The 72,089-nt window shown below is 32.9% G+C and overlaps 1 protein-coding gene and 1 long non-coding RNA gene across 2 annotated transcripts; one reads left to right on the top strand and one right to left on the bottom strand.

Moving 5' to 3' along the window:
* Positions 1 to 8,072: 8,072 nt before the first annotated feature.
* LOC133198266 (fibroleukin-like) lies at positions 8,073 to 12,561 on the bottom strand. The gene is made up of 6 exons (XM_061334384.1): positions 12,411 to 12,561; positions 10,545 to 10,684; positions 10,209 to 10,305; positions 9,682 to 9,849; positions 8,352 to 8,575; positions 8,073 to 8,105 (listed from the first exon to the last, which is right to left on the bottom strand). The coding sequence occupies exons 1-6, from the start codon at positions 12,559 to 12,561 to the stop codon at positions 8,073 to 8,075; spliced, it is 813 nt and encodes a 270-aa protein (XP_061190368.1).
* Positions 12,562 to 33,676: 21,115 nt separating this feature from the next.
* On the top strand, positions 33,677 to 35,915 carry LOC133198756 (uncharacterized). Its single transcript, XR_009722576.1, has 3 exons — positions 33,677 to 33,763; positions 35,177 to 35,350; positions 35,893 to 35,915. It is a non-coding gene; the product is annotated as an uncharacterized LOC133198756 (long non-coding RNA).
* The last annotated feature ends 36,174 nt before the right edge of the window (positions 35,916 to 72,089 follow it).

Genomic DNA, 72,089 nt, shown 5'->3' with positions numbered 1-72,089 from the left:
AGAACTACAATGGAGATTCATAAACCTTCTAAAGTTGTGTTAATTTATTTGTAAAATTTCTGATGGTCGCTTGATGAAAGACAAACATCACTTCTTATCCTTCTTATCTTTTCCCCTATGTGTCTTTCCTTGTTGGTAAAAAAAATTAAACGTTCTAAGAGAATAAAACTTTTGATCTGGGAGCATGAAAGGTTATTTTTGTACACCATTATAATCTAGTCCAACCAATTAAAAATGCATCATACAGCAATCTTTTTTTTTTTTTTTTTTGTATAAACTTGCGTATATCTTTGCTTGGTAAAGAAATCTTTTTAACACAACTGACGGAATTCAAAACTTTTGATATGGGAGTATGAAATGTAATTTTTGTAAGCCATTAGCTCGAGCGAATTAAAAATGCATGTACATAAAGTAAATCTTATTTAGATTTTAATCAACTTGAAAGGAAAAAAAACATTGTTAGCTATTAAGCGAATCCAATTAAAAATTCATGCGCATATATTTAATGAAATTCTTGTTTAAATTTTAAACAGCTTTTTTCTCAGAATAGTAAAAATGATATTTTAGTAGGTAGTTTTAATCATATACCATGCAATGTAAGACGAGGATTTCTATGTTCACTATGTCAGGTAGAAGTAATTTGATGGTTTAGCATAAACACAGTATACAATCATGGCCTTCAACTCTCACCCAAATCATTTAAACTTTCCAAGAAATGAATGAAAAACAGTAGTTAACAAAGAAACCATTGAAGACATACATAATCAAACTCCACTGCCATTGTTTCATGGAATAATTTAAGAGTATGAAGTTTTGAAGTTTAACTTTTCTAGCGTTATTGTTTATTAGAAGATTATACATGATTATACATTGTACATCCGAATTCCTTTTCTTGCCTACATCAAAAACAATCCTTTGAAGAATGATTTGAACAGATGTGGATAGACATTAAATGGGGATGGGTATATTTTTATATCTCCAGTCTCAACCCGGCTCTCTTTAGTACAAGCTTGTAAAAGTGAATTTTTCCCATGTGCAACTATGTCAAACTTCAACCAATATTTTGATCCCACCATTAGTAATGAATCCCTGATCTCAACAGATTTGAAACCAGATCAAAAAAATGATACCTACATATTAATGCAAATAACTGCCGGCCTGTGGACTTTAGGTACAAGATATTCTTTTAAAAATTCTAGACCCTCCTGGACCTTGTTTGATCAGATTTTTAAAAAAATGATTTAGGGCCTTTCTGTTTTTGAGTAGAAATTTTTTTTAAGAAAGAGAGTGGTGTAAATACATAAAAACTCCAAGGAACTTTTAAAAATTTGAAATCACAATTTTTTTTACCAAAATCAATAACAACTTTTCAACACTTCATACAATGAAATATATGGAGATAACGAACAGTATTCAAGCTCAAAGGTCCATTAATCAATACAAAATAGGAGCAGAGCAAACACGGACCTCCAAACATCAGAGGTGGGATCAGGTGCCATGGAGGAGTGAGCATCCCCTGCCGACCGGTCACACCCGCCGTGTGCTCCTTGTAATGATCGGGAAATAACGGAAAAATCCGTCGACAATTCAGTGTGTAAATAATGGCCTAACAATTAGTATGAAAAACGTCAGTCAGCATTTGACTCATTGATAAATTGTATTTGCTGACAAGGTCATTGTATCGACCATAGAACTTACGAAACGATGACTTTAAACGAGACAGCTGATATTGTTGTCTCATCAACTTATTTGTCAATAATTTACCTCGTTTTAGAAATTGTACATACGTAGATAATGCTATTGCGTATCGAATCAAATGAGAGATATATACCCCGTATGCAGGTGATGAAGGTATATTGCTGCATAAGTAAGGGAAGTTGACGATTGAAAAGTTAAAGTCATCACGTTTATCATAAAGCTTGGTTGTTAGATTACCATTAACGTCTTTTTCAAGTAAAATATCCAAATATGAAACAGATGTGTCAGACTCTGTGGTATCTTTTATCTCAAGTTCACCAGGATATATCGTATCGACATAAGAATGAAAATAGTCATTGTTAACTGACAATACGTCGTCGATATATCTAAATGTCGAGTTGAAGGCCACAGCAAGTGTTTTCTTCTTTTCACGTACAAGATTTTGGACAAATTCTGCTTCATATGAATACAAAAAAAGGTCTGCTTATAACGGGGCGCAATTGGTACCCATGGGAATTCCAATAGATTGTTGGAAGACCTGATCTCCAAAAACCACATAGATATTGTCAATCAGAAACTCAAGCATCTTTTTAATGTCACCTTCAGAGTACTTGTGTGAACAATCAGAATGTTTTTTAACAAAATAATTTTGCAAATGACCAATGACAAGGTAAGTATATTTACGAGTTCCATTTTTATTGAAAAAGCAGCTGTCAATGATATCGACCATTTCTCACGATAAATTAAAGTCCAGATTTTTGTCATCATTGACAGTTGCTTTTTCAATAAAAATAGAACTCGTAAATTTACTTACCTTGTCATTGGTCATTTGCAACATTATTTTGTTTAAAAAACATTTTGATTGTATACACAAGTACTCTGAAGTTGACATTAAAAAGATACTTGAGTCTCTGATTAACAAGATCTATGTAGTTTTTGGAGACCAAGTCCTCCAACAATCTGTCGGCATTCCCATTGGTACCAATTGCGCCCCGTTATTAAAAGAACTATTTTGTATACATATGAAGCAGAATTTATTCATTATCTTATACATGAGAAGAAAACACTTGCTGAGCCCTTCAACTCGTGATTTAGATATACGTATTATCAATTAACAATTTGTTACTTCTATTCATATGTCGACTCAATTTATTCCAGTGAGCTTGAAATAAAAGATACCACAGAATCTGACACTTGTGTTTCATATTTGGATATTTTACTAGAAAAAAGACGTTAATTGTAACCTAACAACTAAGCTTTATGAGAAACATGATGACTTCAACTTTCCAATCGTCAACTTCCCTTACTTATGTAGCAATATACCCTCATCACCTGCATATTGTTTTTTTTCTCTCAGTTGATTCGATACGTAATAGCATTATCTACGCACAAACAACAATTTCTTAAACGAGTCAAGCTAATGACAAACAAGTTGATGAAACAAGAATATCAACTGTCTCGTTAAAAGTCATCATTTTGCAAGTTCTATGGTCGATACAATGACTTTGTCAGCAAATACAAGTTATCATTCAGTCAAATGCCGACTGACGTTTTTTATATACTAATTGTTAGGTCATTTTTTACAAACTGAATTGTCTATGGTTTTTCCTTTTCTCCCAATCATAACAAGGAGCATACGTCTGGTGTGACCAGTCGGCAAAGGATGCTCACTCCTCCATGGCACCTGATCCCACCTCTGATGTTTTAGAGGTCCTTGTTTGCTCTGCTCTTGTTTTGTATTGTTTGATTGGAGTTTTGAGCTTTAATACTATTTGTAATCTCCATATTTAATCCATATACATGTATAAATTCCTATTTCACACATTCATTATATATTGTATACGCTTGTGTCTTCAATCAGGAGCAAAATTGCACATTCTTGATTCTTAGCTACATTTTAATGTCGGTTTATCATTATACACTATTTGCCATTTTTATCTTTTTAAAAAGAACATTTTAAAAACGAGGGTTTTTTATTTTTATGTCAAACTTTGACCAGGTGTTTTAGCCCCTACCTGAGGGTTAGGGCTATGTTTTAAATAACTTAAAGCAATTGACAATATGCTAAATAATGACAGTTGAGCCCTTACAGAGATTTGCTCATAGATATCATTTTTGAAATAGCGTTTTTTGTTTTAACTTATGCGTTATCGTTCCAATTTTGTTTCCCATATGTTAGGATATTGTCTTTATAATGGCTGCTTCTACGACGTCGGAGAAGGCTTTCCTGCTTCCGATGGTTGCAATAGATGTTATTGCGCAGAACCTTGGCAAGTTCATTGTACAATAATGCACTGTCGTTAGTATTACATGTATAAATACTTTTGGTTGCCGAAGGTATAACATGTTTAAGTACATTAGTTGCCGAAGGTATTACATGTATAAGTATTTTGTTGTCATTAGTATTATCTGTATAAGTGCATCGGTTGCCATAATTTTTCATGTATAAGGACAATGGTTTCGGTAGGTATTCATGTAAAGGTGTTTCATTGCCTAAGTATAACATAAATAAGTACATTGATTAAAGTGAGTATTACATGTATAAGTACTTTCTTTGCCGTAAGTATTACATGTTTAAGGACAATGGTTGCCGCAAGTACTACATCCCTAACCAAAAATACTTTAGTTAACTATAGTTAACTATAGTTAACTATAATTTCCTATAGTATCAAAGTTTTTACTATAGTAAATCGAAGTATTTTTACTATGGGTTTCAGATTGTTCTATTTGATGTTCTTCAATTTAAACATGCACCCATTTTTTATATTTGTTGCAATTTTACTATTACTTGTACATTCACATATTATTTCCAAATTTTACGTTATTATTATTATTGAATTTAAAGGACTTATCGCATGATCTTTCAAAAATCGTAATTTTATGAAAAATATTATCTATAACCTTATTTATTAAAATACTGAATACAATAAACGTTGTTGAAAGCATATTTTAAGAGATATGGAGAGTTGAAATTCAAATACGGCAATATGCATATTTCAGTCGGATTTCGCCGAAATACTGCTCTGACGTCATAGGCGACAATTCGGTGATAGAGAGATGAGAATATGCAGACTATTTACGGAGTTATCAACGACAAATGCAGCTTAATTACGAAAAATGCTGAAAAAATTAATTCCTTATAAGCTTTTCAATTACTATCGAACATAAATTAGTTCTAAGGTATAAGGCTTTTAAGATATTTTCGTTTTTTATTCAAAACATTTAGAACCTGTAGCTCTAATTACAGCAATGTTTCGTGATCGGGAAATTATTTTTCAAGATCGCCATCCTTTAAAAAACATATGAAGACTTGCATAAATTAATGTTATATACAAATTAAAACGAAGAATAACAAAGTTACATAATGTTTAATTTGTGAATCAAATAAGTAAATACGTGTGATAAGATGACAAATGAAATTGCATTGTTATGGCGATTTTCTTCGTCTTCGCTGCGTCTCCCTCGCTATCGTCGCTGCTATTTTTTACAAAGTTAACAGATTTTTCAGATTTTTTCTTGCTGACAATTCTAACATATAAGATTGAATATTTAATTTATATCGATAAAATAAGTGATTTGGTCGTCCACAACGCAGAAAATTCAGGTTGTATCGCGTATATTTTAGTAAGATTAATGAAGAGCTGATCAGCCATTGTCGCCTTTGACGTCACAGGGTCACGTGATCGCTATCTAATTAACTTAGATTTTTAATTCAGGGGTTTTCATTTGAGTCAATAATTGGTTAATTATCGCGATTTATCCACAGTAAAAACACAGAATTTATAAATTGTGGTCATAAGGAACGTAATACGCTTTTAATTTCAAATAATTTAGAAGCATGCGATAAGTCCTTTAAGAGATTTTAAGTTTTGATATCTCTTTTAAAAATTTCTAGAGTAAAGTTTCATAGTAAATCTAGGTATCAAAAGTAGTTAACTATAGTAAACTATAGTTAACTTAAGTAAATTTTTGTTGGGGATTCAAAAGTACATTAGATGCAGTAGGTATTATATGTAGAAGTACATTGGTTGCCATAGATATTCTATGTATAAATACATTGGTTGCCATAGATATTACATGTATATGTACAATGGTTGCCCTAAGCATAATATGCACAATGAATGGTTGACTCTAGTAAATGTAAGTTTAATTTATTAAAGACTGCTAGTCGTCAGTATAAAATCCTCACCCATTGATTGTCATGTGTCTATATTGCACACTTAGTTGTAGTTGGCACTTTTATATAATTTTCATATTTCTATTCCAAACAACATCCATTTTTAATAGTACATCGTATTCCAATAGAACCAGGTAACAGCATTTTCCTTTCTGAAAGATGGGGATATAACAGTTTCACCAATAAGTGTGGCAGATTTTCCTATAGAGGCTGCGACGGAAACAACAATAGATTTATAACTGAAGGCCAATGTCTCCAGCGTTGTGGAGGAAGGACAGGTAAGTTAGACACAAAACTATATATTTAAATTCGTTCATAAGGAACACGCTAGTAAGAAAACTATGACAAGGAGCACACGATCGGCAGAGATGCGTAATCTTCCATGGCACCTGATCCAACCTCTGATGTTTTAAGAGGTCAACTTTGTTCTGCTCCCGATTTGTATTGTTTTAATGGACTTTGAGCTTGAATACTGTTCGTTATCTTCACACTTTATGGAAAACTTCTAACTTACAACGGCTGTGACAAGCGTGGTGTAAGAGGACCGTTAGATACAGAACTTTGCAGTAAAAGTCGGATATAAAGATGTCACTTGTGGGAAAATCTTTGTATATAGAGCTTTTCTTGAATCTTGTAGAAAGTATTGCACTATATTTTTCATACTTTAAAAAAGAAGGTTTGTGATATTGAAGCAAAATTTGATGGTAACTTGACTTTTTCGTAATACAGTTTTACGAAATACTGGTGCCAATATCTCCATTGCTGTGAGAGAAAATTGCAAGTTAGACAATAAACTAACCATAGTTCTCTCCAGGTGAAAAGAAATTAAAGCTAACATTTGATTCTACACGTTTGTTGCGTGGAAGAGATATGATTATGAATTTTAAATTTTGTTTTGCTAATGACTGGTAAACATCCTTTTTAAAATTAAATTGACTCATTCACCTGTTAATACTATTTGTCCTTTTTTTTCAGCATGGACAAAATTTAGAATTGGCTGATTTGAAGAATCTGATTTTTATTGTTTATTCTTTTTTCGGAGAACAATAAAACAAGATTTTACATTTTATGGTGTGTTGACAAGGACGAACTCTACACATTTAAAGGCGTTTATCATCTTTTCTGCATGTTATATGACTTCATAGGTGAATGTTCTTGACTAGTAGAGCAAAACAATTGCATGTTTATGCTTAACTTATATGAAATAGCTATTTATATTTCTGTTTAGTTTTTTAGGGATGTTCAATAAAGCATGTTATAAATAGTAGGATCCCCATAACCCGTTCATTGTAAATTACAATATGTATATGATTGTGTATTGCATATGTATTTTGTATACAAGGGAAGTTTTGCCCCCGTTTTCGCCCAAAGCGCAAGTGAGCGAATTTAAGATGGGGAATAGTATAATTTCTTAAACAAAACTCTGAATGGGCGAAATTAAAATGGGGCAAAATTGTTTGCAAGTGTGAAAGGGCGAAAATATTAATAACCCTGTATACAGTATATTATCTTGCACAATACATACATATGTGTATCGCCCGACTGATGTATTGATTAGAAAAACAAGATAATATTGTGGATACGATCAACTTTTAAGCCGAGGCCGACTACTGACAAATAATTTGAAGTTACAAGACTTAGTAATTTCATAACTTCAAAGGCAGCAATTCGCAAATACAATGGCCATTAAATTTATCTTGTTAGCAAATACTATCTGTTCTTTGTTCCTAAATTGACTGACATACTTCCTATCAACTGAGTTGTCATTACTTTTTTATTATGTTGACGGATTACTCCGTATATTTGATCAACAGAAGGAGATTTTGAAGTGTTACCATCGACAGGGGATCTTCCCCTCTTCGGCCCCTGATCCCATCTCTAATATTTCAACTTTTCTTCTTTGTTTACAGGATTTTGTTACATCCCCAGTTTTCATTCAATTATCAACCTTTCCATGTGGAAGTGTTTTAAAGTAAGAAAAGATATTTTTAATTTTCAATTTACACCCTTTTGTAATGTAAATTTTATATAGAAATTTAAGAAAAATCTATGTATTCAGTAGAGTGCTCCCTACAAAGAATTACAAATGTTCCAAATATTTGAAATAAAAACATTTATTCAAAATCAGAAAATAGAATATAAAGGTTATCTACATTGCTTATCAGAGACATCTGTTTTCAAACTTTTTTTTATTGAATCAACTGTTTTTCACCCCTTTTTTCATCCTCATCTGTTAAGAAACAAAAACAAGAATTACAGAAATATAAAGAAGGAATTTATGTACCTTGGATTAAAACAAAAAAAAACCCTATCATATAATAACAAATTATCTGCGTAAAACGATGTATATTAGATGTTATGAGAGATTTTATAAATATTTCCCACAGTTTACATAGATAGGACGTAGAGACTACGTAGATATTACCTAGACGTGACGTACCTAGTGACGTTTTATCATCATTATCGTCTCTCTCACAGATGCCCCTGACACAACTTTTGGAAACCAGGGTGCTCTCCATTCCTCTGATAACCAGGGACCATTGAGAAAGGCGAGGTAACATTCGTTAAACCACCATCCCCCTCCTCCATGATCAGCAGAACAGTCTCCCTCAATCCATCCATCGTTATCTCTGTCCAAGGTGGAGAAGTACATCCCAGACAAATCAGAGATGGAATCCGAAGTGTTTAACATCTGGTCTCCTATAGAGTTAAAGGCTTGTTTGACTTATTGTTGTTGTTCTTTGCAAAATTATTTCACTCATATGATACGATAGCAGATGTCGGTGATGGGGTTTAAATTTAGACCCTAAATGGACAATGAAACCTGTCGATATAAAAGGAGGGAGAAACTGTTCCTTCGTTACGCACTCGGTTCTTTGGTGTGAAGTTGAGGGTCGTTCGGATGGGAGCATAACAACTGAGGTCCCCTGTTACCTACAGGCATTAAGCAACCTAAAGAACCCTCACTGTCAGTTGCTCTAAGTCTAAGTTTGAAACCCTTCAGCGACATCTGCTGGACAACTCATATGATTGAAAAATCTTACAAAGAACGCAAAACTACATCTATCTATCTATCTATCTATCTATCTATCTATCTATCTATCTATCTATCTATCTATCTATCTATCTATCTATCTATCTATCTTTCTTTCTTTCTTTCTGTCTTTATGTGTATTTGTGCTAAGCCTTAGGGTGTCCAAAATATAGTAAAAGACAACCTGGCATAGCGACTTCTTGTCATATGCAACCATTATATTTCTACAAATAATATTTTCATCATATCTAAACTGTGTTCAGCGATCCCTGTCGAACGCGTTATGTAACTATCATTTTTGGTCCCAAAATAGTGTTTTATTCTTTTCTTTCATCAATAATCTTGCATACGTAATTTTATCCTTAACACTTGTGAAGAGGTGTGAAAATGATAAAACAAATTTGCTTTTGGATTTTCCTTCAAAAATTAAATCTACAAACAAAACAATAAGGAATAAAAACGTACGAATTTTCATTGAATATATTTTACCGAAAGGATTAAATGACTCAAAACTTATGATGAAGGACAGAGAATAGGAAAGCAAGTTAACTAGTACATGTAGTACTATTTATTGTTCAGTAATATAGTTTGAAATTGCTAAAATATGATTATCTGATTTTAGAGACTACCTGCTCTTATGACCATTTTAGGATTTTCTTTTATAAATATAGGTCCGTTTTTCTGTTACTTATGCAAAAGATATATTTTCCTCTCTCTCTCTCTCTCTCTCTCTCTCTCTCTCTCTCTCTCTCTCTCTCTCTCTCTCTCTCACCTAATGTGCCCGTGGTATTTCCAGCCAGAAAAAGTCTATATTTTTCTGTTTCACTGAGAACAGAGAATCGTTCGTACAACTCATACAGTCTCCTTCCATCCTGGTGTGTGATGGAAACGTAAAGGTACGAGTTGTTTCCCTTGGTTAACTGGTGAATAACCTCATTTCCTGCGATTAGACATAATTCAATATCAATAGTTCATCATTATACTGCAATATAATTGCTTTTTGGTTGGTTTCTTTAAAAATTTCCCTAAGAAAGAATCATTTTTAAAAACTGTTGTATATCTGATAAATATTTAAAATACTTTATGCGTAATCATTTCCGTCATTTGTTGTCATTAAATAAGGAATTTATTTTTTTTTTTTTTTTTTTTTGCTTAAATCTGTATATGTACGAATTTGAAAGATCACAGTAACTGAATATTGCGAACTGATATTCAGTGTTTTTATACTTGTACAAAATTTATTTATAAACTACAGGAAGAAATTAATCAAAATTAGATTTTAATGTAATTTATATTTACCAATCCAAAAATCGTGTTCCGGGGCACCAAAACCATTCTTATATTCTTCCCAGTTCCTGTTAAAGCTTACAGATCCAAGAACTCGTTTTTGGATAGCCTTTAAAAGATAATAATTTATTTAAACATTAATCCGATAAACGTTTGTATGTTAAGTGTGTGTGAAATATTAAGAGTACAAGTTATTAATCATAGAAGAAAGCACAAATTATCTTATCATTATTAATTGTAATCAATTAAATGTTTTCTGTCGTTAACTAGCCCCTTGAAACAGAAATTTACCAGATAACAATGACCATGTCATGTCAATTTTGAAGATTTAAAGATAAATCTTGATACCGTCCATCCTCCATTCATTGTTTCCATGTCGCAGTAAACTCTGACTGGATGTGAGGCAGTACAATATGGATAAATTTCATATACACCAGAATAAGACTGACCATTATCATATAGGTCCTTACAATTAGTAGGAAAGACAACTGAAACAAAAAAAGAATACTGAAACTGAATTTAATAAAGAAATAAAAGAGGGAGTCCTACTCTCGCGTACGTTTACAATGAAAATGATGAAGATAAGGAACAGTGTTTGATCTAAAAAAAAAATCTACAAAGAATACAAATCTGTGAACAGGGCATAACACAAGGACCCCCAAAAATCTCAGATGTGGAATCGGATGCCTAGGAGGAATGAGCATCCCCTGTCGTCCGGTCTCACCTGCTGTGAGTCAGGTAATTCAAATATTCCGTGGTCACATTTCTTATAAAACTAAGGGATAAGGAATTTAAAGGAAGATGCACTTTTATTTCTGGATTAAATGATTTGCTCTTTACCTAAAATATACGTAGTTGAAAACATAAATCCATATAAGTCGTTATGTCGGATGTTCACTTGTATTTCATAACATATTGTTACAATAGGCCTTCTTTTTCAAAATAAATTCCGTCCGTGATCGGGAGGTCGTGAGTTCGAATCTCGGCCGCGACTGACCAAAGTCGATAAAAATGGGTAGCGACTGTTTCTTCGCCATGCGCTCGGCACTTTGAAGTGAAAGTTGCGGGTCCTTCGAATGAGACCTTAAAAACCGAGGCACCGTGTCACGGCAGGCTTTTGCACGATAAAGATCCCTCACTGCTCAATGGCCCTGAGTGCCGAGTAAAGGTCTAAATTTGAAGCCTATCACCGGTATATGGTGATGTCTCTATATGAGTGAAAAATTCTCGAATGGGACGTAAAACAACATACAATCAATCAATCAAAATAAATTGTCTTTGGATTACTCCGTTCACCAAATCAAAACGAGGAGTTCACGACAGGTCTGATCAGATCTGCGACAGCCCTGACCCGATCTACGACAGGTCTGACCCGATCTACGAAAGGCCTGACCAAATCTACAGAGGGATGCATGAGATCTTGATCCAAACGTTGATGTTTTTCAGGAGACCTTGTTTGCTGTGCTCACATATTGTAGCTTTTTTTTTAAATTTTGAGCATGATAGTTATTCGTTTATCTTTACATTGCATTGTATACTCCGAAGATTGATTATGAATTTTCTCCTATTTCTTGCAGTAAGATATTTTGAGATATATCATATAACCTTTTAAGTGAAAAGCAAGGGAAATCCTCTTTGAAACAATACAAATGTGAAAATGTTGACAGATTTTTTTTTATTTTTAATTTTTGTTTTTATTATTTTGTTTCGCAAATTATTTCTAATTCATCGCAATTCTGCTCCGACTTGCACATTTGCTTATAAAGATTAATAAAATGTGGATGGATATTAGATTTCATCAATGTTGGAATCAGAAAATATCACATATAAAGGATATCAGAAAATATCACATATAAAGAATATCACTGGCTAAAAAAATTTTTAAAAAATAAGACTGTGACAATATAGTGATTTTAAAAATTACTTGGGAAATTAATTTTAAAGAATAAATGGCGATATTGATAAAACTCCTTCACCCGCTACCTTTGCAATATTCATTGATGTACTATATTAAGTGATTTGTCACAAAGATTATAGCAGAAAATGAGAAAATAAAATAAACCTCACAATCATGAGAGTAATATCTCCATCCAAGTTCTTTAGATTTCTCAGACCTGAAGACCTTCTTATGTACACGGCACGTCTTCAATATCCGGTTATATCCAAAGAAGCAACAGTACTCCTTTTGACACTTTGCATGCACAGAACACTCACACAACGACTGAGCCGTGTACTCAGCTAACAGTTCGTTATTTGACTTTACATTATCAAATTCTAATTCTGCGTGATAATTCAGCGAAAAATTAAAAGCTTGAGACACCGTGAAGAAAATATCAATCAAATAAATAACCCAAAGATCCTTCATATTGCTTGACGTGTTTAAAACAAACTAATGCATTTTAAAATCAATTTTAAAATTATTTCAGGTGAAAAATTAAATCAATGTTAAAATTATTTCAGCTAAAAAAAACTATATATAAGAGATTTTTTTTTCAAGTGTGAAAATTGATTGGCTAGTTGTTATATATCATACACGATTGCTGAAAAATTATTGGATAGTTGATACGTATTGTACACTACTGTAACATCGATTTCTCGGAGTTAATTAAAATAATTAGCATGCTAGTAAATCAGAAGAAATCTGATAAGAATACTAAAATGGTATTTTGAATAGTCATTGCATTATAAGCAGATACATTCAACGTAAAATGACAAAGCCGCTTTAATGTTGTCTTCAAAATTATACAGGTATACTTAAAAAGAATTCAAAATTAGGACGTTAAAACGTGACTTCATTGTTTTGATTTATAGAATCTATATTTCAGTTGACCTATGTAGTTTTCAAGAATGTTATAAGCATTTCAAATGAATCTTTCAAGTGACTTTTAGGTAATTATTTGCAAAGGTAACATTCCTAAAGTGATCAACATTTTTTAATTGGAAAATTTACCTTATAGTTTATAAACTATGTTGCCTACGTCACAATGATTTGCATTAAAAACAAAGCAATCCGCCTGACATTTAAATTTTGTGCGGTTTGAAGTAATTTTTAAGGGTAATGGTCTTATATTTTTATAACTAAAAGATTGGAAATTAAGTTATAAGGAATGAGTTGAAAAGCTATTCAGTTGATACGGTATGACTTGGGTTAGACCAGATTTATAAGTAAATTTATCCAACCAACCTTATGCCGTAGAAATCGGCAACTATTAAAATCATTCTTTAGAACAATTGTTTCTTTCATTCAAATGTCAACTAAATATATCCCAGTAACTCAAAAGAAAAAGGCAATAGAGTATTCCACATCTCTTTCTAATTTGAATGTTTTACTAAGTATAGACTATAATGATCAACTAGTAACTCAATTGTATTACTTGATGTCTTCAGCCTTTCCATCGTCAACTTGCCTTCTTTAAGTAGCAATGCTCAAACATCACCTTCTTAACCGAGACAAGCTACTGACAAATAAGTTTATGTATGAAAGATTTCAACGACCCCGTTAAAGTCAGTTTTCTGCAAATCTGTCGATCTTGTTGGTAAATACAACTTATCGTTCTGTCGCATTTTGTCTAACATGTTTCATATCTTTTAGGTCATTGTTTTATTCTGAATTAGACTACGGATACTCCGTCTACCTGTTCAATACATAGAGCTTACGGCGGCTATAATCGGTCAACAGGGGAAGCTTACTCCTCCTAGGCACCTGATTCTACCACAGATGTTCCCCAAACGGTCCCTAACTCCCTTTTGTAGGATTATTCTCTGTAAGTTTCATTAAATAAGGCAATCAAATAAATTGGTCGTTTTACGCATTACACATGCGCGCACGTGCATGCCTATGCATGATGACCATGTATTTTGTCTATGCTATACATATATTTTAATATACTAGGTATCAAAGCATTAAATAAAAAAATGCATGTAAATGATGACCATGTCATCTTGTCTACACTTTTAATATATCTTTATATTCTGAGTATCAAAGCATTTCATCCCAAAAAAAGTTACAGCTATATCAAATATATTAGTCATTTCACCTTTTGCATGCGCGCGCACGTGCATGCATGTGAATGATGACCTTATTCTCTTATCTGTACTTTTAATATATTTATATACCATTGGAAGACCAGTCTTAAGAAATTGCATTGTTTGTCCAAATATTGTCGAGTTTAATTTAATTTGTGTTCTAGCTGTACACATAATATTGCATTGATTGACATCTGTTTTGTGACCAAACCATAGGGGTATTATTACAGAACATGGACTTTGTTTGCAACGGAGTTGCAGGGGATATAGTAACGGGCTTGTGTATGTATGTGTTAGTTTGTCCACGTTCGAAACTGAAGTGCCTTGATATAGATACGCTCTTTGCTGGGGATTGCTCCGCTTTTCGGTGCCCTTTTGGATCATCAAATAAGCTAGCGAATATTCAATGAAGCAGAATTCATTCAAAAACTTCTACATGAGAACAAGAAAATACTTGCTGTAAGTTTGAACTATTTGAACATTTAGATATATCAACGGCGTTATTTTCAACTAATAATAGTTACTACCATTCATTTGTCAACTCGATGTACCCCAGTAAGCTTGAAATAAAAGATAACTCAGAGTCTGACACATTTGTTTCATATATGTATATTTTACTTGAAAAAGGCTTTAATTGTAATCTAACAAAGCTTTATTATAAACGTGATAACTTCAATTTTTCAATCGTCAACTTCCCTTACTTACGTAGTATAATCTTACAAAGATTGTTAAACTCTTTCTATTGCCATAGAAACGGTTGGATACATTTTTTTTCAAAACAAATGAGATAACTATCGTAAACAGATATACTAAGATATATTAAGAACTTGTGTATGCCCATTGTGTGAGGCGCCATTTTGGTATTTATTGCCATTTAGTGATATCGCCTATTCGAATAGGTGATATCACCTCTTTGAAAAGGTGATACCACCATTTCATAACCAAATGATTGATATCACATATTTGAATAGTTAATATCACAATTTCAAATCAAATAGGTGATATAACATATTTAAACTGGTGATATCATTTATTCGAAAAGGTGACATAACATATTTAAATAGTGATATCACTTAATGGCGGTAAATAACAAAACGGCCCCTCAAACATTTGCATGCAAAAGCATACATTCTAGTTTTATTCTATCTTTTGTAATCTTTGGTTTCATATCTCGATATTTTACTGATTATAGGTGTTTATGGCTAAATAACAAATGAGATGACTTTAGCAGTCTCATAAACATCAAGAATAAATTCTTATTTAAATTGTAAGGCATTTTTGCTGTATGTCAAAAACAACATGTATATACACTTTTTAAATCATTGGCTGAAAAATAGGCACTCGGACGCAACTTAATTAGCCGGTAGATAGTGTTAACAATTCTCTCTTTCCCTCTCTCTCTCTCTCTCTCGATAATATAGGCCAAAATAAAAAGAAATCATATTAAAACAATGATACATTATTTAAATCAGTTTGGAAACATTTCTGCATAGTGAATATTGATGTCCATTAAAGTTGTCATTTTTTTCATAAAAGACGTTTGAAAGAATTAATGAGAACAATAGATCATCGCTGTATCTTCAATTTACCTCAGCTGAGCATTTTGATCTACATGCCTCTTGATTTCCTAATTCTTAATATTTTTATCCAAAAGAAAATTATATCTCTAATAAAATCTACAAGGGGTCTTTATTCTACGGGGGTCATTTTTCTTAACGTAGGGTATACAGATTTAAAGAGTGATGCCACATTTTTGTACGGTAAAAGAATCGTTTTTCGACGTCGAATAATAATCAGGGGTCATTTTTCGACATCGAAAAATAAAACCCGGTCATTATTCAATGGGGTCATTATTTGTCTTTACACCGGCTAATTTGTGAATATTCATCTGATGCAGGTACATGTATCAAACAATTTCTTTCAACCAATCAGAAACGCCGATTTATCATCAATCTAATAAATATGAAATCATTTTATTATCTGCTTTCATTTTTTCAGATAAAAAGTTTGTTGTTAAAGAGTTGTTTCCCGTTGAATGATGCCTTGAAAGAAAACATGTTCTAGTTTTACTGCGTCATTTAATTTAAATTTCCCTGCATCTGTAATGATTCTTATGAGTTTGAAATGCAATTATTATTATTTTATGTATTTATCCACTCACATTATCAATCAAACACTTTTTGTTTTATTTTAATTTAGTATGTGTAAATTTTCATGAATTTGTAATGATTATTATAAATTTCGGAAGGTGAAAATTATTTTATTTCTTTATTCACTCTTTTCATTTCGATTCCTTTTCTTTCTTTGTTTGCAAGAGTGTGTAGAGAGACAATCCATTGTGTAAATGCTTTTCTCGTTCTTCAGTCAAATGTACGGAATCTTACTACCAGCTTATTTAACAATTACAACTCGTCTAATAAGATATACAGGGAATAAAATAAAACACTTTATTTTATTTATTTTTTTACATTCGTGTCTGTAAAAAGTACTCTGTTTGGGACGCTTTAAATATAAGAATGTAGTGTGTGACATTTGTACAGGTTTGAGCAATCAGATGAGAAGACGTAGAGAATTATTGTAAAACCACGCAGTAATAGTTTTCCATAGGGGAAAAATCAAATTTTATAGTTAAAATGAATTTAAGTTTATTGAGGTGACACAAAAAAATACAATGATCTTTACTTAAAAAGAATGACCATGTAGTTAATAAAAGACAATTGACTTTATCAAACAATGCTGAAGTCATAGGATTTTCTTTTCAGATACTTCAAACAAAGGCATTTATCTTTCTTGCATTGCTAAAAGTATTACCCGAAGGTTCCGATAGAACAATGTAACGTGGCTAAACCTAAATCTGAAATTGATTGAAACAACATAAGTCGTCCTGTTGAGTCAAAAAGAGCAATGTGTCAGCCTAGTTAGAACTACAATGGAGATTCATAAAACTTCTAAAGTTGTGTCAATTTATTTGAGAAATTTCTGACGCCCGCTTGATGAAAGACAAACACCACTTCTTATCCTCCTTATCTTTTCCCCTATGTGTCTTTGCTTGTTGGTCCAAAAAAAAAATTAAAAGTTCTAAGAGAATAAAACTTTTGATCTGGGAACATGAAATGTTATTTTTGTACACCATTATAATTAAGTCCAACCAATAAAAAATGCATCATACAGCAATCCTTTTTTTGTTGTATAAACTTGTGTATGTCTTTGCTTGGGAAAGAAATCTTTTTAAGTTTTAAACACAACTGACGGAATTCAAAACTTTTGATATGGGAGCATGAAATGTAATTTTTGTAAGCCATTAGCTCGAGCAAATTAAAAATGCATGTATATAAAGTAATTCTTGTTTAGATTTTAATCAACTTGAAAGTAAAAAAATGTTAGCTATTAAGCGAATCCAATTAAAAATTCATGCGCATACATTTTCAGAAATTCTTGTTTAAATTTTAAACAGCTCTTTTTTTCAGTAATGTAAAATGATATTTTAGTAGGTAGCAAGAGCCGTTTTAATCATATGTCTTGCATTGTAAGATGAGGATTTCTATATTCACTATGACAGGTAAAAGTAATTTGATTTAGCAGAAACATATCATAAACATATAATTATGGGCTTCAACTCTAACCTAAATCACTTCAACTTTCAAAGAAATGAATAAAAAACAGTAGTTAACAAAGAAACCACGGAAGTCAATAATCAAACTCCATTGTCATTGTTTCACGGAATAATTTAAGAGTTTAAAGTTTTGAAGTTTAACTTTTCTAGCGTTATTGTTTATTAGAAGATTATACATGATTATACCTTATACATCAGAATTCCTTTTCTTGCCTACATGTAAAACAATCCATTGAAGAATGATTTGAACAGATGTGGATAGACATTACATGGGGATGGGGGTATTTTTATATCTCAAGTCTTAACCAGGCTGTCTTTAGTAGTAGCTTGTAAAAGTGAAAATTTCCCATGTGCAACTATGTCAAACTTTAACCAATATTTTGATCCCACCTTTAGTAATGAATCCCTGATATCAACAAATTTGAAACCAGACCCAAAAATGATACCTGCATATTAATGCAAATAACTGTCGCCCTGTGGACATTAGGTACATGATATTCTTTTAAAAATTCTAGACCCTCCTGAACCTTGTTTGATAAAACATTAAAAAAAAACAATTTAGGGCCTTTCTGTTTTTGAGTAGAATTTTTTTAAGAAAGAGAGTGGTGTAAATACATAAAAACTCCAAGGAACTTTTAGAACATTTGAAATCACAAAATTTTACCAGAATCAATAACAACTTTTCAACACTTTATGCAACCATTCCTCACGATAAATTAAAGTCCAGACTTTTTGTCATTATTGACAGCTGCTTTTGCAATAAAAATAGAACTCGTACATTTACTTACCTTGTCATTGGTGATTTGCAACATAATTTTGTTTAAAAAAACATTTGATTTATTCCAGTGAGCTTGAAATAAAAGATACCACAGAATCTGACACATGTGTTTCATATTTAGATATATTACTAGAAAAAGACGTTAATTGTAACCTAACAACTAAGCTTTATGATAAACATGATGACTTTAACTTTTCAATCGTCAACTTTCCTTACTTATGTACATGTAGCAATTTACCCTCATCACCTGCATATGGGGTTTATGTCTCTCAGTTGATTCGATACGCAAGAGCATTATCTAACGCACAAACAACAATTTCTTAAACGAGTCAAGCTAATGACAAACAAGTTGATGAAACAAGAATATCAACTGTCTCGTTAAAAGTCATCATTTTGCAAGTTCTATGGTCGATACAATGACCTTGTCAGCAAATACAATTTATCATTAAGTGAATTGCTGACTGACGTTTTATATACTAATTGTTAAGCCATTCTTTACAAACTGAATTGTCTATGGATTTTCCGTTTTTCCCGATCATAACAAGGAGCATACGTCGGGTGTAACCGGTCGGCAAAGGATGCTCACTCCTCTTTGGCACCTGATCCCACCTCTGATGTTCTAGAGGTCCTTGTTTGCTCTGCTCTTGTTTTGTATTGTTTGATTGGAGTTTTGAGCTTTAATACTATTTGTAATCTCCATATTTAATCCATATACATGTATATATTCCTGTGTCACACATTCATTATATATTGTATACGCTTGTGTCTTCAGCCGGGAGCAAAAATTGCTCATTCTTGATTCTTCGCTACATTTTAATGTCGGTATACCATTATACACTATTTGTCATTTTTATCTTTTCAAAAGAACATTTTAAAAAAGAGGGTTTTTTTTCATTTTTATGTCAAACTTTGACAAGGTGTTTTAGCCCCTACCTCAGGGTTAGGGCTATGTTTTGAATAACTCAAAGCTATTGACAATATGCTAAATAAGGAAGGCTTTACCTAATATTTTTTCTCCCATAGTTCAATCCTCTTTCAAAGAGGAATTTAAAATGGAGAATTTTCCTTAATTTACTTTTAATTATCTTTCTTTGAAAAGGGCACAATCCTTTATTTGAAGATTGTTTTTCAAATCTTCATTTGTCTTTTTTTTCTTTCTTTTCTTTTTTTTTTTTTTTTTTGTTGTTGTCTCAGAGATGGTGAAAGTTGTAAGATTAATCAGATAAAAGAACGCAAGCACTACTGGACGAAAAAAATGCTGAGAATCCCAAATTTTACTGATAATGTTTGATAATTACTGATACGGTGCTGTTCTTGCTGATAAATACTGATATTTATGTTCCCCAAACGAAGTTTGGGAACATATTGCTTTTACTCTGTTTCTTATTATTATTATTATTATTATTATTATTATTCTTTTTTTCTACTTTCTTCTCCGGTACTTTTTTGTCCGCGAGTGTTCTCATAGAACCACTCATCCGATTGACATGAAACCTTTTTAGGGTTAATAGGCATGTTGTGTAGGTGTTCGGAACGAAGGTCATTTTGCGCGCACATGCATGCACGTGCGCGCGTGTGCAATGAGTGAAATGACTGATATACTTGATGAAGCCGTAACTTTGATATTTCTTGATGAATTGCTTTGAAACTCAAAATATAAAGAAACATTAGTAGTCTAGACAAGATAACATGGTCAAATTAGCGTGAACTCACGCGCATGCATGTGCGCTCTTCTCTGATTGGCTGATACAAAAATCTCAATAATTTCCTTGTTTTTTGACAAAATACTTTGAAATTTAGAATATAAGTATATATTATAAGGTGCTACAAAATGTTATATAGGAAATTTCTTGAAAACACGCGCATGTAGGTGTGCTGCAATCTGATTGGTTGAAACTTTAAATGTCTGTAACTCCCTTGGTTTTCAACAAAACAGGATGAAATTTATGACATGGATAGGCACATAGAGCTCCTACATTATAATACTATCAAAATTGAATGCAAGGACCTGCATGTGCGTATGCTGAATTCTGATTGGCTAATACTTAAAGGGTTACATCTCTCTTATTTTTCAATGAAATTCTTTAATATTTAACACAACTGTATGTATTGTGAGACACTATAAGAAAATTAAAGTGAAAAATGTAGAAAACATGTGCAAGCACATGCGCTGGAATTTGATTGGCTAATACCCATATGGCTATATCGGAGTAGTTTTCCAATGAAATACCCTTAAAAATAAAGTGTCCATCTATATTACAAAAGTATTCTCTAATTTATTTAAGCTTGTAGAAAATGGGGCATCATAAGGGATTTGGGGAGCCGTTTGGGGAACATCTGTAACGGTTCCCGTTACAATTAGCACTAGTTACTGTTATTATTACTGTCGTTGCTGATAATTTTAGTTGTTTCTGATAAATACTGATAATTACTGTCGTCTTTACTGTGGAGTCTGATAAATACTGTTGATTTGCTGTCGATGCTGAGATTTACTAATAATTACTGTGGTCATTGTTTTTAATCTGGGAAGGGACTAAAATAGCCTAAGAAATGATTATTTGTTTTAAAGAAAGTATTTTATCAACAAATTCATTACAGTATTCTAACAAAAAAAAAATTATTCTAGAAAAAAGTCACATTTTATTTGTTTTCATATTTCATGTATTAATTTTATTATAATCATTTTTATATCATAATGTTAAAATTAGATCATAAATGTTTGTGTTTTTCTTTACCTTTATATTTCTCTTTCACAAAGTTTTCAATATCTGCGGAAAATAATAATTGTGTTGTTATTCGATGGTTTTTCTCCCCAAGTACTTTTTAAAACAAGTTTTTATTTTTAAACTATTTAGGTTTAAAAAAAGTCCCATCTCATATTTTTTCCACGTGTATTTGTATTGTCATCAAAAGCTTTTAGAGGGCATCTTTAATATAGTGAATGGCTGTTATTGTCAATTTATTTTTTCGTGTGGAGAACTGAACATGTATGAGCTCTATAAGTTGAGACCCCCCCCCCCTATTTACATATAACTATCATTTTAAGAAGACACTTTAGCCAGTATTAAAGATATTTCACAAAAAAATCTATTCTGATTTTATGTTGTGTACACTATGTCCTTTTATTGAAGAATGTGACAGGTTTAAATAATAAAAATAAAACATCTTTAATTTGTAGAATAATCTCTTTTATATACATATAGCCAGTGCGCACTAGTTCTCTGATTATGTCCTCGATGCGAATTTGATATCATTGTGTGGTATCGAGGCTTTCTATCTTTCGTTTTATTTATTTATTTTTTTATTTTAATTGTTAAGCCATCAGTACACTATAAATCTTATGCAGTGTGATTTTCAATCAGTGAAATACATGTCTTTCTTTAATTCTTTGTTAATAGTACATAAATCTGCGTTAAGTCTATGGACATACGCCAGTATCAATGAGATCAATAAATTACTGCTTATACATGTTATACGCGGTCAGTCAGTTAAAAAAAAAAGAAAACAAAATAAAATAAAACAAAACTTGAAGTTACTTTCGTCCATTAATGCCGTCTAGCTAAATTGCTGTTCTGGAACACACGTCAACCACGTGTAAAAGTTCTACTTTCGTTTTGAGAATCGGGTCAATTATTAGTACATTCTGTGTATCGTGCGACATGAATTTTGTAAAATTAGAAAAAGTTTTGTACAGGGATTATAATGTTGTTTTTTTTTAAATTCCATTTTCTCCTTGTCGGAGACCTTTGCATAAACGAACAGTACAGGCTGGGCGCTTACCGACTTGACTATGCTTTATTGTAGCACAAAAAAAAGGGGGGGGGGGGTCGAAATACTGTTAACTTAAAACTGATACGCGCAAGGTTGATTCTTTAGTTTTATGTTTAATAAGTCATACATGTTATAATTACTTATTACATATTTTTTTTATATACATGAATAAAATTATTTTAGAGAATCAATGAACGATACCAATTTCAGAACTATAAGATTTATTCATGAGTGCGATAATTAAACAACGTCATGTTACTGTCATTCAAAATTCATAAAAGATTCTGAGCGATGTAGAGTTTAATTCCCTGTTTCTGAATTGTGAACAGTTAATGCTAATATAATTTCAATAATTGCTTTCACTAAACCATCTATTTTTTTTTTTAATTTATATGTACATTTTGCATAATGTTTTAATTATAAGATGAAATCAAATGTTCCGTATCAATTTCTCGTCTCCGTTTCACGGGCCCCAAACCATCGTTAACCGAGATTCAGAATTGAAAATACATGTAGCCCCCTCCCCGGAATTTTCTTTTAAATTTATCTCAAGCATGTTAAGAAATGTGTTTAAAACTAACAAATAAAATTAAATACTGAGCAAAGATAGATTTATGTGAATTAAAATAATTATTGAATATTAAGTCTGTACAATATATATGTATATAACTTAATTTCTTCTTTTTTTATCTTAGTACTGCAATGTCCTATTTTGCTAAATAGTTTTTTTTTTCAATTTTCAATTTTATTCGTCAACAAATTGAATATTACAGAATAATTTTTTTTTTCCGTGCGACCGTAAAGATTTTCCTGCTCAAAGAAGAAAGTACATGTACAGTGTAGATAGTTTGTTTATTATGTACACCGGTGGCCGCAGACGAGGAACAATAGGTAATTAGTGCCCATTGTTACGCTGACCACTACAATTTACATGGAATATACAAGTTGTACCCCGTTCTACCCCGGGGCGGAAGACTTGTACACAATACAGCCAAATCAGAGACTGATCTTCGATTTTTGATCAATGAAGATCAATTTATTCCATGCAATTTTTGACCACACAAGATTAAAATCGATCAATTTGATCATATACATGTGCTTTACTAAGTAAACATATTATATTAGGTCTCATTTCTTATTTCACATTCCATAAAATTAAATTAATGAGATTTTAAAACTTACTGAATAAAAATGTTTCGTGTCATGAAATTTTAAGAGACCAACATCAAAATAACATAAACACATATGTCGGTTGCACATGTATGTATCGTGTACATGTAGATGTAGAAGAGATATTCTGGAAGAATCTAAAATGCCTATATTACGTTCAAATAAATGAATGAATAAATAAATAAATAAATAAATAAATAAATAATCTGTGCCTCCAGATTGAACATATTCACCTGTTTTCATCTCTATTAAATTTAAAAATGAATAAAATTTCTAATTTTCGAGAAATTTTCAAATATCTTGACAGAGACCAGAAAACCGAACATTTAAAAATGAAAAAAATAAATGTCTTTGAGAAAGAAAAAACAAAAAAAGCTATATGAAAGGTTATCTTTAAAAAGAAAATGTCGTCCTCTCTTGACCAGTTGACGGAGTGAAACCATGCGAATCAAACTTTTCTAACCTGCAGGAAATATGTTTTATCCCGATTTTTTTCCACCCATTAAGAAATATTTCTTATTATTGAAAAAAATCATCACTGACCTCCCTGCCCAAATATCTTGGAGTCGGGAGAGGGCGGCGATGAATCTTTTTAAAAGATAGCCTTATTTTCTTTTTATTTACAGTACATTAATAAAATTCCATTTATCTTGCTTACAGATAAATTATACTATTTTCATAGATTGGTAGAAAACATTTGCTTAAATAATATACGCGGAAGGTTTCATTTATTTATTGTCAACATTTTCACAACCGTATTGTAGTAAATGAGAACAGCGTAATTTTTGTCAGTAGCAGAACATTTAAAGAAATATGAAAATGTCGTAATGATAATTTATAATTAAAAGGAAGAAATAATTGAAGGTTTTTACAGCCCTCAGTTCTTCTTTAGCCCTTCCCAGCTTAAGAACAAAGACCACAGTAATTATCAGTAAATCTCAGCATCGACAGCACTTCAACAGTATTTATCAGTATTTATCAGACTCCACAGTAAAGACGACAGTAATTATCAGTATTTATCAGAAACAACTAAAATTATCAGCAACGACAGCAATAATAACAGTAAATATCAGTATTTATCAGCAAGAACAGCACCGTATCAGTAATTATCAAACATTATCAGTAAAATTTGGGATTCTCAGCACATTTTCCGTCCAGTAGTGAAGGCAAGTGATACATTTTATATTATCTCGTTGGTTAAAATGAATCAAACATCTATTTCTGACAAGAAAAGATAATAAAGATTTGAACTTAAGGTTATAAACTACATTAATAAAATTTCGTTTAGATATACTACAGTCAAACCTCGCTATTTTGAACATTGGACTGAGATTAAACTTAAATTATACGAGGGTACGGGATATCAAGGTAAAAAAAAAAACAAGGAAAAAGGGACCGGCACTGCCTATCTTCTACATTTCCATTGTATTCGAGATATCAGTGTTCGATATAGTAAAGTTCAACAATCGTTAAATTTTTGCTAAAGTTATGTAGTGTGTATTTCTTATGAAAAAGTAAAGATGACGAACAGTGACAGATCTAAAAAAAATTCTACAGGGCTTTAAGATGGACTCCTGGAAATTCAAGAGATGAGATCATTAAGCATCTCTTGTTGACTGATCACACCCGTCGAGAGCCCTGTGTACTGTATTGATCATGTAAACGGAACATTCCATAGTCAGATTAAGTATAAAAGAAAGGCTTAACAATTGGTATGAAACATGTCATTCAAACAAGACGTTATGAAAAGTTGTATTTGTTAACAAGGTCATTATAACAACGATAGAATTTACGAAATGCTTACTTTAGACGAAGTTGTTAAAATTCTTGTAACATCAACTTATCTGCCAGTAGTGTGCCTTGATTAAAATCTGATCGTACGTAGAACATGCTCTTAAGCATTGAATAAGTTGGGAAATATATTCACCATATGCAGGTGATTGCAAAATATAACTACAAAAATAAGGAAAATTAAAGATGGAAAATCTAAAGACATTTCGTATACAATTAAGTTGTTAGTTGACCCTTGTCTTCATGATATTAAGAGTTTTTGTTTGAAAAATTGGTCATTATAATATTTTTGCCATGATTCTACCTATTCATTTCAATAGATTGTAATGAATACACACATGTCATATTTCATATTAAAAGCACAAAACAACCCTCATGAGGAGATTCTTTTTCAAAACGTCAGTTTGGCTGATTTTTGCATTGGAAGTGATTAAATCAATAAAGAACGAAAACACAGTGTAAAAATTAAAATCATAGACCCTAAAATTAATGTAGGTCGCGGGTTTGCTGACGTCGTTAAAACTGGGTACGCAATTTATATGATTTGGGCGACTTTCTTGTGCACATTTGATGACGACGTCACAATAAGAGAAATCTGCGATTATTTTTTTAACTTCCCAATACAAGAAACTAAAGTTATAACGAATAGAAAACGTTTTTTACGATTTAAATGTTCCAAAGCGTTAGAAAGCGTTTATTTATCATCACATTGAGAGACTACAACAGTATTACGAAAAGGTCTGGAACAACTGAACAAGTATCAACTGCATGATTATTTTTTTTTTCTTACGACGTATTTTAATGAAAGTTTGTTACACTGATATAGACGTCATTATATAAATAACCTAACTAAACTATGAAACAAAAACAATTTTTTTAACGACACAGACCTTCTCTAAGTAACTGCTTACAGGATGTTGTTAAAGATTTTATCTAGTTTGCCTTCCCGGTCGAGCAAGTTGCCCTTTAATTTTATTAATTGAAAAGTCGCTAAACAAACAAAAAAATTGGATTGTTAATTGTAGCCTGTTGATAAGGTAAGATATAATTATTTTTAGATTCTCATCTCCATTTACCCCTTTCAAAGTGTTTCTTCCGTTTGGTTTTATGGCTTTTTTATTCATTTCAAAAGTATTTAATCAATTACTTCATAAAATTAAGGTATAAGTTTAAGTTATCCCCCATTTGTATGGAAAACAACCGAGTGAAGAATGGAAAAAAAATCGGTAAGGAATGCAGTGTAAAGGTACCGTATAAATGCAGATAATATGCGTGTATAGAGAATTAAGGCAGTGATGTTTAACTAGATTTAGATACATATGGCACCTGGTCCCGCCTCTGATGTTTGGAGGTCCGTGTTTGCTCTGCTCCTATTTTGTATTGTATAATGGACCTTTGAGCTTGAATACTGTTCGTTATCTCCATATATTTCATACATCTATTATCATAGAGAGATTATATTTTGTATTGTATAATGGACCTTTGAGCTTGAATACTGTTCGTTATCTCCATATATTTCATACATCTATTATCATAGAGAGATTTGAACAAAGTAAAAGTATTGGGACGAAGAAATGAAAGGTCTAAAATTACAACGTCCCGGAGCTAGCGGCACTTGTGTGTTATTTCACCTGATTAGAAAAGATAGCTGGCAGACTTATGAGGAATTCATGCTTCAAAAAGAGAGAATGTAGGTCGGTAGGAACCGAAGGAGGGGCGTGCCCCCATAATTTTTTCAGTGTATATATTTTACTTTAGAAAATCAAGCTATTTACAATTGTTGTTCCCCTCAATAATTTTGCCAGTACATAAAAATATTATACACTAGAAAACAGAGCAAAATTGTGGTTGAGCCCCCTCAAGAATGTCTGCTTGTCTGTGTCTGTTAGGTTGTGCCTCCTCCCCAAATTGCATCCTATGTTCCTGTGTATCTTTAAAAAAAACGCTCATCAGAAGCTAAATTCTATAGAATATTATAAACTCCATGTTTAGCAAATACTTTGACAATATCGAACCGTGTCGGGAATGAAAAATCGGACGCTCAAAAAATGTATTTTAAAAAAGGTAAGTTTTAGTCTACAAAAAAAAAAAAAAAAAAAAAAAAAGGAAACTGAAAGAGATTAATTGATTTATTTTTTTTATTGATTAGTGATTCTTGTTGTTTTACGTCTCTTGTGAAATTTTTTCACTCATATGTTACATACAAAGAGAAGAAAACTCATATGAGACGTACAAAGGGGAAGAAAGAGGAATTTGTCAAATGATCATTTTATTAGTACTAAATTATTATGATTCATTTTATGGGTCATTTAAAAAGACTTGATATATACGTATCATAGGCATTTGAAGGGGTGTCCAACTTCGTTAATCAGTATTTAATTTAGAAACAAAAGTTTATTTGTTGGCGCTTTTGCTGTAGCTCGTGAAGATTTCTTAGTAAGATTTATATCAAGCAAAATGAAACGAAAGTTTGTCTTCGATTCAGGAGAAAATGACACATTTCTTAGTAAGATTTATATCAAGCAAAATAAAACGAAAGTTTGTCTTCGATTTAGGAGAAAATGACACATTTTTCTCAGAGAAAAGATATGTATTTTTTGAAAAAGATAATTTACTATATACTCAACCCCTACCACATTTTCCGTTCTCCTGAATAATAGTTATACTTAATCACTCATCATTTCTCTTCCCTAACGTTTTTCGCGATAACCCATTTTCCTACTTGTCAGAAAAATTTGAACTTTTTTGTATAATTTAATTCTCTAATTAATATTCTCACCCCGATTCTTGTAAGAAAAAAGTCTCTGAATCACGGTACTGCACCTACCCCCCCCTCTCTCTCTCTCTCTCTCTCTCTCTCTCTCTCTCTTAGTTACAGTTTAAACATTAAAACCCCTAAAGGTGTTTCACATAAGATACAGTGTTACATAGCTCATACATTTCTTCTTATATGATATGTAAATTTTACATTAAATATATATAAACATAAATTTCTCTCTTCTTTTTTTGAAATTAATTTTTGTCTTTCTGCACTTTATATCGGTCCAATATTCACGACGTCAAGCCTTATGTCGCGATAGTTTATAGCGTCATTTTTTAAAAAAAGTTACATTTTGCAATGTACAAACAATTATTTGCGTTCTATTACAAGAAAACTAACTCGAAGACATATTAATTTTTTTCATAGATTTATTTTAAATAATCTCTGTGTGAAATGACCAAAGGGGAAACAATTTCGTTTGCACCATTTAAAAGTTATTGAGATTTTTTAAAAAGAAATCTTGCCTGAAAACGAGTCATAAATGACGTTTTCCCTATAGAATTCAATAGAATAACGTCGAAATGTTACGACAACGGTGGTATGTTTGGGATTTAATAACGCAAAAACGATGGTGTCGAATTTTATAAAAAATTCAGAAAATGTACAACAAAAGTAGGGGATCCACCTGTACATGTAACTAATTTTCATGGTATGTTTTAGAGCAACCAACCCCGCAACCTACGTTACATAAATGGCTTTATCTCATAATTTGTTGATAATATCACATTTTTTTTCAGATTATTTGACGGAATATGAGACATTAGTAAATCAAAGGAATGCTATTTCTCACATTATCTATTAATATTTATCTTTAAAATCATACTTTTCACTAACAGTAAAAACTAAATGCATAGATTAAAATATTTTTCAAAGTAAACTTAATTTGCTGCTATACCGAAATTTCCGTCATTTTTTTTTACATTCGTAAACGAAAACCCGTCAAACACTGATATTTATATCATACATCTTCCATAACTCATAATTTCCATGTACATAGCGCCGATTTTTTAAATTCTTGGTTGTAAACATTGCATTTAAGAGTTATTAAGCTGAAAAAAAATAATTCTAAGAAGACGTATCTAAAAATGTAAAACGGCCATTCCAATTACTATCGTCAGACAAAATTAAGATAATCGTAGCTACTTCCTACAAACGGTGAATGTAGAAGGCAAAACCACAGGTACTTGTGGACAGGACCCCCCCCCATTCAGCCCCGATATTTGTTGGGCATTTTTTTTAACAAATTATATTTATTACACTTATTCATCATGTGTACCAAAGGAAAAAAATCGTGAAAATTCCAAAATGATCGTTCCAAACAAAAATACCCCACTATACATGTACATTATAAAAGAAAGGTATGCCACTCCGATTTGTTTACGTTGTACCCCCACTGGTCTTTCTGGAAACATTCAATAACTAATGGAATTTCCAAAAAATTGATGGTTCTATCAATCAATCATCGTGTTTGTTCATTTTGTCCTTGTGCTAGCTTAATAGCATAAAACTGTGAGAAGAAAGAATTCCCCGAAATATATTTAATCTTTAATAGGTCACATCAGTTTTGTTTTTGACAAAAATGTCATGTTTCGTTTATATTTATATATCAAAACAGTGAGTCAATAAAAATAATGTATGCACATTTAATATTGATCGTTTTAAATCTGTTGTTTATCGTTCTTCAAATAAATCCTGGCCTATAAAATTGGGTCTAAATAAAACAAAACGAATGTATATTTCATATTTATTGCTCTAAATCTTGGACATCCTATAAAATAATGTCATCTCTATCTAAGACATCTCATATATTGGTTCTTCTCTCGGGAACAATCTATAAGAAATGATCACCTTTCTTTGATACTTTATATAAAAAGAATTAGCAGCAAGCTCTGTATTACAATAGATCAACGCTTTGGGAAACTCTATAAAAATAAGCCCTCCCTCATAGGACAGTCCATTTAAATAGATGGCCTTTTTGGTGTGCATTGTCAAATATTCAAAGGAAATATGTAAACGAACATTATTTAGTTAAACCAAATACACTTGAATTTTGATGGCAAACAAGATGCTCTGGTTTTGGAAAAAAAACTATGTATGTTTATTTTAAAGATAAGTGATTTAGCCTGTCCTCCATGATTTTTCCTTATCATGTTTACTATTATCATTTTCATTTTATTTTTTCACTTTCAACCTTTGCACAAATAACTCCTGTACCTCTGACCTGAATTTATGTTCTGTAAATAATCTACGTTGTCCTCATGTACCACATATTAAAATTGGTTTTAAGGTAATAAAAGACATTGAACTTGGACACTTCATCTAAACGAGTCATCCCTCTGGAACACTGTCACACCCAATTAAAAAGGGACACCTCATTTAAATGAGTCCTCTCTGGAATCATCGGTATTTCATAAGTACAAAAAGTGCTAATCAAACAAAGAATTTGAGAGACATTACATCAAAGACAATTGCTTTTTAAATTGAAAATCTGGTGTAGAGTTGTTGAGCATTGAATCAAGAACAAAGTTTACAAAATTTAGGATTTAAAGACCACAAGGAATTTGCTTATTCAATTATGCTAATTAAAAAATAATTCAATTAACGAAACAGAAGGACGAAAGAATTAAAAGACAATAAAATAACCGAAAAAATTAATAAAAATAAATTAAAGATTGTAATGTAGAGAGTATCAAAAAAGAAAAAAAAAAAACGAATCATCAATATACCAAATTTCTTTATTATTTTTAAATGGCAAAGGTTAATTCTTTGCGAATCTGATATTTATTGATTTTTTTCAATAAGGCACATATAAGTTGACTATTTTAGCCATAAAATGAGTGCTTGATGCATTTTGCAGCCGCCCATTCTTATTCATCTCTGATGTCTTTTCTTTTTGCAGCTTTTAGGTCGTGTTAAAACTTTAAAAATGACAAATGATCTGATTTTTTTTTTGGTGTTGTTAAAAGACATGCTATTATTAATACTAATAAATATTATTTACGTCATCTTCCGATGGATATTTGATGATGATATATCATGTTAGGAAGTGTATGTTTTATGCAAATTTATCTTTATATCTATAAAAACATCAGATTCGCAGTATTGGTATAGACTCCAAATTATGAGGAAAATACAGGGGTATTTATATTTCTTGGTGAGTAAATATATTTAAGAAATAAGATATCATTTTTAAACATCTATCGGGATATAAATACGGGTTTATCACGAGATCAAATTTCTTAAAGCCCAAAGGGCTTTATGGTAAATTTGATCTATTACCAACCCGTATTTATATCCTGAAAGATGTTTTAAAATGATACCTTTTTACTTATATTTACATATATCTGTCTGATTATAATCTTTAACGCGTGAAATGTTTTTATTTTTCAAATTCAACGGCACGAGTTTGATCTATTGATTGCGCGTCGACCCTTATGAGGTCACTGAGAAATTACGTCGACCATTTAAGACGCGAGGAACCCGTGTTTAAACGGATATAGATACGCGTTGCTTTCAATAGTGTTATATAAAAGAAAACATTTGCAAATGTATATATATATATATATATATATATATATATATATATATATATATATATATATATATATATATATATATATATACATATACATATATATATATATATATATATATATATATATATATATATATATATATATATATATAATTTCCTACTGAAAAAGAAAACAATATATTTTTGCGGCCCCCTGAATTGATTAATAATGTAGCAACTGTCTCAAATAATGTTAAAATAAAACTTGGGTATAAGAAAGTAACAGGGACAAATGTATAGCAACCTGAAATCAAATTAACAAAGCGTTTTGTCTTAAAGAGATTTGTTTAAGTATCTTAATAACCGAGATATTCTAAAAAAAAAAATAACATATATGACCGTGTTCTTTATAATCAAGTTTTACTGTATATAAACAGGTTGTGACTATTGTATCTGCTGGAAGAAATCAAGGACTTAGACGACAGTTAGGTTTGTTTTTATTTCTTATTTATTTATTTATTTATTTATTTTGCGTCTCGTCCCTTCGAGATGTTTTTTTTAGTCAGGTAGGTCAGATATTGTAAGATTAGGGTTAAAAGAGAACCTTTCATCCAAGAGAAATACACATTAACTCAGAAATGATAATTAACTACTTATAGATCATCATTGTTCCTGGGGACCATTTTCCTGGACTTAACAAATCATAATTTTGTTTAATCGTTTAATTGAATTATATCATGTATATATAAATTGTTATATATGGAATTACATTCTTGCGAACGAGTAAAAATTTGATTGCCCACAAACATTAACAAACTACAAATCCAAAAAGATTCCACATAATGTTTCGTGGTTCAGTTACCACAATGTCACAATTATCAATTCAATTTTCTTCAAATCTTGTCCCGTTTACATTTGTAATATAAATTTCTTCACTCTAATTAAGATTCATTGATGTACATTAAGTGGTTTAAATTTTATAAAACCAGTCCGCAAACTTTCTGATACACTGATTTTCAGTCTAACTTTCATAACATCTCTAACTGGATGCAATGAAAAATCATATAAGGCTTAATATTCTAACATGGTAAAAAAAGTGGAAAATTATACATTTCTTTCATTCTTGGTAACCATAGCTTTAAGATAACAATTTCTTTTAAATAAAAGGTATCGAAAAGCATAAAGAAGAAGGCAAAAAATGTTTTACTTGTAAAACATCAAAATGTTGTTTCTATGCTTCATAATATACCAATAATTTTCCAATTTCCTTATGCTCTTTTCTAAGGGGGCTTAAAGATATTTATTTGGCAGTTTCGATTGTCCATGTCTTTTAACGAGATGGCACTATTAATTAAAACTAATCCACACATTTTGTGTAGATATATTGTGTTTCCACGTCTATCATATTTTTTTTTTATTTTTTAGAATAAATTGCTGTAACCTTTTTGCTTGTAAATCAACTATTTTTATTGTTTTTTTTACCTTAGGTGATTGAGTTTGGTAATGAAGCTTCTATTATCAGTAAAACGATGAGTGTTATAATGCATAAAAATATATGCCAAATGAAGCCTTGCTACCCCCATTTTTGGGATATATTTCAAAGAATTCTTTACATCATAAACGGCACCTAGGTATTATAAGAATTCTTTTGCGTAAGTGGTCGATTTTTTATAAAAAATCTTTGTTAATGTTCAATAAAAATTCAAAGTAGCAAAAAAAAATCTTTTTTATTTTTATTTTGTCTGCTACAAAGGCAAACACGACGTATAGCAACCAAATTTTGATTGATTTATGTTTTAAGTGTTAAACATAAACAATAGGGAACGTTACAGCAGAATCGGATCCACAGGTACTAAGAATATTTAAGCCCTTACAGAGATTTGCTCATACATATCATTTTTGAAGTAGCTGAATCTTTTTTAAGTTATACCTTATCCTTCCACCTTTGTTTTCCATATAATAGGATATTGTCTTTATAATGGTTGCTTCTACAACGTCGGAGAACGCTTTCCTGCTTCCGATGGTTGCAATAGATGCTATTGCGCAGAGCCTTGGCAAGTTCATTGTACAATAATGCATTGTCGTAAGTATTACATGTATAAATACTTTTGTTGTTTTACGTATTACTTGTATAAGTACATTGGTTGCCGAAGGTATAACATGTATAAGTATATTGTTGCCTTTAGTGTATTATCTGTATAAGTGCATCGGTTGCCATAATTTTTCACGTATAAGGACAATGGTTTCGGTAGGTATTCATTTAAAGGTGTTTCATTATCGTAAGTATTACATAAATAAGTAAATCAATTGTCGTGAGTATTACATGTATAAGTAAATCAATTGTCGTGAGTATTACATAAATAAGTAAATCAATTGTCGTGAGTATTACATGTATAAGTATTTTCGTTGCCGTAAGTATTACATGTTTAAGGACAATCATGGTTACCGCAAGTACTACATCCCTAACAAAAATACTCTAGTCAACTAAAGTTTACTATAATCTACTGTAGTATCAAAGTTTTTACCATCGTAAATCAAAGGTTTCAGATTGTAATGTTTGATGTTTTTCAATTCAAACATGCACGTTTTCTTTTTTTATATTTATTGCAATTGAACTATTACTTGTATAGTCACATATTAGTTCCAAATGTCACATTATTATTATTGAATTTAAGAGATTTTAAGTTATGAAATCTCTACAAAAAATAGTTCGAGTAAAGTTTCACAGTAAATCAAAGTATCAAATGTAGAAAACCATAGTTAACTTAAGTTAATTTTTGTCAGGGATTCAAAGGTACATTAGATGCAGTGGGTATTATATGTATAAGTATAATGGTTGCCATAGATATTACATGTATAAGTACAATGGTTGCCATAGATATTACATGTATAAGTACAATGGTTGCCGTAAGTATAATATGCACAATGAATGGCTGACTCAAGTAAATGTAAGTTTAATTCAAAGACTGCTAGTCCTCAGTATAAAATCCTCACCAATTGATTGTCACGTGTTTATATAGCACACTTAGTTGTAGTTGGCACTTTTATATAATTAAGAAATGAATTTTATTTTTGAAGATTCATGAGGACATGAACTACGACGCTTCACGCCGGCATATTTCATGAAGCGCGTTAGCCGGCGTGAAGCGTGGTAGTTCATGTACCTCATGAATTTTCAAAAATTAAATTCATTTCTTATATTTACATTATTTTTCTGATGAGTTGCCACAATTCAACTGTCATTTTTAAAGCAAAACAGTTTGCACTATAGTTTTGACGTCAAGTATGGTATTATGACGTAACAATAGAGATATTCATGCTCATTCATGGTAGTTCATGAGAAAATGAACAGTCTTTTAATTTGCAAAGAATCTTAAGGAAAAATATTTGGAAATGTAAATATTTTTTATTAAACTTTTACTAGTTCTATTCCAACATCATCCATTTTTAACAGTAAATCGTATTAAAACTTAATCATTTTTGGTTTGTTATTTAGCTGATCTTTGCGAGCTTCCAATAGAACCAGGTAACGGCATTTTCCCTTCTGAAAGATGGGGATATAACAGCGTCACCGGTCAATGTGTCAGCTTTTCCTATAGAGGCTGCGACGGAAACAACAATAGATTCGTAACTGTAGGCCAATGTCTCCAGCGTTGTGGAGGAAGGACAGGTTAGTTAGACACAAAAATATATATTTAAATTCGTTCATAAGGAACATGCCAGTAAGGAAATTGCAGAATACTTCTAACTAACAACGGCTGTGACAAGCGTGGTGTAAGGAAGGTATTTGATACAGAAATATGCATTTAATTTTGGTTATAAAGATGTCGCTTGTGGGGAAATCTTGGGATAAAGAGCTTTTCTTGAATCCAGTAGAAAACATTGCACTACTTTTCATACTTAAAAAAAGAAGGTTTGTGACATTGAAGCAAAATTTGAAGTCAACTTGACTTTTTCGGAATATAGTTTTACGAAATACAGGTGCCAATATCTCCATTGCTGTGAGAGAAAATTGCAAATTAGACAATAAACTATGTATAGTTCTCTCCAGGTGAAAAGAAATTAAAGTTGACAATTGACTCTTCACGTCTGTTGTGTGGAAGAGATATAATAATTTTTTTGCTTCGCTAATGACTGGTAACAATCTTTTTTTTTTAAATTAAATTGTTTCATTCATCAGTTAATACTATTTTGTTGGGTTTTTTTTTTCAGCATGGACAGAATTAAGAATTGGCTGATTTGAAGAATCTTATTCAAATTGTTTTTTTTTTTTTTTTTTTTTTTTTTTTTTTGTCGAAGAACAATAAAAGAAGATTTTACATTTTATGATGTTTTGACAAGGACGAAGTCTACATATCTAAGGGCATTTATCATATCTTCTACATGTTATATGACTTCACAAGTGTATTTCTTTGACAAGTAGAGCAAAACAATTACATGTTTCTGCATAATTAATAAAAATATGAAATAGCTATTTATATTTCTTTTTGATTTTTAAGGGCTGTTCAATAAAGTATGTTGTAAATAGTAGGATTCCCAAAATCCGTTCAGTGTAAATTACAAGTTGTATATAATTGTATATTGCATATGTATACTGTATACAAGGAAATTTTCGTCCCTTTCGCCCTAGACACAAGTGGGCAAATTAAAGATGGGGAAAAGTATTATTTCTCAAACAAAACTGAATAAGCGAAATTAAAACCAGGCAAAATTGTTTGCGAGTGTGAAAGAGCGAAAATATCCCTGTATACAGTATATTGTCAAACACAATACATACATATGTGTATCGTCCGACTGATGTATTGATTAGAAAAAAAAAGAGAATATTCTGAAAACGATCAACTTTTAAGCCGAGGCCAGCTACTGACAAATAATTTGATGTTACAGGACTCTGCAATTTCATTAACTTAAAAGGAAGCAATTTGCAAATACAATGGCCGTTAAAATGACCTCTGTTCTTTGATCGTAATTTAACTGACATGCTTAATATCGACTGAGTTACCATTGCTTTTTTATTAATTTTGTTTACGGATTACTCCGTATATTTGATCAACAGAAGGAGATTTTGAAGTGTTACAATCGACGGGGGTCTCCCCCTCCTCGGCCCCTGATTCCATCTCTGATGTTTCCACTTTTCTTCTTTGTTTACAGGAATGATGAGATTGATTAAATTTTTTTTCATTTAATACGTTCTATTTCCATTAGTGAACTCTTCAAAATTAGAGGCGCGTTTGGTCGTCTGACTGGGACTGCATGACGTTCCGGATAATATAAATCATGTCAATCTCAATCCAGTTTTAAATGATAAATGTATTTGTCATTCCAATTAAAGAATAGAAGAACTAAAAGACATAGTAAGAGAGCGAGAACCCTAAATTTATCATCCATTAATAAAAAATACGACATTTCCGAGGCATGTGTATTGTATTTAGATGTACCATACTATAAATAGATACATACGATCAACAATAGATATAAATTGATATCGTGGTCATTCCTACCCTTGATGTATATAAAGTACACAACAATAAAATATTTCATTTGCATTTTCTTAGGATTTGTTCATCGACATTCAACATATTGTTTACATGTTTATGTTACGTTTGTCCTAGAAATTTTCCGACTTTTTCACAAAAGAGTGCACTAAGAAGTATAACTCTTCCATAGTGGAAATAGATCGTATTATCCACCTCTCCATGTGGAAGTATTTTAAAGTAAGAAAAGATATTTCTAATTTTCAATTTACACCCTTTTGTAATGTAAATTTAATATAGATATTGAAGAAAAATCCATGTATTCAGCAGTAGGGCCCCTTACAAAGAATTACAAATGTTCCAAATACCTAAGATAAAAACATTTATTCAAAATCAGAAACAAATAGAATGACTACATTGCTTCATCAGAGACATCTGTTTTCAAACTTCTTTATTGAATCGACTGTTTCCCCCCTTTTTTCATCCTCATCTATTGAGAAACAAAAACAAGAATTACAGAAATATAAAGAAGGAATATATACGAGGGGTTATCAAAAAGTTCGTGGACTAGCACCATAAAATTAAAACCGCTATATGTACATCAATGAATTTTTAAACATTTAATAAGCATAATCTTTTCTATCTGTAAAATAAACTATGAATCATAAGTTTTATTTTTAGTGAATTGCAAATGTGTTTGTAAGCAATGGTATGTCCAGGCGGCGCAACCTCGAACATGACGTATTTTCTATCTGAGAAAACTCTTCTAATATGAGCATTTGTCATCCGAAAATCCCATTAATTCACTGATGTAATACGACACAGTTTCTCCGCAAAAGTTGCAATTTTTTCCTCATTCTGTATATTCTATGAAATTTTATTTAATTTTTATATTAAATGTCCATACAATAAAGGGGTTATAAATGAGGTCGAAAGGTGGTAGGGTGTCATATTACAACATTCTATAAAGTTTCAGCCCCTGGAAAAACCTGGCAAAGACTTAGAAAATGTTTAAACAGGCTACAGAGAAATAAAATACATCCAGAGTACTTGTTTTTAAGTACCAAAACATTCAGCAAGGGAAGAGATATACACGGTTAATGTCGATTTGTAGTCAAGGTGTCCAAAGTCAGTCACGTCCAAAAGTGACGTTGATTATTGGTTGACATTGAACTCCGACAAGAAAATTATGCCAGCAAAATCAAGCGAGGATCTTTTCCTATGTATACATTTAATATTTACAATATTAATGCAATGAAATCAGGTGTTCATGACATTGTAGAGTCATATAAACAAGACGGGTTTAGGTCTTTACTTTACTCCAGAGAATCTCATCAAGATAAATGTATTGAGGCAGTAGGAGAGGGCATTAAGGAATAATGACGTTGACGGACATCATGAAACTAAACAGCGACTGCGCCGGGTGATCATATAATGCCCTTTTTATTTAATGATAATTTGGCAAATAATCAACATATCAAGCTGAAATTTTCAACACTTCTTAAACTTTTGTTGTTTTATGTTCCCTATAAATGTTGTAATCAGCGACTACATAGTATTAATTTTATCGCATCAGACCACGAACTTTTTGATAACCCCTCGTATGTACCGTGGATGAAAACAAAATATCCCTATCATATTATAACAAATTCTCTGTGTAAAACATTCACAAACAAAGAGTAATGATGTATATATTAGATATTAAGAGAGATTATATAAATTTTACCAAAAGAATACGTATATTTTACGCAGAAATTACATAGAGATTACGTAGATGTGACGTACCTAGTGACGTTTGATCATCATCAACGTCCCTCTCACAGATGCCCCAGTCATAACTGTAGGAAACCAAGGCGCTATCCATTCGTGTGAGGACCAGGGACCATTGAGAAAGGCGAGGTGACAATAGTTAAACCACCACCCTCCTCCATGGACAACAGCACAGTGTCCTTCAACCCATCCATCGTTATCTCTGTCCAAGGTGGAGAAGTACATCCCAGATAAATCAGAGGAAGAACTCTAAGTGTTTAACATATTGTCACCTAAACAGTTAAAAGGCTTGTTTCACTTATTTTGATGGATTTATTGTATGTTGTTTTACGTCCCATTCGAGAATTTTTCACTCATATAGAGACGTTACCATAAACCGGTGAAGGGCTTCAAATTTGGACCTTTACTCGGCACTCAGGGCCATTGAGCAGCGAGGGATCTTTATCGTACCAACGCCCGCCGTGACACGGGACCTCGGTTTTTAAGGTCTCATCCGAAGGACCCACAACTTTGACTTCAAAGTGCCGAGCGCTTGGCGAAGGAACAGTTGCTACCTATTTTTTATCGACTTAGGTCAGTCGCAGCCGAAATGCGAACTCACGAATCACGGAGCGAGCGTTCTACCGACTGAGCTACCGTGACGGTCTCGCTTATTTTGTTGTCCTTTGCAAATTTATTTCATTCATATGAAACGTTGTCAGATGTCGGTGAGAGTTTCAAATTTTTTTGACCTTAATTAGACACTGATGCTGTCGATAAAAAAGAGGTACATGTAGAAACTGGTCCTTCGCCAAGAGCTCGGTACTTTGGAATGAATGTTGCGGGTCATTCGAATTGGACTATAACATCCAAGGCCCAAAGTCACCTGAAGGCATTAAGCCCCCTAGAGATCCCTCACTGCTCAGTTGCTCTGAATGTCGAGTAAAGGTCAAAGTTTGAAGCCCTTCAGCGACAACTGGTGAATATCTCATATGAATAATTAAATCTTGCTAGAAATGCAAAACTGCAAAAATTAATCAATCTTTAATTCATATGTATTTTGGCTAAGCCTTGGAGTGCCCCAAAACATATTAAAGGCAAATCTGACATAGTGACTTCCTGTCATTTGCGACCATTTAATTTCCGCCCGTGCATTTTTCATCATGTTTCATCACCTGAATTCAGTGATTCCCTGTGTAACGCAATATGAAACTCATTTGTCGTCCCAAAACAGTTTAAGTCCCTGAATTCAGTGACTGCTATGCCTGCTTTTTAAAACAAAAGTCATAAAACGCTTACTTTTCTCCCCTTGCCCCCCCCCCCCCCCTGCACTTTGCAATAACATACTCATAAATGGAATATTTCACAGTTTGTGCCTTGCTTCAAAAAGAAACACATTAAATATGAAACGTTTAAAAAGTAACAATGCATTAACTTTGAAATGTTTTTGACGAGAATTGTTTAAGTTTAAACATAAAAACGGTTTGCGTTTTCTTTGTGATTCGTAGTGTTTATTTTCCTCAATAATCTTGTCATAAATAGATTTATCCTTAACACTTTCTTAGGGTTATGAAAAATTATCAAACGTATTGTTTTTGATTTTTTTTTTTAATAAAAAATATTCTAAAATTTACACAATTAGGGATTAAAGCATTTTGTACAAACGAACTTTCGTATTTTTTTTTTTAATAAAGAATCTCTCTTTTTATCCCCCCCCCTCTCTCTCTCTTGTCACGTACCTTAAGTACCTGTGGCATTTCCAGCCAGAAATAGTCTATATTTTTCTTTTTCACTGAAAACCGAGAATCGATCGTACAACTCATACAGTCTCCTACCATCCTCGTGTGTGATGGAAACATAAAGGTACGAGTTGCTTCCCTTTGTTAACTGTTGGATAACGTCATTTCCTGTGTTAAGATATAATTAATATCTATAGGTTATCATTTTTTGCAGTATAGTTACCAATTTGCTTGTTTTTCTTTTTAAAAAAATAAAGTAGGAATCATTTTTTTAATTGAAAGCTGTTTCTCATCTGATATATATTTAAAATATTTCATGCAAAATCATTTCAGTCAATTGTTGTCGTTTTTACAATACTGGATCGAATCAAAAGTATAATATCTATTTTTACCAATCCAAAAATCACGATCCAAGGAACCAAAGCCTTTTGTATATTCTGTCCAGTTCCTGTTAAAGCTCACTGATCCAAAGACTCTTTTTTGGATAGTCTTTGAAAGACAAACATTTATTTGAATTATGTATGGTGAGTATGCGTGAAATATTTAACGAACAAGTTATCAATTTGAAAGTAAAGTATAAATTACCTTATGATTATGTTTTCGTTATCAACTAAAAGCTTTGACAAAATTATGCTTTGTTTATTGTGAAAAATTGATAACTGAATCTAAATAAAATACAAATAACTGAACGAGCGCTGTATATTACAGTGTGTAAGAAAATCGACTCGGAATGCTATCGCTTTCTGTCTTTACTGACCCTTTGGACAACAAAAGAGCAGATTACAATTAAGAAGATAATTTTGAAGATTTAAAAATAAATCTAGATACCGTCCATCCTCCGTTCATTGTGTCCATGTCACAGTACACCTTGACTGGACGTGAGGCAGTACAATAGGGATAAATTTCGTATACACCGGAATTAGTCTGACCATTATAATAGAGGTCCTTACAATCATGAGGAAAGACAACTGAAACAGAAAAAAAAAGAATACTGAATTTAATTTTTAAAAAAAATGCTGGTTACTAAGAACGAGTCCTATGCTTGCATACGTTTACAATGAAAAAGGTGAATATAGGGAACGGTGATTGATATACATGTAGTAAAAATCTACAAAGAGTACAAATCTGTGAACAGGTCATAACACAAGGACTCCCAAAAATTTCAGAGGTGGAATCAGAGGCCTATGAGGAGTGAGCATTCCCTTTCGACCGGTCTCACCTGCTGTGAGTACTCTGCATTCATCAGGTAGATAAAATATTCCGTAGTCAAATTTAGTAAGAAACGAAGGAATAAGGAATTTAAATGAAGATGCAATTTAATATCTGGATAACTGATTTGCTCTTTATAAGATATTCGAAGTTGAAAATATAAATACACATAAATCGTCAGATCATATGTTCACTTTTATTTTAACACATATTGTTAGGCGTTAATTTTCAAAATAAATTGTCTTTGGATTACTCCGTTAACCAAAATAAAACGAAGAGCTCACGACAGGTCTGACCGGATCTACGAGAGGTCCGACCAAATCTATGACAGGTCTGACCAAATTTACGACAAGTCTGACCAAATCTACGACAGGTCTGACCAGATCTACGACAGGTCTGACCAAATTTACGACAAGTCTGACCAAATCTACTACAGGTCTGACCAGATCTACGACAGGGGTGACCAAATCTATGACAGGTCTGACCAAATTTACGACAAGTCTGACCAAATCTACGACAGGTCTGACCAGATCTACGACAGGGGTGACCAAATCTACGACAGGTCTGACCAGATCTACAGTAAGTCTGACCAAATCTACGACAAGTCTGACCAAATCTACGACAGGTCTGACCAAATCTACGATAAGTCTGACCAAATCTAAGACAGGTCTGACCAAATCTACAGGGGATGCATGAGATCTTGATCCCGACGTTGATGTTTTTAAAGGACCGAGTTTGCTCTGCTCTCAATTTGTAGTTGTTTATTGGACTTTAATGCATGACAGTTATTCGTTTTTTAATACATCTCATTTTTGATTCAGAAGACTGATTATGAATTTTCTCCCATTTCCCTAGGATATTTTGAGATATATAAACTAATTACTAGCAAATGAAAAGCAAGGGAAATCTTCTTTGAAACAGTTTTTCTTCATTTTTTTTTTCAAAAATTATTTATATTTCATCGCAATACAAATTCTACTCTGATTTGAACATTTTCTTATGAAGGAAAAAATGTGGATGGGTAATAGGTTTAAAAAAAAAAACGTTGGGGTTAGAAAATATCACACATAAATGTATCATTGACACTAAAATAATGAAAAAAAAATATACCTGGGACAATATGTGAATTTTAAAGATACTCGGGGAAACTAATCATACAGAATAAATACCGATATTTATAAATCTCAATCAACCGCTACGATTGCAGTCATGACAGATGTATAACATAATTATGTTAAGTGACTTGTCACAAAGATTAGCAAAAAATGAGAAAATAAAAGAAATCTCACGATCATGAGAGTAATATCTCCATCCGTGCTCTTCAGACGTCTCAGACCTGAAGATCTTCTCATGGACTCGACACGCCTTCAATATCGGATTATATCCGAAGAAGCAACAGTCCTTTTGACACATTACAGAACACTGACACAAAGACTGAGCCGTGTACTCACCTACAAGTTCGTTATTTGACTTTACATTATGAAATCTCAAATCTGCGTGTTAATGAAACGAAATACCGGTACTTTGAGACGCCGTAGAGAAAATATCAATCAAATAAATAACCCAAAGACTGTTCATATTGCTTTACGTGTGTAAAACAATCTAATGCATGTTTAAATCAATTCTAAAATAATTTCAGCTGAAAAGAATAAATATGAGAGAATATTATAATCGTGAAAATTGATTGGCTAGTTGGTATGTATTTTATACAATTGCTAAAAATTATTGGCCGGTTGTTACGTATTGTATATTCTGGTGTTGTAATATCGATTTCTCTGAGTTAATTAAAATAATCAGCATGATAGTAAAGATGAAATCTGAAATAGAGGAAAACTATGGTTTTGATGAGTAGTAGCATTATGAACGGATTTATTTAACGATGACATAATAACGGCAAAACCGCTTCCATATTGTCTTCAGAATTATACACGTATATACTTCGAAACAGATCAAAATTACGTCGTTATTATAACGTTACATCATTGATATGATGTATAGAATCGATACTTTGTGTAGTTTCAAGAATATCATAAGCATTTCAATTGAGTCTTTGAAGTGTCTTAATAAGGAATTCTTTCCATAAAGTAACACTCCTAAGGTGATTAACATTTTAAAAAGAAAATTTACTTGATATTGTATAAAATAAAAAATGAAAAAATAAGCATTTTTAAGGGTAATAGTTTTATATCTTTAACACCAAAAGATTGGAAATTTAACTATAAGACATGAATTTCATAGCTATCCAATTAACCTGGGTTTGACCAGTTAACGGGTGTTTATAAGTGTAAGGAAAAGTAATCTCCTACCCAGGTTATACCGTTTGCATGAATTGGCAACTTCTAAATTTACTCACTTTTCATTTTCGTTCATTCAAATGTCAACTTGATATATACAAAGAACTCGAAAACACACACACACATACATTAACTAAACCAATACAAAATCTGCCACACCTGTTTCTTATTATGTTTTACTGACTATAGAAAATGATATAATTGTAATTGTATTACAAGCTTTTCCATCGACAACTCTTCTTACTTGTGAAGCATTTTCCGACATCACCTGTATAGAGTGTTTATGTCTCCTAACTTTTTCGATACGAAAGAACGCTCTGAATACGATCAATTTCTAAATTAAAGCAAGCTACTGACAAATAAGTTTATGTTACAAGGATTTCAAGAACTCTTTTTTGTGAATAGAACCTATCGCTGCAGCTGGGTCGTATTTTATCTGATATAATTCATATCATTTGTGAGGTCATTGTTTTATACTTAATAATTCTACGGATTTCTCGTTTACTTGATCAATGCATAGTGCTCACGGCGGGTGTAATCAGATGATCTGATTCCACATCTGCTGTTTCCAAGAGTCCTGTTTTTGCCCTGTTCACGATTCGTTTTGTTTTATGGATTTATGAGATGATCATTGTTTATTATTTTCACTCTTTACATTAAAAATAGATTTCAAAGTATAGCCAGTCAAAATTTAACATCACAATTTGAACAAATTTTCTTTATCTTGAATCATGCCGTCTTACTGGCAGTGTGATGAAAGAGAATAACTGTATTTGATGTTATGTTCTATATATTATTCAAAGGATGTAAATTTTTCTCTCGAGAATTATTAATGCCATTATAAATATTTAATTTGAAAAAAAAAAAGCCATTTAACAATATCCTGTGGGCAATGAGTATTAATAGTTAATAAATAGTTCCTAAACAAAGAAAATATTTTATAAAAGGGGGGACTTAATAGATATAGATATGAAAGTATAAATTATGGGGACAAATGCAGGGATAAGGATAACTAAAAAGGAAAAATTTGTGAAATATTTGTGTTTTAGAAATTATAAAGACTGTACAAACGGTTTTGAAGGATTCCTTCTGAAAATATATTTGAGCATGCTATAAACTACGAAATTAAAGATAACCAAATAAATGGAACATTTTCCTTCAAAATTTTTTTATACAAAGGGAAGACACCTTCCTATGTGAAATCAAGAATTGAAGTAAAAATAGTGAAAGGTATGACGAAGATGGATGAACGAGGCGTGCAAAACCCTATGGTTCAACAAATAAGAAAATAAAAAATTAAATCTCAAGTATATATTTTTATTATATTTATGTATGCTTTATGTAATCTGCATCAGACTCACAATTATTTCAACTTTTCGTTCATGAAAAAGCATGTACACACCAAAGAGGGTAAAAGTGATCATTTCTTATGACTAAAGCACTCCTGACTAAAGCACAATTTTAACCAATTTAAGTGAGTCTTCGCTCCGTGTCTATGAAAGCTTATCTTCAAAATATGCATAAAAATTATATTATACATTTTTCCTTAATAAAAACATGGAGCAAGGACCAATTTTACATTAAAAATACATTTTCATGACGGAGCATTCGTATCAATTTGAGAAATATTTGAAGTCAAGTTATACAAAGGTCATATATCACAAACAAGATTTGAGCCGCTAGCTGATCTGAGCTTTGTGGTGTTGAAGCTAGTGAGTCGTTATCTAAGAAAGAAGGCTGATAGACAAAATTTTTATCGCCTGAGTTTATATTCAAAGAAATTCTTAATTTTTTTAACCATAAAGTAATTATTGCCGATCGAGAGAATTTTCCACACTTGAGTTGCGTATGCATAATTCTATACCTATTTAATAATAGGAACTTTGCTCATAAGGATAACTTTTTTTTTTTTTAATCAGCAACCCTTTTATTTAATCAAAAGGTCATTTCTTCTTTCTAAAAGTATGAGGCGCATATATTTTGAAACAAATAAATTTATTTTAGAGCACCAACGCTTTGTAAAAAAAACAATGCAGACATAAGATTAAATAACATGATGAAATTGTAGTTTACATTTCTCTGTTTAGAAACTGTATGATAGACGTTCCATTTAGTGTCCATGTGTTAAAATTAAAGCCTTAAGATTTTCATTTTAGATAGTTGTCTCCTACAAACTTTTATTTTTTCTACAGTTGTACAGATATATTCATGGAATGGATATATACCGATGGAGCAATTTTAACGTTGTTTTGACCTTTACAAGCTAGAGGTCAGCTGAAATAAAATGTTTAGATAACTTACTATAATTATGCTCAAAACTCAAATTGAGCAATATAAATTAAGAGCAGAGCAAAAATGGCCCCTTCAACCATCAGAGGTTTGGTCAGGTGTATTGGAAGAGTAAGCATTCCTCGTCTCCTGGTCACACCCAACGTGAATCACTTGTCATGCCCGGATAAACGGAGAAATCCGTATATAATTCGACATGAAAATAATGGGAAAAAAACATTCGTCGTCCTGTCGAGTCAAGGAAAGAAGAAAGTATTAGCCAACTTAGAAATGCCATGTACAGTAATAATACAATCATGTTTTTACAATGTGAGAAAATTTATTTGAAAAAGTCTGATGACGCTTTACTTAAAACAGAGTATATGGAAAGAGGGGGTGTGCGTGCGTGTGTGTCATAATTTTTTTGGGTTAGCTTGATTGTTGGTCCGATAAATAAACAAGCAAATTCGAAGAATTGTGGTCCCCCGCTTTCGATGTCTTAGTGGAATGGATGCCATTATTTTTGGCATATTGTAACTGTCTTTTTTGTATGTCCTGCCTTGTCTGTTCATCATATAAAAAGACATAAATTTTTGAATTAATAACACTTATGGCAAAGATTATAGCTTTTTAAAACTACATCAAACTTCAAGGTCATGAGGTCGATGATGTCAAATATTATAATACAATCCGAAAGGTCTTGTCTCAAGTAATGCACATGTGAAAAAAAATATCAAAAACCAGAGTTAACAATCGAAAAGTTCTTGAAAGAGGTAATGCATATATCAAATGAAAATGCCATATCTTCTCTCAATCAAAAGTTATGAGCAACTTTAAAATTTTTGAAAATTGGGTCAAACTTGAAGGTCAAGGTCAAGGGGTTAAAATCATAATACATTTGGAAGTGCTGTCACAGGTAATGCACGTATCATATATAAATGCCCCATCTTCGTTCCTTCATAAGTTAGCAACATTGATAAAATGTTTGAAAATTGGGTCAAACTTGAAGGTCAAGGTCACAGGGTCAAATATCATAGCACATTCGGAAAAATTTTGATACAGGTAATGCTCTTGTCAAATATGAAAGCCCTATCACATGGCATTCAAAAACAATCACCAACGTTAAAATTTTGAAAATAAGGTCAAACACGAAGGTCAAGGGATCAAAAAACCATAACATGCTCAGAAACTTGTCACAGGTAATGCACTTGTTAAATATGAAACCCTATCTTTTCTCAATCAAAAGTTATAAGCAAAGATAACATTTTTGAAAAGTAGGTCAAACCTCAGGGTCAAGGTCACGGGGTCGAACACCATAGTAGATTTGGAAAGGACTTGTCACAGGCAATGAACATGTCGAATATGAAAGCCCCTATCTTTTTTTCAAACAAAAGTTATAAGCAAAGATAGTATTTTTAAAAAGAAGGTCAAACTTCAAGGTCAAGGCCACGGGGTCAAAATTCATAGTTAATTTTGAATGATTTTGTCTCAAGTAATACACATGTATAATATGTAAGCCCGTTCTTTTGTCATTTAAAAGTTATGACCAAGTTAAAGTAATGTTAAAATTTTTGAAAAGTAAGTCAAACTTCAAGGTCAGGGGGTCAAAAACCATAGTATATTTGGAAAGGTCTTGTCACCAGTTATGTACATGTGAAACATGAAAGCCCTACCTCTTCTCATTCAAAAGTTATGAGCAAGGTTAAAGTTTTTGTGACAGACAGCTGGCAGACGAATGAGATTTAATGTCCCCTCGCTTTCGCGAAAGCGGGGGACAAAAAAATAGTTTTGAAGGGAACATATTTAAGTGAGAATTTAAATAAAACTTTTGTTCTGAGAGCTTGAATGGTTATTTTTGTATGCCATATATTAAATCAAGATCCATGTATATAAATCAATTTCTTGCTTAAACCGGCGCATTTCTTTGCTTCGCCTTCCGGTCCAGAAGTCTTATAACTTTTATTGTCTTCAACTGAATGATCAAATCAAAATCTACAATTGAAATTTTGATCTGGGAGAATTTATGATTATTTTTGTAATCCATTTGGTCGAACAGATTAAAAATGCATGTATATGTGGCAATTCTCGTTAAAATTTAAACAAACCCCATCTCAATGAATCATAAATGTGTTTATCAGTATATAGTAAGAGCTCCTTTAATCCTATCCCCAGTTGTGTTTGTTGATAATTTCAATACTTACCGTGTCAAGTGAAAACATGGATGATTTTCCTTGATATCGAATACTTTCAACTAAATAAGCTAGTCTTTTTAAAATGAATGTGTAGAGGATATTCAATGTTTTGTAGTTGGATATGGAAAGTATTTTACGAGTTAAACATGATTTTTTTATATTTCAACGGGAGCAAAGCAGGAGTGGAAACATAAATAAAACCCTTTTGCAAGAAATTGTAAACAAACATGGATTTCAACAATATATTTGAAGAAACTTTGGCAGTTTTATCCTCTGCTAGATTTTTTTTTTTACTCGCGAGATTTTCCTACTGAAGTGTGGCTGAGATGATCAAAAAGATAACATTTTGCAACATGAATAAAATTTTACAATTAAATTCACATAACTCTAATTTCATTACTGTGCATAAATTAATGCATTAATAAAAATAATTCTTTCTTTTTTTCTAATTTTGTTGTCAAGAAAAAAGGTAACAAGATTTAGCTGCATTCTTTCTTCCCAAGTGCGTCACTTCTTGCAAATGGTTGGAGCTTTAAAAACATATTGACAACGTATGCTGAATGACAAATGTATTTACTGAGAAACTGATGTAATTATCAGTTTTATAATATTATATATACATTTGAGCTTCGGTATCTTGAACACCAATATCTCGAATACCATGGACATGTCGCAAAGATTTGGAGGTCCCAACCACTTATTTTTAGAAGTATTTTATCCTCTAATAACTCGAAGCCTTTTCTGGCCCCATCAAGTTCTTAATTGGTCCCATCAATTTCGAGATAAAGAGGTTCGACTGAATATAAGACGAGTATGTACAACCAGGGTACACCTTTGAATGGACCTGGATAACGAATTTATTTCCTATGTAACCAAATGAGTTCTTTGTAAACCCGTGTCCAATCAACAGTATTTCAAGCTATCCAATGGCCTAGGATTTTCTACGTGCTACATAGCATCGTATGTCATATTATTTGCTTTTTGAGATAGAGAAATTATGCATTGTGACGTCACGTTATTTATTCCCGGCTCAAGCCGGGTGTATCCAAATTTACACCCGGTTTCTCAACCAAGAAAAGTTAAAATTGCAGATCTATTATTGTTTACGGACCTTTATTCATACACTTTGTGGTTCAATTCAAACAAGAAATTTACTTTAAGTTCCAAACAGGAGAGAAAGGGATTAATTTTCTGCTGTTACTCAAGCTACCCCAGTGTTTCCAGCAGCTGTTGAAAGCTGATAGAGTTCGCCCTCTCCAAGATACTGAGAGTAATTCTGAAGAATTTGGTGATAAACCTTGCACCTCATTCATCGGCCGAAACTTCCCAGGCCACTAATTTTAGTGGCCTAATAATTACAGTGTTACAGAGGGTGTGTTGCCCCTGGTGAAAAAAGTAGGCCCTTCTGTGGTGGTAGCAAAACTGAGTCTTAAGTATTCAATAGCATTGGGTGGTCATGGCCTCCATATTGGTTCCAAAATATCTAACTCTCTCTTCTGTTTCTGAACTTTTGCTGTGCATCTATAATGTAAGTGCATTCATTTCCTTTCATGTTGTTTTTCTTCAACGTAAATTAATCATATTTAAATAAAACATATCAGCATCCAGAAAAATGCATGAATAGAGGCTTAAAACTTTTGTCATGTTTTTGAATTGAAATTCAAAACTGTTATGAAAGTATGGATTCTGGGGAGAAAGCCAAAAATTAAGGGTGGCTAAAAAAGGAAAACGTTGTGATAAATATAAATTTTTATACTGTTGAAGTATTTTTCATCGTGGTATTAAATTATGCTATGTAAGGGGTCGCAAAGTTTTAAAGTACATTGTAGGCAAAAGGTGGCAATCTAAGAAATCCGCATAATTTTCTACCCGCAGACTGAACAGAAATGATCAATTATCACCTCTCTGGAAAACAGTACGTTTACTCGTATAGTATGTGTTTCAGCAAAATTAGAGCCCGTGAAACCAGCTTGGAAATTTTCGGTAAGAAATATATTTGAGTACACAATGACCATAAAGTATCGAAAGGCAGACAACCAAACAATGGAAAATGTCTTAGTGGGAGTTTTGTAAATGAAGAGTAAATAAATTTCTGTGCGAAATCAAGTAATGAGATAATGGAAATAGTGTAGTGTATTATTGGCTTCATATTAATGTCATATATCTTTCTTATGTAATGAAAATAACAATAAACACTCTTAGAAGTCAATGATAAGTAAATATTTGTATACATAAGACTAGACAGAGGGATAAATAGAAATGCTTGTAACGATTTAAAGAATAAAGGTACACAAACTTTATACAAATTTACGTTGTGAATATATAGAAAACCAATAAAAAATGATTATACTATTGGGTCGGATCAACTTAATGAAATTTATGCAAAGCAATGACCTTAGAACGAAATTAGTCAATTTTATTTGGACGTCCTGTCCCTTCTTTCAGATAAAGGAAAGATTAGAAAGTCGTAAAAACAAGAAAATTAAAAAAATAATAATAATAACTACAACTACAATTTAACAACTAATCTCTATACATTTACAATTTTACTTGTTTATTTTCAGTGTGAAAACCAGTTGATATGAACATTTTCCGAAAATCTATGAAATACTTCCATACTGGCTGGAATACTCAGATTTCATTCCTAATAATGTTTTTGCTTGAGGAAATCAAAAGAATTAAATTAGAAAAATGAAATTTTAAATATGATTGATGGCAGCAGTTCTATCAATCAAACAAAGTGTGCGTTCGTTTTTCCTGGTGTTTTTATGCTCTGTCTACACGATTGCGCAATACATATTTGATTCACAGTAAATAAATGCGTAGTAAAGTAATGTGAGTTAAGTAAAGTAATGCTAATTTAAGTACTTATATCTGACCAAGTTGCAAGTAGCTTATCTTTGCTATTATGCATGCATCAAAATTTAATTAGAATACTTGCTTATCTTTATGGAACTCTTTCGCGATGAAGGTAGGAAACGTCTGTTACCTGTGGGCAATGTGTTGTTGCATACAACGCGAGAACGAACACTGTGGATTTTTAAAGAGCAAATATGAAAGAAGTCCTGGTGAACTATCTTGCGGAACATTCGCTGAACCACGCTTATAAATTTTAAGAGAACCCAGTACTCAAGTATTACAATTTTATTGATACTTTTTCAGTAAGCCGACTCTTCTAATTAAATTCTACAATTTCTTTCTGATCATCGTTACTTTTGGAAGCTGATTTAAAAACTCTAAACATTCCACATTAGACAACCTACTATTTAAAGTTCAACCCTTTGCATTACATTGTACTTCCGGCATACTAATTGTTCCAATCATTCGATTGTCACTAGCATAAGTATTCATGCCCCGGAAATCTCGCGAGATTTAGAGTTTCCTCTACTTCGCCGCAAAAGAGTGGCATTAAGTTAGATAGCTGTGAAGTAATCGCGATACAAAGTATAAATTAGATCGCTTAGCTTTCACACGAATTTAACGCATTAATTCACACAGAAAATTAATTCAAATTAAACTATCTGTGCGACTGTCCCGTGGTACGACCTACTGATGATGTTACGTCAGATGACGGGACAGTCGCAAGGACCTCTTTCAGCACCAGGATGTCGAAAAGACAGGACATGCACCAGAGACGCAGACGGTGAGTCGGCCACGGGCCAGAACCTGCGGTATTTGTAATTGTACATAGTGTAAATAAAGGTTATATAAGGACACCCCTGGTAGTTACTTTAATGCATTGAATTCTCCCTGAGGACGGTTTAAATTTAATTCGCAGTAACGTAAGTTTAATTTGAATTAAATTCTCCATGTGAACAGGGCATTATAGCATGAAAACCTCGACAAGAAAAAAATTCCCAAGATATATTGGTCAGAGACCGCTTATTGTAGCCTAGTTATATGGGCGTTTGCTTCGTCATAGGGAAGCTTTGGTTCGATTTTCGTTTGCCACGCCGCGTCAAACCTAAGACGTAAACATAGTCCTTCGCAAAGTGCTGGAAATTGAGAAGTGAAAGTCACACGTTTCGAATATGACCTTAAAACCGGTATGTCGTATCGCGGTAGGCGCTGGCACGATGAGAAACCCTCACTGCTCAATGGCCCTGAGTGCCGAATAAAGTTCTTTATTTGGACCCCTTCACAGGCATACGGTGACGTCTCTATATTTTTATCTAAAATTCTCGAATGGGGAGTGAAACAAGTTGAACTTATAATCATGCAATCAATCAATAGGTCAGATCAGTTAAAAGTAGTTTTTTTGCTTTATTTATAGTTACATGTTCAACGGTGTTTACATATAAATTATGTATTTACACTTTATATTGATCATTCTCAATGTAGTGTCTATCGGTCTCATAATAAAGTATGTCATATACACAATGCATGTCATATACACAATACAATAAGACGTAGATGTACGTTTGAAATAAATCCTTCTCAGTCTTGGACACCTCGTCACCTTTCTCTGGGAGAATAAATAAAATAGTTCATTTCCATTGGGAAATCCCATATATTATGTCAACACTGGCTATACGAGACTCCATTTAAATTGGTCAATGCACCATAAATAAATGCCCCCCTTCGTAGGGATTCTGTTAATATCCGATTCTTACTTATGCAGTTTGCCTTGCGGTTTGGTGCGGTGTTCGAAGTGCATGGAACCGGGGAAAGAGCGCAGGAAAATATATGGAACTAAAGGATATAAGAAAATATCTCTTAAGTGAACTGATACTCAACACACCTTGGGGATACGGTTGACGCTGCACTGGCACCGTTCAGACATTGCAGGAATCCACCAAGCTCGCGGTGGGTACATAGTAGCAGTATGTCTTCTATATGTACATGTAGTCAGAGCGGTGAAACGAAACATTAAAGAAATACTCTGGTGCTTTAACGGTTCTAGTACGATTTAATACATTTTCATTACGGCGCCATTGTTAAGATAACTGTGATTACATTCTCAGAAATAATATTTTTGCTTTTCAAATGAAATGAACAAATATATAATTAATAGATAAATAAATGAATGAATAGATAATGAATAGAATCAAGGAAATAAATAAATGAACTTTAACAAATAAACAAATAAAAGTTTACAATATAAAAGAATATAATGTTATAGCTTGCCATGATTAAAAGATGTAAAATCAGAATTTCCGTCGTTCAATTTTATTTATCATTGTGGTGTTTCCAGGCATATGAATGTAAAGAATTTATCGTTCATCGTTCAAACGTGCCAGGAAAAAAATATGCCACCCTCTCTTTTCCCAATATTTTTCTCTTTATGATAAAAAAATTCTACTCATGTTTTCAAAGTTTGCAACCTCTTGTTTGTGTCAGAAAATTTATTAGAATAAAGATTACAGACGTTTAAGATGACAGATGTTTTGTGTTTGCAAAAGACAGGTAACTATTATTAAGAATAAAGATCTATTTCATCTTCCGGTGGAATTCCGATGGTGATATATCATGGTGTGACCGGTAAATATTATGCAAATCAATCACTTTATCTATAAAAACATCAGATTTGCAATATTGTTAAACACTCTTAATTATGATAAAAATACAAGGATATTTGTATTTCATAGTAAGTAAATATTTAAATGTATTTTCAATTTTGTATTGCAAAGAGATAAAGATATTTTTCCATCTAAATGTATAACTGAACTAGGACTATGCAATTGTCTAAATATATATTTAATAAAACGTGGTTAAAAGACAGTCACATGGACGATTTAGCTTCCTTACATCTAGAAAGGAACAGAGTTGAAAGTCTTCTAAAAGATTCATTACAGTTTCTTTCAAGTGTGCATGAGGGAGTTCTTTAAAACCAATTTTTACTGTATATAAAACAGGCAGTGACTGTTATATCTGCTGGAAGATATCATGGACCCAGACGACAATTAGGTATTGATTTTGATTGTTTCTTTTTTAACTAAATTATTTATTTAGTTATTTTTCTTCTCGTTCCATAGAGATATTTATTCAGGTCGGGACGCAAACACTTGCCAATTGAAGGCTGAAAATTTAGAACTATTCTTGGCACTAAGTCGTTTAGCCATGAGGGATCATTTTCAAGCCATTATCTTCTGCGACATAAGACCTAGAATTTCAATATAACCTTTTTTTTTGTAATATTGTCCCGTTAACCTTCAAAACGTTACTTGAATTTATTTTTTTTTTATCAAATCCCGTGCGTTTCCTTCTACACGTTACTTAAATTTATACTTCTTAACGTTTTATCGATTTTCCCTGTAAGGAAATCGTAGTTATTTCAGAAGTCTCGGAGTAAGGAGCTGTCCTATAATCTCAGGTTTGAATGCAACTTTTGGACTTAATGATCAGTGTCCGATTTAGACCTTATAAACAAAGGTGGCAGTAAGAATTGGCAGATAGAGATACGTCGCTGTTCTACGGCAGTGCTCGTAAGTATCGGCTACAGGTTTAAAGCTTTTCATCAGGAAAAGTCAAAAAGATTGTAAAACGTTGTGTAGAAGTTGTAAAGTTGAAAGAAAGGATCTTTAAATTTAACAAAATACAGTATTTTGTATTAGCAAGAAATTATAATCGTAACTTATAATATCTATATCTTAAAAGATCATCATTTACTGTATGTGTATTTTAAAAAAGCGGGCTTCATATTTTAGCGGCTTTGGCGCAGACAGTGATGCGCTAATTCATGAATACCACTAAGAAATCATTTATATATACAATATACGCCACGGACATGTATAGCGGTAAATTATGATTTCGCCAACAACTCCATACCCAGTGATTGCGCTTAATTTGAATACGCCAATTTATGTACACGTACAGTATTCAAAAAGTAACAGGTTGTTTGCTTTGGAAAATATATTAAAATACTTGTATAAAAATCTGAAAAAAATTACAGTAAAACACGCTTTTAACGAAAATCCAGGGAGGGATAATGTTGCTTCATTATTAGCGTAATCTGTTATTTGAGAAGATGGAGGATAACGAACATTGATCGATATCCAAAAGAAAAACTATAAACAATACACAAGGCATAAAACACAGACCCCTAGAAATTCCAGAGGTTGGATCAGGTGCCTAGCAGGAGAAAGCATCCCCTGTTGACCAGTCACACCGCCATGACACCTATGTATTGATCAGGTAGATGGAACATTCCTTATTCAAACTCAGTATAAAAAAGCATAACAATCGGGAAGAAACACGTCAGAAAAATAAATGACGCAATGGTAGGTTATATCTGCTATCTGCTAAGTCAATAAAACGATCTAGAATTTACGAAATGCCGACTTTAAACAAGGTTGTTGAAATCCCTGTAACATGAACTTTTTTGTCAGTAACCTGCCTCGGTTTACAAATTGATCGTTCTCGGGGCATGCTCTTGAATATCGAAGAAATTAGGAGATGTAAACACCTTATGCAGGAGACAGCGGGATATTACTACATCAATAAGGAACGTTAACGATGGAAAATTTGAAGTCATTTTCGTTGTCATAAAATTTAGTTGTTAGTTGGTCCATAATTATCGTCTATCGTTAGAAAAAACATCCAAATATGAAAAAAGATGTGGCAGACTTTGTGTCTGTTAAGCTCGCAATATATTTTATAGCCAGGGGGAATGAAAATCACTTTGCAATAAGCGTAAATTCATTATAAGTGTTCGCTGAGCGTGGTTTCACTGAAGTGTCCTTTGATTAATATAACTGTAGGAAAATGTCCACATTAAAATTATTTATAAACTTATCTGGCTTTCAATTCATCTCTAGCTGGAAGAAAGAAGCTATCAAAAAGTTCAATATTGCTATGAAATTAGAAAACGAAGTATATGAAATAATCATCTTGCAGCTTTTTTTAAGAACTAATCCACAAATTGTTACTATAGCAATTATTTTATATGAATTAAGAATAGTACTGGTAAAACATTATTATGTAAGGTGAACTATTTTTTATTTTTTTAAATCGTTTGGAATTGAGATTGATTATGTAACATTTATAATTATTTCTAAAAATGAGTGCTTATTATATAACATGGTTGCCCAATGAGCCATGGTTACATGAACCATCCATTTGGATATAAATTCGTTATAATTTCTTTACATCATATATGACAATTAAATGTAGGTCTTATGTTTTTGGGCGTGGTGAATTCGGTTTTCTTCATCATTGATAGGGCTAAAAAAGTATTTAAAGTAGCCAAAAAAATTTTGATTAATTTACGTTTCCGGTGTAAATCGTAAATAATAGGCAAAGTTTCATCAAAATGGTTAATCACGTCTGCCAAAAAAGTTCATGTGGTTAAATAGAATTGCTCATGAAGACATCATGTATCCTTTAATTAAAAAATAAGTGACACTACTCGTGATTAAGCGAAAACCCTTTTTTCTAATACCTTTAAGAACAACTTTGCGTTCTATATGATAGGAGATTGCTTTTATTATGGTTGCTTCTACGATGTTGGAGATGGTTTTCCTGCCACTGATGGTTGCAATGGATGTTTCTGCGCAGCACCTGGACAGGTTGGATGCACATTAATGGCATGTCGTACGTACACTGATTGGTTACTGTGGTTATAGTTGATCATTTTATATAATTATATAAAACTATTTTCAGGTTTTTATTCCATGTAACATAATTCCTTAATTATAGCAATAAGTGACATACAACTATTTTGTGTACGTGTGTTTTAGCTGATCTTGACATTTGCGACCTGCCGATAGAGCCTGGAAATGGGAATCGTATTTTACTCAGATGGGGGTACAGTGACACCAATCAGTGTCAGCCGTTTATCTATAGAGGCTGTGACGGAAACCCTAACAGATTCTTAAGTCTAAACGAGTGTCTCGAGCAGTGTGTTCGAAGGACATGTAAGTTAGACACAAAACTATACAGCAAAGCTTGGTAATAAAAAAATCGCATATATCATACTGAACGCAGAAGACTTTGCCACAGTAAGTTTCTCATAGTACTCCAAAAAAATAATAATATAAAACATAATTAAACGCTTATCCACTGTGTTTGAGTTTGAAAGCTCCTTCACCAAATATTTTAACAGGAATTATTCCCCTCGGGCAAGCCCCCGGGGCATAGCTCCTTTTGTAATTTGCTAAAAGAGCAATCCCACCCATTGCCAAGGGATAAAATGTAGACTGTAATTTAGACAATGAACTAAACATGGGTATGTTTTGTGTTGTAGAAGATATAAATACAAATTAAACAACTATTAAATTATTTCATAGTAAATGTTGTCTCGTTAATGACTCAAAAGACTGTCACTGATTCTGAAAACCTTTCTTTTTCAGCTTGGAAAAAAATTCAGAATTGGCTGAGCAAAGGAATCTCTTTCAATTTTTTAAATCTGTATTTGAGCGCAATAAATTAAGATATCTGCATTTTGCTGATCTTTAAACAAGGACGAACCCTTTATATCTAACGGTTTTTATGTCCCATGATCTTGTTATTTGACGTCACACGCGTATTTCCGTGACTAGTTCATCTAGAGCAAGATTTTTAAGTCACCGGACTTCGGTTTTTAAGGTCTCATCCGAAAGACCAATGACTTTCACTTCTAGTGCCGGGTGCTTGTCGAAGGAACAATCACTACCTATGTTTACGTTTTAGGTTTGACGCGTCCCAGCGAACGAGAATCAAACCCGGGCATCCCGTTCACGAAGCGAGCGCCCTACCACTAAGCTACCGTGACCGGTCCAAAGAAGAAAGAAATAAATGTTATTTGTTCACCTAGAAGGCCTTAATTATTCGGGTGATCATATTTGACCTCAACCAATCTGAAATCTAAGACTTCAATGATATAATAAAGGCAATTACTAGTATTGCCTGACAAAATCAAAGGAGCGACGACGGGTATGACCCTGTGATGGATGTCGCTTACTCCTCGTCAGTACGTTAAACTTGTGTTGCGTGCCGCCTTCTACATCTGGTAAGAGATCTTAACACTTGCGTAGCGTTCCCCTCATTTTGAGAGAAAGTGCTTTCTAAATGTGATTTGTAAGTAAAGCTTGCGTTCATCGGCAGATCCATGTCTAGGACATTGGTTTTTGGAACGTTGATGTACCTGAAACTTTAGAATGGATTCTAGCGGAACGGGACCTAGGTCTTAAATTTGGATCTGCTAGGGTGGTCTAGGGGCTGCTAGAGGGGACCTCTTTGATGTTGTTGGCTCTCTCTGACATCCTCTGTAATCTACAGCAATGCATTAAGCAACACTCAATTAGTTGTTCTCCGCAACGCCATGGTAGTCGTCCAACGTCGCTTAGCCATTTTCACGCTATCTGCCAAAATTCTTAGGTCTTTAAGTGTCCACTGAGAAGACTTGATGACCCACATTAAAGTCTAATTTTAGCCCATTTATGATACCTTCCAGTAGCCTTCCTTGGTCCACCTTCCGGTTGGTTATCATAGAACTAAAATACAGTCAAATCTTCATTTTCAAATTTATGTTCTTTAATGATTTTTTTTTTTTTTTTGAAAAAAATTCCTTTATTCAAAACTATTTATCTATAGACTTTGTGCCATCAAGTGATGTCAGTTTCATTCTGTGACGTCACTTCCCTACAGCCGCCAATGGCTGACATTGAGATCCATCTGATTCGTAGACAATCTCCTGTACACAGTCCTTGGTTATGACAACACAACCTTCTGGCAACACGTAACTAGATATCATTCTAAATAAATTAATTTACAATATATTAAGAAAAATGATTAAAAAAAATAAAATCAATGAATGTAAATAACTTTATGCCAAGAAATCTCCCGATCCTTTGCAAGAGGGCAAATTCAAAAGAGTTGACTTAAAAGCCTCTTAAATATGTCTGTATTTTGGCAAATGGAACATGGGATAAACATATACAAAGTAACATTGGCGAAAACAACTCTGTGTAAAGACATATATAAATTATATAGACTTAGTTTTAGAAAAATGATTTACTGAAAAGTTTAACTGCCTGAGTGTATTTGTAAAATAGAGTAAGTAAATTCTTTTTGAATAAACTCTAAATATGAAATGTAATCTGAATAAATATCATACGAGCAGCAGAAAACATAGTGATTCTCCGCACAGTGACACTTAAGACAGCTGGTAGTGTTTGTGTAGGTTTCTCCTGCCGCTAATCCCACGCCGTTTAAATTACAGTGGAGTTTTGGTGCTAAAAAGATAACGTGAGTCATGTTAGAATCTTACATCAATGTTTGAAATATATCATTTTTTCAGTGGTGCATTCAACAGATCTCAGGGACCATTACTGAGAAACAAAAGATCAAGTAGTGTGCCATATTTTCGTTTCTCTGCTGAATCTCGAAATTAAAAAACCAAGGTCACATTTTTAAAACAATTGCAATGTGCAGTTTATTTGTTCATACCATTATTTACAAAAATCGGTTGTTCTATAGCAAGTCTGCATAATTTTTGTATATAACACACTCGTGAATAATAGCCAAGGCCCAGGAGTTCTCGAGAAAATATTTGAAAAGATGTCATCAAATTTCCGCAAAATCTTAATTATCTCCCATTTCGTCAAATTTGAATAACTTTTTTCGCAAGGTTGCTCTGTAGTACGATGAAACTTGCCCCGAGGTTATCGATTCAGCAATTTAACGCCATAAAAATTGTTTTGTCACGTGGATAATTCAGTTGAAAAAAAAAATTATCCCATGATTGTCTTTGATAAAAAACACAAAATATTGTCCCATGCCAAATGTACTGGTCTCTTCCCTGTGATATACGCCTGGTCCCTGATGATTATGAGGGATGTAATAAAGTTCTTACCTAAACTTCGGCGTAAACAAAAAAAAATACTCATGAATTCATGAAACATTCTATAAAATCCTCTTAGACTTTTTATACACAAAATCATGTGCATGAAGTTATGTCAACACTGAATTCCACCATCTCCTACCTTGTGCCCCGTGTTGTAATGGCGTCGGTTCGTAAGTGAAGCAGAACGCGGTACAGCAGAAGATGAAGGAAAGAAAGAAAAGCACTGTCACAAGAATGGACCGCATGATACAAAGAAATATAACAAAGAATTGCACAATTCTCCAGGACTTATATCGACAGTTATACTAAATTACTTATCTCTTATCATTCTTATGACTCCTCGTATACTTGATAGTATAATGCGTTAGAATATTGACCTCAATGTACATATACACTGTACGTGCAATTTAAAAAGGAATAATGAATTTGTTTCTGAAATTTTAATTTTAGAGTGATAGATAATGATATTATAAAGGCTCCTATATACAGGATCTAGCGTATATGCGTATGTATGTTTCACACATTAATTCATGTTGTTGTTTTTTTTTTTAAAAAAACAAACAAAAAAACTTGTGTTAACACGCAGAACAGTAATTTTCTTTAATCGTTTTTAAAACTTAAAGGGATTTAATAGCAAGTGATACAGTAACAAGAGACATCCTGTGGCTTGATACCCAGACCCGGGGAACATAGAAGTAATACATTATCATATTGTAGAGGGCTAGTTGCTAATTTTAACCATGAAAAGAAGTTGACAGATAGGTGTCAACGTTGTCCTCCCTCTATGGTCGGCCTCTAAATGGTTAGTCACGCAATACTACTAATTTGTTGTGGCAAGCCTTCGCCTCAGGCAATCCACCTAGTATTGATAAAGTAATCGTGGCAAGCCTCAATATTAGGCAATCCACCCAACTAACCGTATCTCCGAATGAACCGTCTTCTTGTCTCTGCTGCCTGGATTCAAAAGAATCTCGCAGCTGCGCTCGCTTATATACCTTTTTTAAAGGTCACGTAATTTGCTTCAGCCACTAACAGATCATCAAAGGCCAACTTGCATATCCGGTATACGCAAAGCTATAAATCGCTACACGATCAAGTGACGGACTTAATGTCAACAAAAATTGAATGTTTATTAAGTTAGCATTGTCATAAAAAGACAGTCAATAATGAAACTTTTTTTCTTCAAAAATGCAATGTATTTTGAATATATGACCAATTTAACCCATCCTAGAACTTCGACGAAACGGCCAAGGAACCATGAATTTAACAATTATATCATGTTATAATCATGCAGTTCGTCTACCTATATATAGGAGTCAATATTTTCGAGGATGTATTGTTCATTCAATTATAATGGCTAATCTATACTCATACTGGAGTCTGTGCCATCGCTTGCTAGACACAGGCGACGTGACATGTGAGGTTTACAATTTTAAAAATGATTAATTAGTTTCCAAAGGTACGCCCTTCATCGAGGTAATATATTTTGATCATTGTTGTTATCTCTTTTCCATATTAGGGCCATCGTCGCTCTCCCATTCTGGCCGTGGTTGAATGAGAAGAGAATATTTCGCAGCTCATTAAAATTTTGACCAATGCAAGTAAAGCATAGTCGGATAATGAACTTTGACGCGACCTTCCAATACCCAATCGCAGTATACGAAACATTTCTTGTCTACACTTGATGTCAGTTGTTGATTTCAATTGGAAACAAATATTGTCATTGGCTGAACATGACGTCACAACAGAGAGGCGTAAATATTTAAGATTACGACACTTTTTGTGATCAAGCAGCCACGGGTAGGAGAGAGCTATATGCGGACTCCGGACCGTGGCTTGAGACGATGTATTAGGGCCTAAAACATAGCCCCAAGGACAACGGATTTCATAATTTTGGTGGAGGGCTTATGGTTAAATTGTATAATTATGTTTACAGTTTGCATGCTTAACGTCCATGAGTAGGGAAGAGGAAGATATTTTCAATATATTTCAATATATATATTTTTCAATATATGACCAACGAAACCCCACCCTAAGGAATATATTCAATATATGACCAACGAAACCCCACCCTAAGGAATATATTCAATATATGACCAACGAAACCCCACCCTAAGGACTGAACAATGTACACTGGGATCATTTATTTCACATTTTTTGTGAATACCTGAGTACTCATAATTATTCAAACAAACTACGTGCAGTATGTGCATACGTAAAGACAAGGATTTGGTGAGATATAATGCATTTATAATATATAATATCAAATAAGTCTCTCCTGAAACCTGCAACCAGGGGCCAGCTTAACTTAATTTAAAATTTGGATTAAAGGTTAATTGTATATTTTTATTATGGAAACTTTTTGCTGTTACATGTAGTGGAGTAAAAAAGGAGATTGTTTAAGAGTATTGTATAACAATATATTCGAGATGTTGTTTTAATCCTATGCGGATACTTGAAAATTGCAAGGAACTTTTAGAAAGTTTGAAACCACAAAATCTTCCAAAATTAACATCAAAACGTACGACCTTTCAAACACACTTTACAATCTTTCTTCACGATAAATTAAAGTCCACACTATTTGAAATCATAGACAGCTACTTTTTCAATAAAAATATGGAACTCGTAAATAAATTTACACATCCATACTTGGAGAGCTTACTGGAAAAGAATTCAGTGGTTAATGTGTGGAGAGTGCATTGTTATTCTATCATACAAGAAGTGGAGAAGATTGCTGCTGGTACAAAATACCAGTACCTGTGCATCGTATGTATACCTAAAAAAATTCAGGTTTTCCATTATCTTTGATTGATTGATTGTATGTTGTTTTACGTCCCATTCGAGAATTTTTCACTCATATAGAGACGTCACCACATACTGGTTAAGGGTTTCAAATTTTGACCTTTACTCGGCACTCAGGGACATTGAGCAGTGAGGGATCTTTATCGTGCCAACGCCTGCCGTGACACGGGGCCTCAGTTTTAAGGTCTCATCTACTTTCACTTCAAAGTGCCGAGCGCATGGCGAAGGAACAGTTGCTACCCATTTTTTATCGACTTAGGTTAGTCGCGGCCGAGATTCGAACTCAAGACTTCCAGATCATGGAGCGAGCGCTCTACCGTCCATTATCTTTGTGCTATATTGTACTATTTGTACAGAAACGAGGCAGCCATAGAAAAAAATCAACTTACCTGAAAAAAAATGACAAACAAAAATAAAAAAAAAAAAAAAGAAAAAATAAAAAAGGAAAATAAAAGAAAAATGTTCGAACTCAAAAATCTTAAGTGTGTGTGTGTGTGTGTGGGGGGGGGGGGGGGGGGTAGGTTCAACGTCTTTCAGTTTCAATTTACTGAAAGAAAAGACGCAACTGGCCTTTCAATGAACATTTCCATTAGTAAATGTTTTGTTTGGAGAAAAAAAGGTGTGGGGTAGCAGCCCTCTGGCTCCCCTGATGCTACACGCCTTTTGTATTCCTTTCATGAAATACTTATCTGAGAGAGATGACATAAATTAGAAACAAAGTAATTCACTGATTAACCTTATTCAGTACAAAAAAGAAAGAAGATGCAATGCAATGAATTATATAGAATATACACTGATTATAAGATATAACTACGGTTACTTATGAAGCAGCTTCATATCCGGGCATATTTCAAAAGAATTTAGGATGTATATGATGATTATGAAAGAAAAATATGCATGAAAAAGGCAAAGAGAAAAAAAAATACCCCCCCCCCCCAAAAAAAAGACATAGTTCACTTATCAAGGAATAGTGCAAAGTAGAACAAAACAGAAAAATAGCATCAGGTGCAGGAAAGTAAATTAAAGAAAACCTTCGTCTTTTATTTCCTAAACTAGCTGAAACCCCGCGCAAGCGCGGGTAATTGAATTTATACCACTACCAACAGAAAATATATTGTAGTTTCTACTGACAGCCTGCAGGCTTATAGCAGGAAGAAATACTTTGTTCAAAATCCTGTATGTGCGTCTCCAACCCCCTACCCCACCCCCTTTTGTAAAAACTTGAAAAAATAACAATTTCATTAATTGACGTTTATTGTGAAACCTGTTCTACATGTACTATGTTATGGATATTGTACTTCAGATGCTCTTTTTTCATTTCCGTCAAAGATAAAAGCAGCGAATACGCACATTTTACTGATAAATTGATTGATTTTTGGGGGGGGGGGGAGGAGGATAAAAATTCACAGGTACTTGGGTCTTGGTTTATAAATATGTATGTACCTTATTGATATATAAAAAATGTACTTTACCCTTTTAACATATCAATAAGGTACATAAATAATTAAATATTATATAAACCTGTGTAAAAATTAGCTTTTAACGCCCTATGAATAAGCCGAGTATTTGATACAAAAGACTGTATTCAGAAAAAAAAACTGAAATGTATTGATTAAAGCACAAAGTTTTACAGTTTTAATTGTATATGAGCAATATCTTATTCATTAATTTTCTCTTTTCATGTAAGCAATTTTATTACGAAGTAGAAAATGTACTTCGGGTTCGTTGCCACGATACTCTTAGTAAAATTATTAGGAAAACCTATTACATATATGTAATAGTCTTTCGATATATAAATTTATTCACAACTTAAAGTGTTATCAATGATTTAAAATTATTTCAATGACCATTCACACATAAGATTTTTTTTATGTTCCTGAAGCTATAATCGTCTCGGTTTCTTTTTAACATCGGGCTCGATGCTATATGATGTTCTAGAAGCTTCCGTCAATATTAAGATCGGTGAATGACAAAAATAATTTGCACATTTCCCTTTTTAATCGGTTCTCACAACTTATTTCTTTTATGTCATTTAAATCAAGTTTTGATTGAATAATTCAGTGATGACGTTTTATGAAATAAATAAACGATTGATTGTTGTCAGTTTCATTGAAAATTGCCTGAAACTTAGATCCGCCAACCGGAAACGCCACCGTACTCATGTTTTTGCTATTTCATGGCTGTTTATAGAAAATAAAAGTAGACTTTTAATTTAATGTACGATACTTACAATGCGAGTGAATTCTAAATATAGTTTACGGACATCATATTGTATTTAGTGTATTCTTAGAGGAGTAAGTAAAAACTCTGGTGCATCCGTTTCGGAGTTTATTTGCAAAATTTATTAATTTATAAGTATAGATGTACAAAACTGGGGGAGGGGGTTATAAATATAAACTTCTGTGATCACCTCAGTGGTTCTATAATAAAAGCTGATTTTATAATCTTTTTAAAAATAAATTCCCCACAAAAGCAAATGGAACCCCCTTTATAAACCATTTTTATGGTAGGAAAAGTCTTGTGACCTTGCTGATATAATTGATGGTGCTCATATCTGGCGCATCTTGGAGCAAGTTTGCTTCAGGAGCCAAGTTTATAAACTTAGTAACGGTGTTCTTGTTTATTTTACAAAAATCAACTATTAAACAAAGTATTTTTTTTAATAAGCATCATACTGCCACCTTGTTGGGTGTACAATTTAGACGGTCATTTAGATATCGGCACTCTGCAGGACGCAATACAGAGGTTTTTTTGTTGTTCTTTTTTATTCCTGGCTACTGTGCATAAAAAGCAGAAAAACCAATGAGCCTAACAGTGGACATTCGTTATGACTCACCAGGTACAGGTGATATTTACTATAACATCTAAATAAATGTTAGATTTTTATGCAGACATGCAGCAATTTTTTTAAAAGGGGATTAGGGAGAAAATCGTTTGACACGAAACCTTAGAAACTGACAATAAATAAAGAATTGAAGGGAAAATAGGTCAGTCCCCATCCCCTGCTGTTACTAGTAGGATATGCCTGTTTTGGCAGCGGTAAAACCGTGAATTGTCCTGCAGGATTTTCTGCTTACAAAGGCAATTTCAGTTTTTATGGATTGTGGAAGTCGGTTGTTTGTTGCAGACTCCAGGGGAGTTTTTGTTTTGTTTGCTGTTTAATGTCCCTCTCGAGAATTTATCACTCATATGGAGACGCCAACTTTTGCCGGTGCAGGCGTGCAAATTTATAACTATACTCGGCACTCAGGGCCATTGAGCAGTCAGGGATCTTTTTTGTGCCAACACCTACTGCGACACGGGACTTCGGTTTATACGGTCTCGTCCGAAGGACCAGTCTTGTTCTCCCACAGTGGATTCGAACCTTCGACGTAAGGGTCAACTCCTTACTCCGCGACTCGAGAGCTGATGCTCTAACCACTGCGTTACCTTAGGGGACCTCCAGGGAAGTAGAGATATAGTCCAAAACTGGTAAAGCGATTGGTTGAGAGGGGACTGGAGAAGGGTGATTTGGGAAATTGTTTCTGATCCACAGAACCATAATTGCTTTGCTAAGTAATAATATTTTACAAGAATTATCTGGTATATTATTAATTCGTAATCTGGTAAAACCACAATCTCTACCCAGTTTTACCGTTCCCGCTACGCTCCACTTATATCTCTGTCAACGTCTAAAAAGTAGTACGGAAACAGGGACAGGAGAACGTTTTATCATTTTGTTCAAAATGGCACACAGGAAGATTCACAAGCCTATATCACCTTTACGTTTCTGTATATGTGTCAATGCTGCGAGTTGTTCGTCTTTAAGAACTAAACCATGTTGATATTTGTCGGCAATGCGTTTTAAATTTTCCAAGTTCTCAATATCCTGCCGAGAAATAATTCCTTGTAAGATATGGTGATACAGATATATCTTTTTCTAATTTTCATAAATAAACTTTACTTTAAGATTTAAGGCAAAAATTATATCTTTAAAATTTATAATTTATGGTGCAATATATAGGTAAAAGTAAGTTTTGCCATGAATTTTGACATTTAGACGTTAACAGGGGTGTTGTAGCGTAGCGTAATACGCCCTCTGGTGAGAGATTGATAAAATCGTACAAGATCCAATAAAATATTATTGTCATTGTAGAATCGGATAATTTTAAGCACATACACCACAGTCTTGATGTTTGGCAAATTTAAAAAAAAACAAAAAACTTGCATATTTGTTGGGGATGCTGTAGTTGTTAACTTGTAGATGTAATCATGCTAAAGACACAAATGGAAGTATTGAGAATTGACATTCTAAGAATTCATCTACTTACACAGAGTTTCAGTATTTATTTATTACCTAGTGAACACTTTTTGAACGTACGATCTGTACAAAGAATTTCGGTACGTATTTATTACATAAAACACTTTTAAAATTTTTGAGCGTACTATCTGTACAAACAATTAGTACAGATCATTAGAGAAAATAAAATCCTTTTTAATTACTTTTTACACAGAAAAATCGTAAATAGGGAGCTTACTTGGAACTTCCATTACTACACAACATGTAGGCAAATGTCGGCAATTGAAACTTTCTATTCTCACAGTCTCCTGCATTACCACCCATTTGGAGTCTACGTTTACATGATTAGGAACCAGCTTGCTGTCAATGACTACAATCGCCATCTGGAGAAATAAATTCGACGAGCAGAACATGGAACCAGTGTCCTTGTTGTGAAGTTTTCACGTAAAACGAAGCAATGGGTTGTTTATGATAGACGAGTTGTCAAAAGTTATAACTATATTTTCGGTACGCAAATAAGATATATTTTCATATTTTATGTTAAAAGCTATCGACGAGTGTCGATTGAAAATGAAGTGTCAATGAAATACACTGAATATAAATTTCCTTATAAACATGTACTTAACTTTGTTAATGAATTTGTTTTTACAATTAATTCCCACCTCCTTCATGGGGGGGGGGGGGGGATCTATCACTGTGATGTTATGATTAATTTATTTAAGTACAAATCTTACTCTTTAGATCTTCTTGCAATTTGTTTGAGACAAACTTATGTTTCAGATGAAGAATATACAAAAAGATTGGATCTCTTCGTTACTAATTATATTCTATCTGAGGGAAAAACACCGTCATCGAAGGAATTTTTAAATAACAGAAAACTTTGTTGAAAGTAACATTTCTCTTCAGATCTGAATTGGAGTACAAAGACACGTGGCCACTATAATCCATAGAATTGACTTCTGGAAATCGTACTCCTATCTGAAGACAGACATAGAATGGGCACTACTACTCGCCCTCCAGCTCCTACCCGCCCATGCTGCCAGAGTACAAAATTACGGTATGCTTGGTTCCTGAACGTACTAGATCTGAAGCTAGGATCCAGATTTGTTTGGAAGCTCCAGTTTAGAATGTTCGCAATCTTTTTAACACCGGGACATAGACTGCGAGGTGATGGCCCCAGGGTGATGCAGTGAGGATGTCCACAGCTGCAGCTGTTCTTCCTTGGGTCAGAGAAAACCGTACACTTCCCACAACAAAACGACGAGGCAACACTGAGGTTATCCGAACAAAAACCACTTGCTTCAAAGACGTTCTGCCATAACAAATTTCGTTTTAAAAAATAGCCAGACATATGCATAAAGTATAAAATTGAGTGTTATGTCCTTTGATTCTTATATAAGAATCAGGTGAACCTGCAAACTGGCTCCCTGATCCTGGTCTCTGTCATTTTCAGGTCTAGAACTTTCCTCAAGCACATGATTCATGTCAGGGACACCATTTCCTCCTAAAAAGTTCCTTCTGTTTTTGGCCTAAGGATGAAACCTTGATTGTGATGGATTTACTGATGCTTACCTAAATTAGCAACTAAAATTTCTGCAGTTTGTGCAGCCCTTTCTTCTGCATACGCAACTTTCCACTGCTCTAGTTCTCTTTTGGCATGCTCAACAATAAATGAAATTTTTCTTCAAATTTATAGCTTCTGGGACATACAATGGAACGAAGGATCTTTGTGAAAGTCGTTTATAAATACCTAAATTACATTATAAACACGCTGATTGTGCAGTGAACCCTGCTTTTTCATGTTACTTTTTTCAACGATCAAATTCAATATATTGAAGAAGATGTTCAACAATAACCGATCCCCTTAGAGGTATGCACACTATGCTGTCTATTTTTAGCCAATCTAGATTGTCAAATGACTTGTCAATATGTCGGAATAGCATGAATGTGCTCTGAATGTATTTCGTAAAAAGAATTTGCATAATTTATTCTGGTAGCTTTTACGTTTATTTCTACTTAACGTCGTATCTATCAAATTTGTGTTCTCTCCGAAAATTGACTACTTTGTGGCATTCGAAGAGTTTCTCTTACTATAGATCGAATGTGATAACGTGTAAGTTACTGTCATGTGTCGAAAGCGTTATGTATTCATTCATTTTTTGTTTATTCTTTTTACTGTACTTTTTATTTTATTTCTAGTGTATGATTCGTGTATCATTTTGTATTACTAGATTAAGAAATCCCCTTAGTACAGTATTGACATACTTATCGATGTATACGTATTCACTAGGCCTCTTAGGTCAGTGTGCATCAGCCAGTGAAGATGACCAAACGTCTTACATATGGAATTGAAACATAAGTAGAGTAGATGATTGATTGATTGTATGTTGTTTTACGTCCCAATCGAGAAATTTTCACTCCTGTAGGATATTAACCATATACCGGTGAAGGGCTTCAAATTTTGACCTTTACTCGGCACTCAGGGTCATTGAGCAGTGAGGGATCTTTATCGTGTCAACGCCTGTCGTGACACGGGGCCTCGGTTTTTAAGGTCTCATCCGAAGGACCCGCAACTTTCACTTCAAAGTGCCGAGCGCATGGCAAAAGAACAATTGCTACCTATTTCTTTTTATAGACTTAGGTCAGTCGCGGCCGAGATTCGAACTTACGATCGCGAGCTCCCGGTCACGGAGCGTGCGCTCTACCGACTGAGCTACCGTGAACGATAAGTAGAGAAGAGAAATAGTGCCGACATCGTTTCGCATGTAATGCGCATATCGCTTTAAATTCTTGTGTGATAGCTTTAAATATAATATCTTACAGAGTAATAATTAAGTATAATGGATTGAGATTAATGTGATAATTCTTCTGAGATTCGTCTCTGTCTCTGGAAGTATTTGAACTCTAGATCTGGAACTATTTAACCAATATCAACTTATCTTGGTGTGAAGGATCTTTAAGAACGGGTGAATTTAGAAACAACAAATCTTTGTCATTGTCTTGTGCCAAAACAGAAAAAAAACAACTGTGCAAATACTAATTTAAAAACAAATCTTTACTCCTCTACATTAAGCAGATAGTAAATAAGATTCGTACGATATACCAGAATTTTAAAATTTATGGTCTCTTGGTGTCAGACTTGGAGTATATTTAAGTAAAATCTAATGTAGAATACCTTTTCTTGTTTTTCATGGTCAGATATACTTTAAGTGTAAAATGTAAAGATAAGGAACAGCGGTCAATGTCATAAATTCAAGAAACTAAAGGAATCGTGAACAGAACAAAACGGATCCTTGCGTCGAGGGTTCGAGCCAGTCGGGGAGCGTGGAGACCGGTCCTTCGGATGAGACCGTATAAACCGAGGTCCAGGGGCGAAGTAAGTTTTGGCACAAAAAACATCCCTCACTGCTCAATGGCCCTGAGCATCAAGTATATGTATAAATTTGCAGCCATCCACCGGCAAGTGGTGGCATCTCCATATGAGAAAAAATATTCTCGAGAGGGACGTTAAAAACAACAAACAAAACACGGACCCTGGAACCCACAAAGGAACGACGGGGAGTAAATTGATAAAAATAAGACAAAAATACATTTAGGGGGACTAAATATCAAGGTATATTGCGCCAGAAAAAAGGGAAGTTGACGATAAAAAAGAATGTGAAAATAGTTACGTGCAAGATATGCAGTAAAAAAAAAAGAAATAACGTTTTGTAAATAGTTCGCCATTTCTGTATTTCTTCATTAGATAAAAATATTAAATACAAATGTTGATACTTTTTATTTCGACTTTAAATAAATGCATCTATTCAACGAAGGAATGACAATTGAAGGTCGCAGTAAGAGACTTCTTTTCATGTAAAAGATCATGAATTAACATCTTTTCATGTAGAAGATCATGAATTCTGATTTATCAGAGTTGTGGAAAACTTTTTTCAGATAGTCAGTCATTCGGACTTAGAGAATGTAAAATAAGCCAGTCCAAAATTTTAAGTCGCAAATACATACATATATATAAAAAAAGCATTTAATTCTTTTAACACATCCAAGTAAAATCTGATTGTTGTGTTTAATTATTGCGTGGATATCACAGGCACTTGGGGTATGGACCCCCCCCCTCCTTTGTTCCATTTTTTTTCTTTTTAAATCTGGGGTCGAGTCACCTTTTTCCTATTTTTATATTCTAATATGCACTATATATTATCAGTAATGTAACTCTTTTGTCTCTATATGCTGTTTTTAAATGTACCGTTTTCAACTGATACATAAAAAGAGAAGGCTTCCAACTCTTTTCTCGTCGTCTGCCTCACCTCGCTTAAACTTCGCCTGATTATTTATCTAAAGCATAAGAACACATGGGATATGCATACATCAATAAATTTGTTACACATTCTTCTTCCTTTTCATATTTCCATTTAATTTTTATGTGCCCTCGATTTGTAAATATTTCGATTAAATCAACCGCATCTAGGGTAAATTTTGTTTATGTGCACTAGCTGGGACGGAAGTGCAATAACGGTAACTCTAACTTTACAAATGTTCTGCATTAAATAAAAATTCCAAGCTTTGTAATCAAAAAATATTGAGAAATTTGGATGTCTAGGTCGTATATCAAATGTTAATCTTCATCCATTAGAATCTG

This window comes from Saccostrea echinata, unplaced genomic scaffold (genome assembly GCF_033153115.1).
Source record: "Saccostrea echinata isolate AGI-Se365-2 ecotype Australia unplaced genomic scaffold, CSIRO_AGI_Sech_v1 ptg000033l, whole genome shotgun sequence".
Lineage (NCBI taxonomy): Eukaryota > Metazoa > Mollusca > Bivalvia > Ostreida > Ostreidae > Saccostrea > Saccostrea echinata.
Note: the sequence above shows the minus strand (reverse complement) of the source record. Positions and strands in the feature narration are given on the sequence as shown.

Excerpts from the sequence above, each read along its gene's own strand:
- LOC133198266 (XM_061334384.1), bottom strand. The coding sequence starts at position 12,561 with ATGAAGGATCTTTGGGTTATTTATTTGATTGATATTTTCTTCACGGTG. Across the intron at positions 10,306-10,544 it reads CAATGAATGGAGGATGGACG|GCTATCCAAAAACGAGTTCT; the intron begins GTATCAAGATTT and ends TATCTTTTAAAG. Across the intron at positions 8,106-8,351 it reads AAGTTGTGTCAGGGGCATCT|ATGAGGATGAAAAAAGGGGT; the intron begins GTGAGAGAGACG and ends GTTTCTTAACAG.